The following is a 72,089-nucleotide window of genomic DNA, read 5'->3' as shown; positions in this document are numbered from 1 at the left end:
GATACCTGTATTTCCTTTGTATCATATTCAGCCAACATCACTATGAAATTAGCTGGACCACCCATGTCTATAAAATTGCTTTGAAGAATAAATTATACTGTTTTTTTACAGTTTGAGAAGCAGAATGACAGGCAGTATTTCATATCTAAGTCTTCAGAAACCTGACTATTTGATTGTGAATTATAGATATGCCTCTTTTCTTATGAATAACTCAGATGAAACACATGGTGAATTGATAGAGTGGGTATTTGACAAGTCCAGTGTAAAGTGTATTGCTCTCATGTTACCATTGGATGTGTTTGTATTGCTGGTGGACATTGTTGAGAAGTATGATTGCTGTTATGATTAGAAACTGAAGACCCAAATTAAAGCATAATTGTGCTCTCAATACTTGATACTGCTTTACTTTTTTTCCCTCGATATCTGTGTATTTTCAAATCTTACCCTATTAAAGCAGAACTATAATCAATGTGTTAAGCTGTCTGGGATCTCTTGTTCTAAACTCAGTAAGTATTTATTTTTGTTCAGATGTTTCTAGAAGTCTTATCAACAAAATATCTGTAAGATTTTTTTACAAAGCAAATTTTGTAACTAGAATCAAATCCTATTCACTAGCAAATCAAACAATTATGGTAGAGCAAAATGCTTATTCCTGTTCAAGCACTTCCTCTTCTTGAAGGCTTTTCCCATCTCTGTTCCCCTGAGCTCTGAAAAGCTTGTCGGCATCATTGTCATGAATCCTGTTCTGCACTGTCCAGATCACCTCTTCAGAACGGAGGACTTAAATCAATCTCTGCTGAAAAGAGCCACCTTGTCCAAGGCCACACCCTTTCCCAGGGCAGCCTGCATCTGATGACTGGTTCGTGTGAATGTATGAATGCCAGGCACTTCCCCCGAACTTGGGGTAATGCAGAAGGGCCATCGCAGATTTCGAGCTCCCTGACAGGTCAGCCAACGCTTCCTTGGGACTGCTTTGCAGTGCAGTTTCTTCCTCTACTTAGTCTTGCTTCCTTCCATTCCCCTTCCAGATATCCTATCCTGAGAGTGCTCCCTTAGAAACTTCCTGCATTGCTCCGTGGAGAATCCAACCTGTGACAGTTGGTGCCAGGAGGGGTAGAAGGCAGATGCGAAAATGGGGTTTGGGGGCACCTGCGTGGCTCAGTCAGTTAAGTGTCTGCCTTTGGCTCAGGTCATGATCTTGGGGTCCTGGGATTGAGCCCCAGTTCGGGCTCTCTGCTCAACGGGGAGTCTGCTTCTCCCTCTCCTTCTGCCATGCATTCCCCCCTGCCCCCCACAGCTTTCCGGCATGCCTCAGAGACCCTGCAGGGTCGGTTCCAGACCACCACCCTAAAGTGAATAGTGCAATAAAGTGAGTCAAATGAATTTTTTGGCTTCCCATTCCATATAAGAGTTATGTTTATACCCTAGTCTATTAAGGATGCTATAACGTTGTGTCTACAGAAACAATGTACATACCTTAATTTAAAAATATTTCATTACTAAAAAGTGCTATCCATCCTCTTTCAGTGAATCATAATCCTTTTGCTAGTGAGGTGTCTTGCCTCGATGCTGATGCCTGCTGACCGATCAGGGTGGTGGTTGCTGAAGGTTGGGGCGACTGCCGCAATTTCTTAAAAGAAGACAATTTTGCCACATCGATGGACTCCTCCTTTCATGGACGATGTCTCTGTAGCACGTGATGCTGGAGGACAGCAGAACTTCTTTCGAAACCGGAGTCATCCTCTCCAGCCCTGCCCCTGCTTTATGAACTGAGTGGATGGAATAATCTAAATCCCTTGTTGTCACTTCAGCCGTCTCCACCAGGAGCAAACTCCATCTCCAGAAACCACTTGCTTTGCTGATGCATAAGAAGCAGCTCCTCGACTGTTCAAGTTTGGCCATGAGATCGCAGCCATGCAGGCCCAGCTCCAGGCTCCGCTTGTCGTTCTGGTTCTCTTGCTGTTTCTGCCACGTCTGCAGTTAGTTCCTCCACTGACGTCTCCAGCCCCTGAAAGTCTTCCATGAGGGTCAGAATCAACTTCTTCCACATCCCTCCCTATTCAGGTTGACATTTTGACCACTTCCTATGAATCATGAATGTTCTTAATGGCATCTAGAATGGTGAATCCTTTCCAGAAGGTTTTCCATTTACTTTGTGCAGATTCATCAGAGGATCACTATCTATGGCAGCTAAAGCCTTAAGAAATATATTTGTTTAAATAATAGGACTTTCAAGTCTAAATGACTCCTTGATCCAGGTCTGTGGGATGGATGTTGTGTGATGCATAAAAATAACATGAACCTCATACATCTCCTCCAGAGCTCTTGGGTGACCCACTGCCTTGTCAATGAGCAATCACATTTTGAAATATTTTTTTTCTAAGCAAGTAGGTCTCAACAGTGAGCTTAAAATATTTACTAAACCATGTTGTGAACAGATGTGGTATCATCTAAGCTTTGTTCCATACACAGAGCATAGGCAGAGTACGTTTAACATAATTTTTAAGGGCACTAGGACTTTTGGAATGGTAAATGAGCACTGGCTTCAAATGAAAGCCACCAGGTGCATTCACCCCTAACAAAAGAATCAGTCGGTGCTGTGAAGCTTTGAGCCAGGCATTGACTTTGCTCTGGTTGTGGAAGTCCTAGATGGCATCTTCTTCCAGTAGAAGGCTGTTTTCTTTATACTGAAAATCTGTTATTGAGTGTAGCAGAATGATCTCAGCTGGATCTTCTGGAGAAACTGCTGTAGCGTCTACATCAGCACTTGCTGCCTTACCTTGTACTTTTTTTTTTCTTTGAGAGAGAGAGAGAGTCTTAAGCAGGCTCCATGCCCAGTGCATGAGCCTGACTTGGGGCTCAATCTCACAACCCTTGAACCGAAATCAAGAGTTGGACGCTTAACTGACTGAGCCACCCAGGAGCCCCCTCACCTTGCATTTCTATGTTATAGAGACAGTTTCTTTCCTTAAACCTCAAGAACCAACCTCTGCTAGCTTCAAACTTTTCTTCTGCAGCTTCCTCCCCTCTCTGGTCTTCACAGAATTGAAGAGAGTCAGGGCCTTGCTCTGGACTGGGTTTTGGCTGAAGGGAATGTTGTGGCTGGTTTGATCTATCCAGACCACTCAAACTTTCTCCATATTGGCATAAGGCTATTTTGCTTTCTTATCATTCATGTGTTCACTAGAGTACCACTTTCCGTTTCCTTCAAGAACTTTCCCCTTGTATTCACAGCTTGGCTAACTGTTTGGTGCAAGAGGCCTAGCTTTCAGCCCACCCAGGTTTTCAACATGCCTTCCTCACTAAGCTTAATCATTTCTAGCTTTTGATCTAAAGTGAGAGACATGCACCTCTTTCTTTCACTTGAATGCTTCGAGGCCATTGTAGGGTTGTTAACTGGCCTAATTTCAATATTGCTGTGTCTCAGCGTATAGGGAAGCTGGAGGAGGCAGAGAGACAAGGAATAGCCTGGTGGGTGGAGCAGTCAGAATACACACAACATTTATTTATTTATTTATTTATTTATTTATTTATTTATTTATTTATTTATTTTTAAGATTTTATTTATTTATTCGACAGAGATAGAGACAGCCAGCGAGAGAGGGAACACAAGCAGGGGGAGTGGGAGAGGAAGAAGCAGGCTCATAGCGGAGGAGCCTGACGTGGGGCTTGATCCCATAATGCTGGGATCATGCCCTGAGCTGAAGGCAGACGCTTAACCACTGTGCCACCCAGGCGCCCCCACACAACATTTATTGATTAAGTTTGCCATCTTTTATATGTGCAATTTATGATACCCCAAGACAATTAGAATAGTAACATCAAAGATCACTGATCACAGATCACCATAACAAATACAATAATAATGAAAATATTGTGAGAATTACCAAAATGCGACACAGAGATACAGAGTGAGCAAACACTGTTGAAAAAATGGTGCCAATAGACCTGTTCAGTGCAGGGTTGCCACAAAGCAATTTCTAAAAAACACAATACCTGCAAATTGCAAGAAAGTGAAGCACAATAGGGTGGTTATGCTTGTATTGAGAAACTCTCTTCTGCAGTAGAAGGGTAGAAGAAGCTGAGAACCAGGCCCGTGATGTAGTCCGAAGACTAGCAGAGTTCAAGAATGTTAAATTGTCGACCTAGCCAAGCCTGTTATGTAAAGTCAGGGCCCTGATTAGGAGAAAATGGGACCCGGAGAGAAGACATCTAGGTTGATACATTCAGATCTTGATGCCCCAGATTCCCTCAAGCCCTCTGAACTTAAGAAGAGCCTCACTCCTTAAGAACTAATGCTTTCCTCTGACTTGAAGATGATTAAGAGGCATGTGCCCTCAATACCACATGGATGGGCCCTCAAGGTCTATCCTCAACTTCCCTCCTAGCCATGAGGTCAATAATGAAGGTTACAAAAAAATGAACGGGGAAACATCAGGCCTGCAAGAAAGAAAGGTAGTATATTCTGAAGGTTCTGCAGAACCCAGCCATCATGTAATTGAGCAGCTGAGACCGTGAATATGGGACTTAATTCCAAGAGTGCTAGATGATGGGATAGAAGTAAAACATAACGTAGGATAAAGTAGTGTTTACCAATCTAGAAGTACTGTTCTGGGATCCAGGTTTTAACACCCCAGCAAGAACTCCAGAAGGTGTTGATGCACTGCTACAAAGGCTCTCAGAAGCTGGAAGAAAGTGACGACCCTTCTCAAGTGGAGTAGAAATGCCGCAACTGTCATGGCGGGCGGTGGAAGAAGCATGAAAAGGTTAGAGGAAATGAGCATGTTACATGGACAGACTGTAAGCCTTGAAAAGTCACCAGATGACTTTGTTCTGCAGGAGGCCAAAGCAATAAAGAATAGGCTGCTGAGACAGACAACATGTGTGAGCTATCGGTAGTCGCTCTCCTCTGAAGGGCAGTGTAAATGGCACAGGTGTTGCTTATAGGACTGAGCTCACTAATCTCAATGGGAATGAGAAGATAACAGAATAATAGAGGCCACGTGGTAGTGCTCAACCATCAGAAGCCAGGCAGTGCAATTACACCATAGGCAACAAGGTCAGAATGGAATCCAGGGGAGCTTGGTGGGCAAAGAGTTACGGAAACGTCATCTCTAGTGGTAAGGTAGTTCGTAAGGGTTCTGCATCCAGTTGTGCGCTTGGGGGGTGGTGTGTGTGTGTCAACACCAACTAGCAAGTCACACACACACACACACACACACACACACATGCACACAGTAGACTATTACCCAGTTGTAAAAAGGAATGCAGGCCTGGGGCGCCTGGGTAGCTCAGTCAGTTGAGCATCTCTCTCTGGGTTTTGGCCTCAGGTTGTGATCTCAGGGTTGTGGGATCAAGCCCCATGTCAGGCTCCACGCTCAGTGGGGAGTCTGCTTGGGATTCTCTTTCTCTCCTTCTCCCTCTGTCTCTTCCCCACTTGTGTGTGCTCTCTCCCTCTCAAATAAACAAAATCCCTTTTAAAAAAGATTTTATTTATTTATTTGAGAGAGAGGGGGTGAGAGAGAGAGCATGAGTAGGGGCAGAGGGAGAGGGAGAAGCAGATTCCCTGCTGAGCAGGGAGCTTGACGTGGGGCTCCAACCCAGGACCCCTGGGATCATGACCTGAGCTGAAGGTAGATGCTTAACCGACTGAGCCACCCACGTGCCCCTAAAATACATAAAGAAAGAAAGAAAGAAAGAAAGAAAGAAAGAAAGAAAGAAAGAAAGAAATCTTGCCATTTGCAACAACATGGATGGACCTAAAGGGTATTATGCTAAGTGAAATAAGTTAGACAGAGAAAGACAAATACTGTATGATATCACTTGCATGTGGAATCTAAAAACAAAACAAAACAGAAACAGATGTAAATACAGAGAACAAACTGGTGGTTGCCAAAGGGAAAGGGGTGAAGGGATGGGTGAAATAGGTGAAAGGGATTAAGAAGAACACACTTCCAGTTATAAAACAAATAATTCACGCGGATATAAAGTACAGGGTAGGGAATATAATCAATAACATTGTAATAACTTTGTAAGGTGACAGATGATAACTACATTTATTGCAGTGAGGATTTCATCATACATACAAATGTTGAACTGGTATGTCATACACTTGAAACTAATATAATATTGTATGTAAACTGTACTTCAATTAAAAATATATGTATTGTTGGGGTGCCTGGCTGGCTCAGTTGGTAGAACATGATCTCTTGATCTCAGGGTTGTAAGTCGGAGCCTGACATTGGATGAAAAGATTACTTACTAATAAAATCTTAAAAAATATGTATGTATTGAAAGTCATTATGATATAATAAAATAAAATAGCTGTGAGAGGAAATGCTCCCTGCGGGCAGAGCTTTGGGTAGTGTACCTGGTTATTTACTCCGTGTGGAAAGAGAAGTAGCCTAAGATTAGAATATTTACAGTTTCATGGGTGGTGGTGAGTGTTCTGATCAGGGGCCTAAAACAGGAAGATTGTATAGTGGGGATTGAGAAGTCTGGGGTAAAGTCATGTGAATGGCTTAAAATCAGAAACAGAGTGTGAAAATCTTTGTTATCAAATGGTAGTGCCCATCAGAAGCATTCATCACAGAAGAAGCATTAAACAATCAGGTAGCTAAATGGCTTGGGCAGATGTCAGTCAGCTTCTGTCATCAGCCACCCTAATGCTGGCACAATAAATTCACGAAGGAGTAGCCATAACGGCCGGGGCAGAGGGTGTGCGTGGGCTCCCACCGACCAAGGCTGATCGAGCTCCTGAAGCTGCCAAGCGTCCCATCTGCTACCAGCTGAGCTCATGCTGTGTCACTGCTAGGGCCCCATTCTTCAAGGAGACCTCTGTGGCAAGTTGACTATCTTAGGCCCCTTCCATCCTGGGGGGCTAGAGATTTGTTCTAATAGGAACAGACATGTATTCTAGGTATGGATTTGCCTTTCTTACCCACAGGGCCTCCAGCAACATCAATATCTAAGGGCTTACAGAACGCTTGATCCACAAGCATGATTGCATCAAACCAAAGGACCCACTTCACGGCAAAGAATTCACAGTAGCACATGACGATGGGATCCACTGGTTCTATCATGTATCACGTCCCCTAAATGCCACTAACACGATAGAACGATAGCCTGTTGAAGGTACAGCCAAGATACCACCTTCAATACAATACATTGAGGTTGGGATACCAACTTCTAGGATACAGTATACATGCTAAATCAATAAACTTGATATTGTGCTGGGTCTGTCATATGTAGAATACATGGTTCCAGGAACCAAAAAGTGGAAGTAGGATAGGACATAATTAACATCAAAACCACTCGGGGAATTTGTGCTTCCCATCCCTATAACTCTGTGTTTTGCAGATTTAGATGTTACAGCTCCTTAGGGGAAACTTCTTCACCAGGGGACATAATTAGAATCCTACTGAACTTTAAGCTATGGCTGTTATCATTCAGGTAGTTTCCAATTCCGCACAGTTGTTGATCCTAAGAACACCCCCTGATAAACTTGCTCTATGAATTTGGTCTTCTCATAGAACCCAACTCATAGAAAGTATCTTTATAGCACTTCACTTTTGGTGACAGTTGTTAAGTTATACCTGGATCTTTCCATTAATAAATCTACCTGTGATTATTTAACAGGAACTTGGTGAGTTTTTATGCTCAGTAGGGTGTTACTGTCATGAGACCTATTTTTTGGCTCTCGTAACTAGTATAGCAGAGGGGAAAAGGCATGTTTTAGAAAATACACATACTGCTTTGTGTTTTCTATTTAAGTGTTATGTTTTATACATTTGAAGAAAGAATATAGTCTAGGTTGACTTTTTTTGTAGCTCCAAGTTTTTATTTCAAAATTTTTTTAAAGGTTTTATTTATTTATTTGTCAGAGAGAGAGAGAGAGAGAGAGAGAGAGACAGTGAGAAAGCACAAGCAGGGGGAGCGGCAGGCAGAGGGAGAAGCAAGGGCTCTCCACCGAGCAAGGAGCCCGATGTGGGACTCGATCCCAGGACCCTGGGATCATGACCTGAGCTGAAAGCAGATGCTTAACCGAATGAGCCACCCAGGTGTCCCAATAAACATAGGTTATTATCATTATCTATATTATACGTTAACAATATTTGCCCATAAGGTTGTGGTAAAGATCAAATGAGGCAATAGATGATATAGGGTTAGTTCAGTGCCTGGCACGTAGTAAGCCACTAACACAATTATAATCATGAAAACATGTATTAGAGCTACTTCATAAGATTATTTTAAAGATTCCACCTACGTGCCAGGTACTGTGCTAGGGGCTGGAGATACAGAAGGAAACAAAGACATACAAGTTAGCCTTTGTCCTTGAGTTTAGAGTCTCACAGAGATTGAATGAGAATGAATGTGTCAGTTTTGCCTGACACAAAGGAAGGTAGATAAGTGGAAGTAAATATTCTCAGGCACATAAGGGAAGTAGGACCCACGTAGGTTTTTTTCTAACTCTTACTCTTTTACCTTTGGGGGTCTATTTGTCAATAATTTGTCATAATTATGGGGCTTTTTGGAGGGGGAGGCATTAGGATTTCTTCTAATTTGTACTTTTGAGTAATTAATTCTTGGTCACTTTTTCTCATATTATACAATCAACAAAACCTACAAAGAATCAAGGCACCAGGAATAAACAGTTAAGAGTACTCACAATGAGGGCGCCTGGGTGGCTCAGTTGGTTAAGCGTCTGCCTCTTGATTTCAGCTCAGGTCGGGATCTCAGGGTCATGAGATTGGCCCCCTTGTCAGGCTCTGTGCTCGGCGTGGAGTCTGTTTGAATTCTCTCCCTCCCTCTCCTTCTCTGTACCCCCCCCCCCGGCCAAATAAATAAATAAATAAAATCTTATAAAAAACAGCACTCACAATGTAGAGGGGGAAACACATAAGTAGCTATAATACATTTTACATTATAGGTATTTTCCCAAATCTATAATAATTACAAACAAAAAACTAAGGTAGCAAAGACAATGATTGATTTTGCAAAAGCTTTTTGTCTCCATTCCCTCAGCAAGTAGTCTGTTTTATCATTGGAGTCACAGCTTAAAATATTAATACAATTGATCTTTCAGAACTCTGTCTTCTTAGGTTTATACTAACCCAGGGTTTCTCAGCTTTAGCATTACTGACATTTTGGACAGGATCCGTCTTTGTTGTAGGGGCTGCCCTGTGCTTGTAAGGTGCTGAGCAGCGTTTCTGATTTCAGTAGCACTCCTACAGACCTGACCATCAAAAATGTCTCCAGATATTGGCAAATGCCCATTAGGGAGAAATACCCCCTCTTCTTGAGAACCACCGCACTAAACCAATGATTATTTTTGGACTTAAGTCTTATCAGTTATGTTTCCAGCTTATAATGATATAGTATGATCTATCGTTTATCATTGGTCCATAGAAACTTGGAACTTTACTATCACAATCATGTGGCTAGTTGGTACGTGATTTGTTACAGAGGAAATTACCTCAGTGATTTATGTACAAATCTACATTGTATTTATTTATTTTATTTATTTTATACATTTTTAAAGATTTTATTCATCTGACAGAGAGAGACACAGTGAGAAAGGGAACACAAGCAGGGGGAGTGGGAGAGGGAGAAGTAAGCCACCCTCCCCCCCCAAGAAGGGAGCCTGAACCCTGGGATCATGACCTGAGCCGAAGGCAGATGCTTAATGACTGAGCCACCCAGGCGCCCCCAAAATCTACATTTTAAATGTTTATATGTTGATTACCGGATGTTTTCTTTTTTTTTTTTTTAAAGATTTTATCTTTTTTTCTTTTTAAAGAGTACTTATTGTATGATTCCATTACTGTGACATTACAGAACACTCAAAGCTAACCAATATTGAAAAAAATCAAAATAGTGTTTGCTTCTTGGAGACAGGATTGACTGAGAGGTTACAAGAAGGTTTTCTGGGCTTGATGGCAGCATTCTATACCTTGAGAGAGGTGTAGGTTAAACAAATGTTTGCATTTGTCAAAACTGATCAAACTGTACACTGAAGACTTGCACATTTCCTCTTATGTAAATCATATCTCAATAAAAAAGGAAAAGGGAACAGTAAATAAAACATTAAGTACGAACACACTCAAGAAAAGAACTATACGTTTTGAGAGAAACACTTTGCCATTGATGATGGCAACTCAAAAAAGGAAATAGAGAGTATTTACCATGATCACAACTGTACTGGCTAAAGTTAAGGAGAACATATTTATATATTCCATATTTATTTTCTACATATATATGCTATAAGTATATTTAAATACATTCTATTTAGAATATATATCTATCGTCTAAGTTGAGGGGAAAAAAGTGTTTTTACGCCCAGCATAATTTAAATTAATTTTAATTTTTTTCATTCTTTTGGTGTATTTGTACTTGATTCTCTTTACTTAGCTTTGGCTGTTAACTCTGCAAATAGTTGCTCCTTTACACTGCCACAGTTATTAATATGACTTTTTAGTCCTCATAAATTTCAATAAAGAGCTATTTTTCTCCTAAGTGGTTCCTGGTAGATAGAGAAAACACTCAATTTATCTTCTCACCTAATACTTTTTTACCTAAACCGGGTACTTTGCTTATGAAAGTCAATGCTTGTAGGTTAGTCACATTTTCCCCCACGTCTTTTTTTTTCTTGCAAAGAGCAAATGTAGAGATGTCACAGTCCTTGCCTGGCAAAACACTGTACGTCTTATCATCTAGCTTTCACATTCTGGCTTGCCAAGTAAGTAGATAGGGAGATAAATAAATAAATAACTTGCTCAATGGTTCCTTTGCTCCTTGAATTTATTACAATAGCACAGTTACTGGGTTTGATCAGAGCAAGTCATTAATATAAATTGGTGTCTGGCGTGACCTTCATCGCTAGGGTTTTTTTTTTTTTTTTTTTTTTGCCAGCTCTTACTCATACTTGGCTTCACCAGTATTTCTTTGCTGCTGCTACTTTTCTTTCATTTATTCTCTTCCATGTGTTGATATTTAGGCCCCCAGACAAGAGTAGGTGGGAACCAGAACAGCAGTCAAGAAGACAGGCGAATCTAAGTAAAAAAAAAAAAAAATCATCTTCCTCTTTCATTAATAATGTCTTATTTCATGAAGACTTGCATTTTTATGATTTTCTTCTCATGACTCAAATGACAATATCAGTGTCAGTACTGTTATGAATAATATACTAATACCTAATACGGCTTTAAAATAGCTTTTAGAAATTTAGAAATCACTGGACCCCATCCAGGTTCTATCTGACTTATTAAATGTGCTTTGACTCTACTCTTATTTACTAATGTCAAGTGCGGAGCTTAGAAGTTAAAGAGAACAGGAGTGGGAGTCAGGACATCAGCTCTTTTCCATTTACCCATTGTATAGTCTTTTGATCCTAATAAAAGAGTTGGACTAGTTGATCTCCAAGTAGGTCTACAGCTCTAATTAAAAATTAAGTCCGGGGCACCTGGGTGGCTCAGTGGGTTCAGCGTCTGCCTTCAGCTCAGGTCATGATTCCAGGGTCCTGCTTAGCTTCTGTCTCTCCCTCTGCCTGCTGCTCCCCCTGCCTGTGCTCTCTCTCTCTGTGTCAAATAAAATTAATAAAATCTTTTTAAAAAATTAAGTCAAAATATTTATTGCAGGTTTACTGGATTTTAGGTATTGCAGTTGGTCAGAGGTATGGGATGAAGTTGTAGCTTTTGGTTCCTTCCCTAAATCTGGTAGTGAAGAGAGACTATTCAAAGGGAATTAACAGAGTCCTCTGTTGGAATGAAGATGGAAGAAGACAGTTCTCTGCAAGGTGGTGAATGTGCACAGGCTAAATCAGAAAATGCTGCTTTAAAATTGTGACCCTACAATCCTCCTTGGATCTAGAGAGGAGAACAACATCTACAGATCTCCTTATTATACTCAATTGTTCTCTAACTGCTCTTCATCCTGTTTTACTGTCCCTGTCATTCACTAGGCTCCAGCTACACTGTCTTTCCATTCCTGGAAAGAACTAAGCTTTTTCCTAGCTCAGGACCTTAGCATTCACTGTTCTGCCTGGGATGGACCTCTTCCTTCAGTTCTAATAGGTGACTTCTCCTTTCAGATTTCAGTTTAAATGTCACTTTCCCACCTCCCTAACTAAAAATAGCTCTTCTCCACTCATGTCACCATGTTTATTTCTTTTTAGTGCTTTCTTCTAATTCAAAATATTATATTTAATTACTTGTTTATTGACCATTTCCTACACTACAATATAAGCTCCTTGGGGACAAGGACAACTTCCTCCGCCTCCATTCCCTCCTTCTCTTTCTTCCTCCTCCTCTTCCTCTTCTTCTTCTTCCTCCTCCTCTTCCTTTTCTTCGTCTTCTTTTCTAATTGACTCTATCTCCACAGCCTAAAACAACACCTGCCATTTAGTGAGCACTCATTAAGTATATGTTTAATGAACAAATGCTTGGATCCCTGTTTGGATCCCAGAATCTAAATATCTGGCTCCAGGAAATACTCTCAGTTACTCTGTGTGTGTGTGTGTGTGTGTATACACACACATTTTATATATATAAAATTTATATTTATATTTATGTATTTATTTTATTTTATTTAATATTTAAATAAATATTAATATATTTGTTATATGTATTTATATTTTAATGCTGATTTGAGCATCAACAATAACAGAGATGAACTTTATTTTTTTATTTTTTTGAAGATTTTATTTATTTGACAGAGAGAGAGGACGCACAATCAGAGGTTGTGGCAGAGAGAGAGGAAAAGGAAAAGTGAGAAGGCTCCCAACTGAGCAGGGAGCCCAATGCGGGGGCTTGACCCCAGGACCCTGGGATCATGACCTGAGCCAAAGGCAGACACTTAACTGACTGAGCCACCCAGGTGCCCCCAGAGATGAACTTTAAAGCATGTATAAAGACGTTGTCCCATTCCACTAAATAGGAATTTTATAGGTACACAAAGGAACACATTTAACTACAGTGTGGGGACAACCCACAGGTCATGGTTTTTACAGAAATTTCTGCTTTATAAACTTGGTTTAGGATTTTTAGGATTTTTGCAGCTAAGTTAATGGAGAATATTGATATGCAGTTTTCTTTCCTGTAATGTCCTTGTCAGATTTTGGTATCAGGGTTACTCTGGCCTCAGAAAAGGAGTTGGCAAGTGTTCTCTCCTCCTATATTCTCTTAAAAAGTTTGTGTAGATAGCTTGGTATTATTTCTTCCTTACATTTTGGTAGAACTCAACAGTGAATTCTGTAGCCTAGAGGAGTTTTGGGATGGGAAGATTTTAAATTTTCTGCTCAATTTCATTGATGTAAGACTGTTCAGATTTTGTATTTCCTCTTATGTTAATTTTAGAAAGTTTTTTTTAAACATCCATTTATTTATTTGAGAGAGAGAGAGAGAAAATCCCCACAAATGGGGGAGGGGCAGAGGAGAGAATCTTCAAGCAGACTGTCTGCTGAACATGGAGCCCAACGTGGGGATCGATCCCACAACCCATGAGGTCCGACCTGAGCAGAAACCAAGAGCCAGATGCTTAACCAACTGACCCATCCAGGTGCCCCTTCGGAAAGTTGTTTTAATGGAAGGTGTCCATTTCCCCTATGTTGTCAAACTTACTGGCATAAAAGTTGTTCATATATTTCCCTATGATCCTTTTGATGTCTGTAAGCTTTGGAGTGATGTCTTCTTTTCCATTCCTAATATTGTTAATTTACATTTTCTATTATTTTCTTGATTAGTATTGCCAGGGGCTTATCAACGTTATTAACCTTTAAAAGAACCAACTATTGCATTACTTGATCTTCTCTATTGCTTGCCTATTTCTATTCCATTGACTTCTGTCCTTATCTTTGTCTTCCTTCTTTCTGCTCTGGATTTAATTTTTTTTTTATTGTGGTAAAGAACACATAAAACTTATCATCTTAATGATTTTTAAGTGTACAGTTCGGTAGCGGTTAAGTATATTCACATTGCTGTGAAACAGACCTCCAGAACATTTCCATCTAGCAAATCTGAAACTCTATATCCATTAAATAGTAACTCCTCTTTCCCCCTTCCCTCAGCTTCTGGTAACCACCATTCTATTATCTGTGTCTATGAATTTGTCTAAGATATCTCATATAAGTGGAATCATATGGCACTTGTGTTTTTGTGACTGGCCAATTTCACTTAGCACAGTGTCCTCAAGGTTCATTTATGTCCTAGTGTGTGACAGGATTTCCTTTCTTTTGAAGATGGATTAATATTCCATTTATCTGTCTGTGGACATTTGGGCTCCTTCTACCTCTTGCCTATTATGAATGAATGTGAGTGTTCATATGTGCCATGAACGTGAATATGCAAATATTTCTGAAACCCACTTTCAATTCTTTTGGATATATAGCCAGAAGTGAGATTGCTGGGTCATGACAGTTCTATTCTCAATTTTTTGAAGAACCTCCATACTGTTTTCTTTCTTTCTTTTTTTTTTTTTTTAAGATTTTATTTATTTATTTATTCGACAGAGATAGAGACAGCCAGCGAGAGAGGGAACACAAGCAGGGGGAGTGGGAGAGGAAGAAGCAGGCTCATAGTGGAAGAGCCTGATGTGGGGCTTGATCCCGGATCGCCAGGATCACGCCCTGAGCTGAAGGTAGACGCTTAACCGCTGTGCCACCCAGGCGCCCCTCCATACTGTTTTCTATAGGGGGCTCACCATATTGCAATCCCAACAGTGCACAAAGTTTCCAATTTCTCCACATCCTCACCCATACTTGTTATTTTTTGTTTTTGTTTTTGTTTATAGTAACCATCCTAATAGGTGTGAGATGCTACCTTGTGGTTTTGATTTGCATTTATCCGAATGTTGAGTATCTTTTCACATGCTATTGGGCATTTGTAGATCATCTTCGGACTTTGTTCAAGTCCTTTGCCCACTGTTTAACTGGGTTATTTGATTTTTTGTAATTGAGTGCTAGTCATTCTTCATATATTCTAGATATTAAGAATATATGTTGAGTTGTAGGAGTAACATATATTCTGGATATCTTCCCAGATATATGATTTGCAAATATCTTCTCCATTTCCATAGGTTTCCCTTCCACTCTGTTGTGTCCTTTGATGAGCAAAAGTTTTTGATACAGTTCCATTTGTCTGTCTTTGCTTTTGTTGCGTGTTATGTCTGTCATTTTTGTTGAAATCATTGCCGATTCCAAAGATTTCCCCCTATGTTTTCTCCTACAAGTTTTATAGTTTTAGGTCTTAAACCCATTTTCAGTGAATTTTTGTATACGATGTAAGATAAGAGTTCAATTCCATTCTTTTGTAAGTGGAAATCCAGTTTTCCCAACTTCATTTGTTGAGAAGACTGTCCTTTCCCCATTGATTTGTCCTGGCGCCTTTGTTGAAGATAATGTAAACAACCACGTGAGGGTTTTTAATTTTTTTTAAATCATTTTAGAGAAGTTTTAAGTTCACAGCAAAGTTGAGTGGAAAGCACAGTTCCCATATACCCCCTGCTCCCCTCCACATGCTCGTATGGTTTTACTTTCTGATGTGAACTTAAATGGCTGATTTTAAAACTCTTCTTTTCAAATATATACATTTGAAGCTACAGATCTCCCTATAATTACTACTTCAGCTGTATCCCATAAATTCTATTATAATTTTCTTTTAGTTCAAACTATTTTTAAGTTTCCAACTGATGTCTTCTTTGACATAGAGGTTTAGAATTATGTTGCTTAGTTACCATAAATTTGTGGATTTTTTTTGTTATCTGTAGTTGAATTTTATTGTGGTTAGAGACCATGCTCTAATTTCAAGCCTTTTAAAATGTTATACTTGCTTTATGGCCCTGTCTCACAAACTTGATTTTGTTTTGTTATGATGGTGTGTTCAGATGATCATTTTTTCTGCTTTGGTCATGTATACACTGTGCTGGTTCAACACTGCTTTTAAAAACCAACACAGCATCCCATTCATCTGGAGGGCCTGTAGACTTAGACCACAATGTCAGGATGCGGTCAGAGCCAGAGTACTGGCTAGCTGCACCACCTGCTTTAGGAAGCCCCCCACCCACCTCACGTACTGGCAGGACAGCACAGCTCAGGTGGCTAGGTCTCAAGCTACCCGTGTACTTTACAAAGCAACGGATGTAGCACTCTCACATTTTTCCCACTGGCGGGCTCTTCAGAGGCTATAGAGCTGGCAAGTTCTCAAAGCCCAGCAGCTCTCAGTGGGAGACGGAGCCGGGCAGAGTTCCAGAAAGATGAAAGAATGCCTCCTCCCTGGATTAAGAGAACATGTATCTTGCGAGGCCTAAGGAAGTAGCGCCTCGGGTAAGAGCGCCCCTTCGCCTCGGCGGCGCAGTAACCCACCCGGAGAGAGAGCCTGCAGAACAAACCCTCCCTCCTTTCTCCTTTCCCAGTTACTCCAACTTTCACAGGGAAGAGGAATTGGCCGTGGCAAAGAAGCCCGTCAGCGAACCGCCCCTCACGTGACAGAAGAGAGGGCGAGGAAGGCCTGAGGAGCCTGCGTCCACTCAGGCCCCTCCCACTTTACGGCATCTCGGTGGCCCCGCCCCCTCAGCTATAGGGTGGAGCACGAGGCCCCGCCTCCAAACTGCCGCCCCTCAAGGGCCAGGCTGGCCAGTGGGGCGGGGCAAGAGGCCGGGAGGGGACTGGAGCAGGGGGAGGAGAGGAAAGGAAGGGAGGGGTCACGTGCGGCCAGCGGCTCGAGGTCACGTGACGGGCGCTGGGGCGGAGGGAATCTGGACTGGGAGTTCTCCTGAGGGAAGAGGAGTGAAGTGGTGGGGACGCGGCGGCGGCGGCGGCGCTGACAATGGTGAGTGCGCGGCGGTCCGCGCGCTCGCCTCCAGCCTTGGCCGCAGAGCGCGGGGCGGAACGGCCAACAGCGGGCTCGGTGTCGCGGGTGGAGCGGAGGGCAACGGCAGGAGGGGGGCAGCGAGCAGGGCGGGGAGCCGGGGTAGGCCTGTCTGGCCGCCGCGGGATCGGGAAAGGGCGGGCGGCGGCGTCGCCTCTTCCCGGTCTCGTAGAGGCCCGAGCACCTGCGGGCGGCGGCGCGCTCTCCTGGCCCTGTCGGAGCCTCTGCCCGCTTTCCTCGACAGGCTGTGGGGGCCCTGGCTGGGTACTCGGACCCCGCCTGTGGGGGGGCTCAGTGCCGCCTCCCCTTCCAAGGTAGCCAGTCCCTCCGCTCCTTCCGGACAGCCTCGCTTCCCTTCAGGTGGAGTGACCCGGGAGTCCCCCAGTTCCGGGCTGGGTGGGGGGGAGGGACTGGGTCACTCTCTTCCAGTGTGTCACGAGATTGATAAACTCCGGGCTTTTGTTTTGTTTTATCTCTGTGTGGTGACATTCGGCGATATCTTGACCCCAGTTCAGCCTTGATGTTGACACTTGTAGAATGGGAGAGAAAAAGGAAAGGACATTAAAGTGGGGACATCTTTAATTCAAAAGACACTGGTTTTGTGCCCGCCAGTTTAAGCTCTGGCTCTCATTTCCTTCCCCAAGCCATTTTCTGGAAACTTAACACTTTGGGCTGTTGAAATGGCCTAGGGAACAGAGAAGGGAGGGAAGTCAGAGTACTCTAACCAGTTAGTGGGAAGCACAGGCGTGGGCACGAGGCGTTTAACTTTGTGTGTGTTGGCCATCTCCTCCAGATTGGATCTTTTTTGGCTCACTTTATGGTATTTGTTTCGTTTAGCAAGCATACGTTGAGCGCCTACTGTGTGCTCTCCTGATACTATCAGCTTTCCCAAAACTCACTGGTTCAGTAAACTGCTTGAGACTTTTGGCTGAAGACGAAGCTAAGTTTATTTTTAAAAAAGTTTTTTAAAATAAATACATTTTAGACTCAGAAGGCGTGTTGATTTGATTAAAATCAGAAAAGTAAAGACAAGCATATTCATTCTTAAACTTGGGGCCTTTTTTCCCCCCATGCAACAAATTATTTAGGCGTACCAAGGGCCACTAGCAAAACTGAAACAGCCCTTGCTCTCTTGTAGCTTACAATCTAGAGGGAGGTAAACATCTATTTGTGTAACTATTTGTTTAACGTGGAAATAACAGTTGTGATAAATCTAACAAGGAAGTTTTGGGAGACCTTGCCTAGTCAGGGAGTTAAGGAAGTCTTCTTTAATTGAATATACTTTGCCAAGAAGACTTAAAAGTCTTTGGCTTATTTTAAAAATTACTTTTAATAAGCTTTTGTACTAGTTTAAGAGCAATTTATTTTCAAGTTACTCGTCAAACATAAACTAAATCGTAAAGCTTTGTAACACTGAAATGGGCATAAATGTAATCTATGCATGAAAATTTGCTGTTTCATTGCTTGTGTAAATTTTGAGAGTCTCCCTTTCCATTCACCTTGAGTTGCATTTTTTTGCATCCACTGGAAGGAGTGAAATTTCTTCAGTGAGGGCTAAAAAGTTTGTTGACTTTTAACATATCCACATGGTATTTGCTGGATGGTGATGTTCAGTACAGGTTTATGAATTATATGAAAAATCTTAAATTAACCTAAAGGTTATATGAGGGTTAGGCCGCAAGTAGAAAACTGTAAAAACAATGCCATAATCTTTTAATAGTCATATATATTGCAGTCTAGTTATTTAAAGGCTTCCTGAGTTTTAACTTTTATATTATTGTCTAATATTGATCCTGAAAATCTCATTCTGAATGCTCACTTGAAGATGTCTTCGCCAGAACTGAGTAGTCTTTCGCTTCAAAATGTCTCTTCTGTAATTTCAGCAAAAGTCTGTCTAACCTTCTTTACAGTTTTCATTCCCTCTCCATCTGCTAGTCTTCACCATCCTGTCAATTATGTATTTTGTTTCCTTTTTACATATCAGGAGAATGATTATAATTTGTGAATAATTTAAAAAAAGATTTTAATTTTATGACTTTTGTTTGAAATGACAGAAGATGCACATCTTGCAATAAAAACTTCAAAAGCAAGACTTTGGGTAGAGAAATCTTTTTCTTTCAACTCCTTTTAAAAGGAAAACAAAAAAGACAAACTTCTAGGGGTGCCTGGGTGGCTCAGTTGTTAAGTGTCTGCCTTCGGCTCAGGGTGTGATCCCAGAGTCCTGGGATCGAGCCCCACATCAGGCTCCTCTGCTAGGAGCCTGCTTCTTCCTCTCCCACTCCCCCTGCTTGTGTTCCCTCTCTCGCTGGCTGTCTCTCTCTGTCAAATAAATAAATAAAATCTTAAAAAAAAAAAAAAAAGGACAGACTTTTTTCTCAGATAATTTTTCTCTTTGTCATATGCTTTTAAATGTAAGACATCAACAGTTTTCTGGAGGCTTTTAGTAAGACTAGTTCATTTTTGATGTGTCCTAGTGTGAAAAACTGGGTGTTAACCTAGTGCTGAATTCTCTCTCAGCCTTGTTAAGGTACCGTAGCTTATTACTCAACCTATTGTGCATGTGCTGTAACTAGACTTTCAAAAATACCTTCTGATCTCTCCCCATCTTAGTGTTTTGATTGTGTTGAAAAGTAAGTCTGCTTTTTAAATTTTTAGTTATGAAATGCTTCATGCATACAGAAAGTAATAGAGGATAACATAGCTTTCATGTATTTTTAATGCCTAGGAATTTTTCCTTCTTATCTATGGTGTCAAAATAAGACTGTGTAATTATAATTATGTTATTGGTTAATTGTGAGATTTTATAAGACTTCAGTCTCTTTTACACCACTTTAATTAGTGGCAATTTTGATTTTGTTATTTTTGATTACTTGATCTTTTAATATCAGCTTTCAAATCCCAAGTTCAGCTCTGTGTGTTAAGTATCCATATGTGGAAAAAGTTACCATAATATTTCCTTTTATCCGTAAAACAATTTTTATAGTTTTCAAATCTTATTTTTCCCAGAAGCAGCTCTGGGATGTATGAAGGGGGAATGAGAAAATTAAATTTTATTTTCTTGCTTCTATTTTATATCTTAAATGAGGCTGTTGTCTTCAACCCTTTCAGAATTGCTCTTCCCATAGCAACTCCCCCCGCCCCCCCAACGTGGCTGGCTCTGTAGTTTAGTTGAGAATTAGTAAATATCAGCAGCCTGATTTTGAGCTGCTGTCCATTCTCATGCCTGTAGCCCTTAGGAAAAAATACACCATTTTGAGCAAGTTTTGAGTGTAAAACTTGGAGTATGAAAGCTAACTGGGAAGGGGCATTGCATGTGATCTATCATTGATGTTTTTCATTCTAAGTTCAGAATAGTTTTCTGATTAAAATTAATTTTCTGGTTAAAATTGACTTTGTTATTCATAATATTGCCAGAAAAGATTAAAACATTGTTGAAAGGAAAAAATGCTGTTTGTGTCTTTGTAGTATGTCAAAAGTACAAATCTGGCAATTCTCTGAGTTGATTTCTTGAAATTATAATCTTTTTGTTATTATAGGATTAATAATAACAAAAAAGCAAGCCCAGAATTAAGGAAAACACTGTCTCCTTTGATCATGGTATCACCCTGTGACCTGCAGAGTTTTAAGAGGATCATTAGCCTGCTTGCTGTTACTCTGCCACCTGAGGACAGAACTGAGGCCTGATGCAAGTTTCTTGCTCTAGACTTAGCTACTGCACCAAAGCTAACTTCCTGGGGGAGGTCTTGTCTTTCCGAATATTCCAGATTTAACTCACTTCTTTTGTGTATCCATTTGTTTTTTTATTATCAGGACAGTATGTGTTTTATTCAAAATTAATTTAACATTCAATAGGTATTTGAATGCTTTCTACTAAATGCCACACCCTACCGTAGCTACTATGTCTTAAGTGATGAGCAAAGGATAAACTGTCTGTTCTCAGGGAGTTTACAGTTCAGTCAGGGATTCACGTGTTGAATAAGCACACGTTATAACAAATAATGAAGTAATAAAACTACACGGTGTTGTGAGGCCTAAATTTGGTGACTCTAGTTTCAGTTTAGGAAGGTATGGGAGGCCTCTTTATGGCAATGAGTCAGACTGAGACTCAGAGGCTGAATTAGTTAGGTTAAGGATACTTGGTCTAGGACAAGAAGGGACCTGGCGAATTTGATTAACTTGGATAAATAACTTGAAGCTGGTGTGGCTGGAGAGATGGATAGAACTAGATATATGTAGGCTATGTTAGGGAATACAGTGTGTGTGTGTGCGCATGCGTGTGTTTAAAATAACATTTCATTGAAGTACAGAAAAGTGCACAAATTAAGTGTATAGCTTGATATATTTTCACAAAGTGAGCAAATCTGTGTGTGAAGTGCTCAGATAAAAACAACAACATAATTAGCACCCCAGAAACTCCCTCTATGCTTTCTTCTAACCACTTCCTGACTTCTGATGCTATACTGTACATTATGTGTTTTTGGCTTTTTAATAAACGGAATTATATAGTATGTGTGAAAGTTATCCTTGTGTATAGTTGTGTCTTATTCCTTTGCCTACTGTATGAATGTAGAATGAAATTTATGTGTCCATTCTTTTGTTGATGGATATTTGGATTGTTTCCTATTTGGGGCTTTATGAACAATGATATTATTAACATTTTTATATTTTTTCCCTGGTTCATGTGTGTAAGAGTTTCTCTTTAGGGTAGATATCTAAGGGTATAATTGCTGGGTCATGGGATATGTGTATCTTTAGCCTGACCAACTGTTTTGTAAAGTAGTTGTTCCAATTTATACTCTTAACAGCCCACTGAAGGAATTTAAACAGAAAATGATCAGGTTTATGTTTTTAAGAGATTACTATGGTTGTGTAGGGGAGACTAAGAAGGGATGTAGGATGACAGCGTAGAAGACTGTTGACGTAAATTTTAAAAAAGGCTAGAAGACTAGCTTGCTTTAGTGACGAAAATGATCTACAACTGTATCTGATATTGGAATTACTAATGGATTCCATATTATTACCAACTAGTGTATTGGCATTCATAAACAGTTCATCTTTGTCCCTTATATTTCTGTCATATTCAGGATTTACATAACAAGGCTTACACATTTTCTTTGGAAAAATTCACAGAAATTTAGTCCCCTCCATTAGAGCCAGTTTTATTCCAAAGGTTTATACAATGTAACACATCCTGTTCAGACCTATCTAGCAGTACATTTTAAAGTAAATATACATTGTAATAATTCATTTGGATTTGTACACATAATTTGGATTGTATGAGTTCTGCATATGACATAACAACATAGAAGTATAACTAAAGGTAACTTTTCAAATCCAGGTGTTAAGAATTAATTTTCTAGGTTTCTGGTATATGGTAGTAATTGATTATATATAGTGGTTACCTATGGAAATGATTGAAATTATAGCATGTTTAAATTTTAGTTTTCTTTTTGTCTTTTAAAAAACTGTGGTAAAAAACATACAATATGAATTTGTCCTCTTAAATTTTAATGTACAGTACAGTATTAGCTGTATGTACATTGTTATGCTAAATTTGTTTAGTTTTGATGTAGAATTTGATATAAGTTCTTATTTCGATGTTGTACTTGCAGATTTGCATACTAACTAGGTCAGAGATCATTAGATTTGAATTACAAAATGTAATTACAAAACATAATTATGAGCATTTTCCTTTTATTTCAGAGTTTTCTTGGAGGCTTTTTTGGACCCATTTGTGAGATCGATGTTGTCCTTAATGATGGGGAAACCAGGAAAATGGCCGAAATGAAGACTGAAGATGGCAAAGTAGAAAAACATTATCTTTTCTATGATGGAGAATCTGTTTCAGGAAAGGTAATTCTTTCATTTGTAAGAAATACCTAGTTGTAGGAGATTAGAATTAGTCATCAAAGTTGTCTGTACTGTTTCTAAATTTGAATGACTTTGTTAGAGATGGGAAGTTTTTTTAGAAGGTCACCTAAAATCCTTGATTCTTTAGAGCATTTACAGGAAAGATTCTTAAACTGGAAGGGTTACAGGGGCAGAATCTCAAGTTGCAAGCAGAATTTTGTGTTTGTGACTATGTGTCTGTTTTGCTTCACTTTCTTCAGTGGGGCTACGATCCACTCAGTTTGTTTCTCCTTTTACATTAAATTGAGTTACAGAGATCGGAGTTAACTCTTTAGTATACCTTTAAATGTTTCTTTCTCATTCTTGATAGCTTATATGTCTGTGCTATTATCATTGTGTCTGTTGATCTCATTTCTTGGCACTCTGTAAAGGGCTTAATGTACATTTGGAATGTATCTGTGTATGGTCAGGTACATTTTGTGAGCCCTTCTGTAAAGTTTTGCTTTTCCCCCTTTCCTTATCAAGTGATGTATAAAAGTAATCTTGCACCTTAGCAAATATGATTAATACTCATTAATCATAATTTTTTTTTTTTAAGTAGGCTCCAAGCCAAACATAGGGCTTGAACTCATGACCCTGACTGAGATTAAGAGTCCAGTGCTCTAGGGGTGCCTGGGTGGCTCAGTTGGTTGGGCATCTGACTCTTGATCCCAGCTCAGGTCTTGATCTAGGGGTGGTGAGTTTAAGTCTGGCGTTGGGCCAGGCATGGAGCCCACTTTAAAAAAGAAAAAGTCATGTGCCCTACTGACTGAGCCAGCCAGGTGCCCCTTTTTTGTTTTTAAGTCTTGTAGGAAACAGTCATTGTCTGGTTTAAAGTGATCTTATGTCATCTGGGCTAGTTAGGAGTTCATGGCTGATGTTTATAGGACAAATAAAGGAAGATGGGAATAAAAGGGGAGTAAAGGGAATAAAAGCTACTTCAGTGTGGTTTATAGAAAATAGTGTGCCTTCAGAATTGCTAGAGGTCATATGTAGTCCTAATCAATAACTATAGATTACATTTTAAAAAATTATAAATCTTTTATAGGTAAGTATTTTCTGTTGCTCAAAAGATAACTATCTGTAACCTGATTATTTATTGACCTGAGATTTTTTCATTTTTAACCTTTTATTGTAAAATAAAACACATATTGAAAACCACAAAACAAATAAATAATCATAAGGCATGTTTTCTTGTAATCACTATGCAAGTCAAGAAGGAAAACTTTGCCAGCTACCCCTGTGTCTGATCCCAAACATAGCCTCTTCCTCTCAAAAGAAACTGCTATGCTGACTTTTATAATCATAAAATTCCTTGTGTTTCTTAATTGTTTAGTCTTGCTCCCTTAAAAAGATTAATATGGCTTTTAAATCTCTCTTAATCTCAGATTCCCTCTTCATGCCTTTCTTTTCTTATACTTTGAAGAACCTGGGACACTTGAATTATAGAGTTCTCTGTGATTGCATACTTATGATACAGTTGTTGCCTGTAAATTGATAGCTGGATCTAGAAGCTTAATCAGAGTCAACTTCAATTCTTTTGGCAAGAGTATATGTGGCGGTGTGTTTTTTTATCGGGGGGTACATGATATTTGGTTTTCTCTTTTTTGCAAGTGTTGTAACTGCTGTTAATATTGATTCCTGGCATAACTTTAGAATAGGTTATTAAATAGGTAACTTATGAGTAATTTGAAAAGAAAGCTTAAGAGAAAGAGAAGAAAACAAGCATTGGTTATCTGTGACCCCTCATGTTCACTAAGAACAAGTCTAGGCTTTCTGAAATATCTGAGTATAATAAAAAGATCATTGGGTTAGAGTTGGAAGATCTAGTCTTGACTTTACCACTGTCTTGGTAGGTAGCTCTCGGCAGTCATTTAACTTTCTGGATCTCACTTTAAAATTAAGAAGTTGGACTGAATAATTGGTTTCCAGACTTGGTTTTGCATGATAGTGTCTCTGCATAAAAATCCTTCATACCTTAGATATAATTTTGAAGTTCTGAGAGTCTGACATCCCAACCAAAGCAAGAATAAATTCCTTTTATGATATTCTTGACATGTGAATTTCTGTCTGCGCACTTTTTTTCCAGGTCTTTTTTTTTAAGAATTATTTTTTTAGATCAGTTTTAGGTTTATAACAAAATTGAAAGGGAAGTACAGGTATTTCCTATATGCCTCCTTCCCCTACACAAGCATAGCCTCTCCCATTATCGACGTCATTCGCCAGAATGGCCCAGTTTTTACCAAGTGTGAACCTAGAATGGACACATCATAATCACCCAGTTCATAGTTTACTGGAGGGTTCATTCACTCTTGGTGTTGTTATTCTGTGGGTTTGGATGAATGTGTGACATATGTCCATCATTATAGTATCATAGAGTATTTTCATTACCCTAAAAATCCTCTTTGTTCTGCCGATTCATCTCTCCCATCTTGCCTGCCAAACCACTGACTTTTATATTGTTTCCATAGTTTTGCTTTTTGCGGAATGTCATGTAGTTGGAATCATACAGTATCTAGCCTCTTCATATTGGCTTCTTTCACTTAGAAATATACATTTAAGGTTCAGCTGTGTCTTTACAGGTTTATAGCTCATTAGAGTTGAGTAATATTCCATTATCAGGATGTACCACAGTTTATTTGTCCATTCACCTACTGAAGAACATCTTGGTTGCTTCCAAGTTTTGGCAATTACGGATGAAGCTGCTATAAACGTCTTTGTGCAGGTTTTTGTATAGGCATAAATTTTCAACCCATTTGGATGAATACCTAGGAGTGTGCTTGCTGGATTGTATGGTAAGCCTATCTTCAGCTCTGTAAGAAACTGCCAGACTGTCTTCTGGTGTATTGCTGCTATTTGGCATTCCTTCAGCAGTGAATGAGAGTTCCTGTTCCTCCACATCCTTGCCAACATTTGGTGTTGTCAATGTTCTGGATTTGGTCCATTTTAATAGGTGTATAGTTGATAATACGTTGAACATCTTTTCTATGTTTATTTGCCAAGTGTATATCTTCTTTAGTGAGGTGCCTGTTCAGATCTTCTGCCTACTTTTCAATTGGATTGTTTGTTTTTTTGTTGGGTTTTAAGAGTTCTTTGTATGTTTTGGATAACTGTCCTTTACTAGATGTGTCTTCTTCAAAAATTTCTCTTAGTCTATGGCTTTTCTTCTTATGGTTTCATTCTCTTGGTTGTTACATGGTATTAATTTTTATTTTCCTGACGTCCATTGAAGTTGAGCAGCCTTTCATAGACTTATTGGTCATTTGATCTCTGTTATGAAGTGCCTATTCAAGTTTTTGGGTTTTTCTACTCAGTTTTTCTACTCAATTGACTTTTGTTCTTACTGATGTGTAATATTTTGTGTGTGTGTTCTTGATAAGGGGCTTTTATGCTTCTCAATGTAGAGTCCTTTGTATATGTGTTGTAAATATTTTCTCTCACTTTCTGCTGTGACTTTTCACTATATTACTAGTGTCTTTTGTTAAATAGTTCTTAATTTTAATACATGATAAATGCTGTGTTTCCTTTTTGTTAGTGTGTTTTGTATCCTTTTAAGAAATCTTTGCCTACCTTATGGGCACGAAGATATTCTCTTGTTCTTTCTCCTGTAAATTTTTTTATTTTATACTTCACATTTAGATCCTCAGTTTGCTTGGAGTTGCTTTTGTCTTTGCGACCTAGGAGTTAAGCCTAGTTTTTTTTTTTACTCCCTTCTGGCTATCTCACTAACAGAGCATTTATCCTTTCCTTCACTGCACTGCAATATCACTGTTGTCATAAACGGAGGTTGTGTGGTTTTTTTTCAACCTCTCTGTTCTGTTCCATTGGTGTATTTGCAACATTTATTTTCTTTTCTTTAAAAAAAAAATAGCCTATTGAGTATAATTCATATACCAAGAAATTCAGACTATTAAAAATACAAGTCAGTGTTTTTATTATATTTGCGGAATTATACAGCTGTCACCAGTAATTCCGTAACATTTTCATCACCCCAAAAGAAACACCATACCATTAGCATTCACTTCCTTAGTGCCATAGACTGAATATTTATGCCCTCATAAAATTTATGTGTTGAAACCTAATCCTCAGTATGTTGGTATTTGGAGATGGGACCTTTGGGATATGATTAGGTCATGAGGATAGAGTCCTCATGAATGGGATTAGTGCTCTTATATCCCTTATATCTTCAGCCTTGTAAGAGCACAGTGAAAAGATAGTCCATCTGTGAACAGAAAGAGAGCTCTCACCAAATCTCCTGGCACATTGATCTTCAACTTCCTGGCCTCCTGAACTGTGAGCAATAAATTTCTGTTGTTTATAAGCCACCCTGTCTGCAGTATTTTGTGACAGCAGCCTGAATGAACTGAGACACCTAGCAACCACTAATCTACAAATCTGATTCTTTCTCTAAGGATTGGTCTATTCTGGACATTTTATATAAATGGAATCCTACAATATATAGCCTTTTATGCCTGGCTCCTTTCACTTAGTGTGATGCTTTAAAGGTTCATTCCTTTTTAAAAAATTGGTAAAAAATATGTATAATAAAATTTGCCATTTTAACCATTTTTAGGTGTACAATTCAGTGGCATTAATTACATTCACAGGGTTTTACAACCACCACCACTATTTCCAAAATTTGTTCATCACCCCACACAGAAACTTTGTACCTGTTAAATAATGCCCATTTCCTTTTTCTCCCAGTCCCTGGGTACCTCTGGTCCACTTTGTTTTTCTGTAAATTTGACTGTTCTAGTTATTTCTTAAAGGTGGTCATATAATATTTGTCCTTTTGTGTCTAACTTATTTCCTTTAGCATAATGTTTTCAAGGTTTGTTCATGTAGTATGTCTCAAACCATCATTTTTTATGATTAACTAATATTCCAATACATATCCATGTGGAATATGGATATACCACATTTCCTTTATCTGTTCATCAGTTGCAGGCAGTTGGGTTTCTACTTTTTGACTATTAAGAAGACATTTGTGCACAGGTTTTTGTGTGAATATGTGTTTTCATTTCTCTTGGGTGTATATGTAGGAGTGGAATTGCTGGGTCACATGTTAACTTTGTGTTTAACTTTTAGAGGAACTGCCAGTCTTTTCCAAAGCAGCTGCACTGTTTTACATTCTTTCCAGCAATGTATGTGGGTTCCAGTTTCTCCAGTTTCTTGGCAGCACTTAATATTGTCTATATTTTTTATTATGGCCATTTTAGTGGATATGAAGTGGTATCTCATTGTGGTTTTGGTTTGCATTTCCTTAATGACTAATACTGAGCATCTTTTCACATGCTGATTGCTGAAGAAGTCTTTGGAGAAAAGTCTGTTCATATACTTTCACGTTTTTTTATTTGGTTGTCTTTTTATTGTGAGTTGGAAGAGTTCTTTCTATGTGCTTGATGCAAGTCCATTATCAGTATATTTCACAAATATTTTCTTCTGTTCTCTGAACTGTCTCCTTCCTTCCTTCCTTCCTTCCTTCCTTCCTTCCTTCCTTCCTTCCTTCCTTCTTGTCTTCACTTTCTTTATGGTCTCTTTGAAGCACTAAAGTTTTAAATTTTGATTAAGTCCCAATTTATCTATTTTTTTGTTTGGTTGCTCATGCATTGGTGTTATCTTAAGAAACCATTGTCCATCCAAAGCAGTGAAGATTTACTCCCCTGTTTTCTTCTGAGAATTTTGTAATTGTACCTCTTACATTTAGGTCTTTGATCCATTTCAAGTTAATATTTGTATATGGTGTGAGGTAGGGATCCGGCTTTATTCTTTTGTATGTTGATATTCAGTTGTGCCAGCACTATTGTTAAAAAGAATATTCATTCCCCATTGAATTGTTTGGGGACTGTTGGGGACTCTTGTAGCATATACTTTTTAAAGTTAAAATTAATTGCTGTTTAAAGTTTTTTGGAGAGTTTTGGAATAATTTCTTTCTTTCTTTTTTTTTTTTTTTTAAAGATTTATTCATTTGAGAGAGAGCGTGAGCAATGAGTGGGGATGGGGGGCAAAGGGAGAGGGAGAAGCAGACTCTCCCCTGAGCAGGGAGCCCAATGCAGGGCTTAATCCTGGGACCCTGGGATCATGACCTGAGCTGAAGGCAGACACTTAACCGACTGAGCCACTCAGGTGTCCCATTTTTGAAGCATTTCTTAAGACGAGTGGGACTATGTTGATTATTACAAGATAAATAGAGAAATTCTTAAAAGGTACTTACTCAGATTTTTTTTAATCCTTGTGTAGAATATTTACTGCTTTGGTTCATGTTCAAGTGACAATTCTTTCTTAAGTCTAGAACAGTTGGACTGTATCCTAATTTTTTTATGCTTTAAGAATATATTTGAGCTAGGTTTCCTATTTTTGAAATATAGCTTGTATCAGTATACCTTCTGGATAATTTTGAGAGAGTCTTACTGATTGCGTGTTTAATTAGTGAGGCACAATAACTGTGAAAAATTTGATAGCAATTTGGGTATATTTGTGGTGGGTTCATAAGGTGTAATTCCTTAAGGTTCTTTTAGATTGATCAGTTATAAGTAAATTGTCTTGAAGTGGTGGTGCTGGTGCCAAGCCACCTGTAGTGAACTCTGTATTCCTTGTTACAAAAGTGAACAAAGGCATATGTTTATTCTGAGATTGTAGGGCTTTACAGGTTAATTGTTTAAACAAAGAATATTGTTGCAGTATCTTTCATCAACATGAATATGGACCACATTCTTCTGGCAGCAGTTGGAAATTAATTTTGGATAACCACAATATCCAGCAACAATAAAGTGCAGATACCTTGGTAATTCACTGTAAGATACTATAAATGGTGTATATACATTGATAGATATTTGTCTTTTTTTTTTTTTTTTTAAAGATTTTATTTATTCATTTGCCAGAGATAGAGACAGCCAGCGAGAGAGGGAACACAAGCAGGGGGAGTGGGAGAGGAAGAAGCAGGCTCCTAGTGGAGAAGCCCGATATGGGGCTCGATCCCAGAACTCTGGGATCACGCCCTGAGCCGAAGGCAGACGCTTAACTGCTGTGCCACCCAGGTGCCCCATGATAGATATTTGTCTTAAATGCAGGGTAGATGAATTTTATTCCTTAAACAGCTCCTGAAGACGGCATTATTTGAGACATCTACAGAATATTATATGCTGAAGAATGAGCTTTGAGATTGGCTTGTTAGAGCAGTGAATATATTTTATATATAGTTTCCTATGTTTTCATGGCCTTTTAAACAGGTATACATAGTCTCACATTTCTCAAATTATTTATTAATAGCAAAGGGAAAAAATAGTAAGTTTAAATTGGAGAAACCTGGTAGCTCACCTTGACTAAGTGATCAAAGTTAAAATTACCACTTGGCATGATGTACTTCCTAATAAGATACACTGAGGAGGACACAACTTCATTTCTGTGGTATTCTTGGCAAGAATGCATAAGCTGAGTCTAACTGTGATAAAACATCAAACAAACCCAAATTGAGGGTTGTTCTACAAAATAAGTGACCTGTATTCTTAAAAAACATCAAAGTCAAGAAAGGCAATAACTGGGAGCGCCTGGGTGGCTCAGTTGGTTAAGCATCCGATTCTTGACTTTGGCTCAAGTCATGATCTTTGGGTCCTGAGATTCAGGATTTAGCTCCCTGGCAGGCCCCATGGCAGGCTCTGTGCTGAGCCTAGAGCCTGCTTGAGATTCTCTCCCTCTGCCCCTCCCCACCTGCTTGCGTATGCACTCTCAAAAAAAAAAGAAAGGCAATGACTGAGGAATGTTTGAGATCAAAGGAGACTAAAGAGACATAACTATATGTAATGTGATCCTGGATTGGAGCCTGGATAGGAGGAAAAATGGTGTAAAGTACATTATTGGGATAGTTGTTGGGATTTGAATATAAACTATGGAGTTTTAGGTTTCCTGATTTTGATAATTGCACTGCGATTAAGAGATTATTTTCTTATGGAACACATGAAGTGTTCATGGGTAGAGGAGCACGATGTCTCCAATTTACTCGCAACTGTGGAAAAAAAAGTTGTATATGTATGCATGCATGTCTATATATAAAGAAAAAAGATGATAAATCATATGGGACAAAATATAAACACAATCTGAATAAAGGATATGTGGGATTTTCTTGTGCTGTTCATGAAACTATAAGTTTGAAATTATAATAAAAGTTACGAAAGTATAACGGTATTAAAGTTCTTTAACTTAAGTTCACAATCATAGTTTCACTTATATTTCTATGTTCCCTTGCAGAACAGTTTTTAAATAAAAATGCTTCATTATGCCTTCCAACTCGATCCTTCAGATTCTAGAATATCTTGCTTTAGGCTTAAAAGCAACTGTGTTTTGACATCAGTGGGAGACTAAGGACAATTTCAGAGTTTAGGCAATTTGATAGAAAAATGGAATAGTTTTAAATTTCTATCTTAATAGTATGGTTTCAAAGTGTTTTTTGAAGAACTGCAAATTTAAAAATGTCAGACACAGCCATGTTCCAATGAAAATATTCCCCAAATCTGTTGCCAAATAGACATTTTAAAAAGCGTTCTGTTTTTATGTGCTTTATTAGTGTAAATTAGAGAATAGCTGTAATTACTGCCTGACTTGTGAAATAATTGGGAGTTAGGCTTGTATTATTTGTGGTTCAAACCTAAAATTCTACTTGTTATTGTATGTGAAGCCTCTAAGTATACTTTTTTTTTCCTTTAAAATGGGTATTTTTCTGAATTTGAAAGTATTATTTGCCTATTATAAAAAAAAAACAACCAAACCTTTGAAAACTACAAAGAAGAAAACAAAATTACTCATAATTATACATCCCAGAAGTAACTGCTTTAAGAGTATTTCTTTTGTGTAATTTAAAAAAATGTAATTGGCATTATGCTTGTATACAATTTGACCATGCTTTCTTCATGTAACATATCATGCACATCTTCCCACATCATTAAAAATTCTTTGATCTTATTATTTTTAAACTTTAATAATATTCCATTATATGATGTACCTACCACAATTTATTTAATTATTTACTTCTTTCTCTGAGATATTAATTTGGAAGGCAAGTAACTAACTCATTCTGGAAGATATAGAAAAGTGAATATTTTAGTTAATATAGTTTACAAACAGAAGTAATTGGATTTCTGTTTTTATTGGCACTTGATTACTGTTACCTTTTGAGAAGCATTATTTAAAAAAGCTTTTAAGAGTCATGTTAACATTATTTCTTATAGTAAAGAATAAATCTGGAAGTATGCTTTTTTGTATGTTAGCTAATCTTAAACATTTGGAAAAATTTTTTAATATGTATGTACTTTATAGATATTTTGTCAAATTAAAAAATTTATAAAATTAAAATTTACAAAATTAAGGCTTCCATTTGGCAGATGTGAATTTAGGATTTCAAGGTTATATATTTTACTTCAAAAATATGTAAGATAAATCATATTCAAAATTTCAATCTTTAGACATTCTGTTTTTAGAGTGAGTAGCAGATTCAGGGGAATAAACATTGCTTTTAAGGTTAAGAATTATTAATAATACATAAAAAAGGAATTCTAATAATATATTTTTGGTTAAAAAGAGCTGAAAGTGATCTTTTAGGTAACTTCTTGAAATTAGTAGTGATTACCTTACATTAAATGCTGTTGTATAGAATTGTTTAACTATTTGACCAGAAAACACATTTGACTGATTGCAAATTTCCCCCTTTTTTTGATTTGAGTCTTTATAGTTCTCCAATTTATAAAGGATTCCTTCCTAACAAAGCAAGTGCTTTTAAGCGTATGTATAAGTGATTGTATACGAGTAAGTTATACCTTCTCTGGTGCTGTAAAGTCGTAATGATCTAGGTATGTGGTGGTGTCTCAAACTTAAGAAATGAATACCTGAAATACTTATATATTGTATTCATCTGGAAGGAATCTATTAGTAGGCCCACTCAAAGGATTGTTAACATCTTTTACAATTTCATGTTTTGGCAGGTAAACCTAGCCTTTAAGCAACCTGGAAAGAGGCTAGAGCACCAAGGAATTAGAATTGAATTTGTAGGTCAAATTGGTGAGTTTTAAAATAGTATTACTTTTTTTTTTTTTTTTTTTTTAATGATAACTGAGTTTGAAAGGGTTGGATTTGGCACTTAAAATCTTGAATTATAGAGATCAGCTTCGTGGAAGGAAGGAATCGATTTTACATAATAAAAGAGAAGATTTATTTTATAAACATTAAATCATGTTTCTTTGAATTGTATTAAATGATACTTGACTCATCCTGCCTTTATTTGTTATTAAACTTAATTACTAAAAATGAAAGGAGTTATGTAAATTACGAGCCTTGAAAAAGAATTCAAGTAAATTAGTTGACTCAGTGAAATTTCCATCTGCCTACATTTTTCACCAGCTTTACAATTACCAGTGTCACCTCATCCTTCACTTTCTAATTACCCATGCCATTTGTCTTCCTAACCTAGTGTGTGCTTGTAGCCAGACTCACCTGTCAAAAAATTCCATGTGAAAAGGAAAGGTGTAATTTCTACTTGACGTAGATCAGCTTGTGTACATTTCCACACATATATTTCAGAGGCATTCTTGGTTTAGTAGGAGTTAAACTGTATAAATCTTTTGGTACTACAGATTGAAAAACAGAAAAGAAAATGGGTCTTTCTAATACAGTATATGTAGCTAGGTTTTAAATCTAGCTTTCTAAGATGTACTATACATTTTTAAAGTATCAAAATTGGAATCAGTAGATACGTGTTTATGTGTTTATTCTAGATGAGATTATAGTTGAGGGGCAAGCTATACTAATTCACTGTAGTTGATAAGTCTTTTGTATATTATAGTATTAATCAAAGTAATATATTTGCCTAACTAAAGCAAAACAACAAATGGTTTTTGCCTTGAAGGGAGGAAGTTCAAATAATTGCTGGAAATGTGTCTGTTAAAGTAGCTTCATTTTGGGCAAGCCCTAACTACATTAAAGGAATGAATACATCTTTTATAATAGAAATTTTCATTGTGCTGTGTGGCTTGAATATTTTTGTGCCTCGGTGGAGCATAATGAGGAAGATAATGGAATTTATATCATAGGTGTAGTATATTAGAGACAAATCCAGCTAATTCTTTTGGTAAAAATTATTTGCTTTGGAGGTAGAAGTTTGGGTTTTAATGAAATAGATATTAATTGTAATTGGTCTTTTTTGCTTTTTAAAATTTTGTAGAACTTTTCAATGACAAGAGTAATACTCATGAATTTGTAAACCTAGTCAAAGAACTAGCCTTGCCTGGAGAATTGACTCAGAGCAGAAGTTATGATTTTGAATTTATGCAAGTTGAAAAGCCATATGAATCTTACATCGGTGCCAATGTCCGCTTGAGGTATGAATGTGTATTAACAACTGTAGATGGTGTCAAAACCAGAAAGTAATGGCTACTATTGAATGTCTTATTAGAACTTCTCATTATAATTCTGGACTGACGGACTTCAGATTTTTAAGAATTCTGCCAAATATTTTGTTTTGTATAGCTAATGTTCACCTGAGGTAATAAGAGCCTTCTATCATAGATTTAGAGAACGCCATCATGGGAAGTTTTAGTAATATACTTCCTTTGTATGACTCATCCCCTAGGTACTTCCTTTTGTCTTGTAAACAGAATTACGTCAAAATCCATTAGTTTCCCAGCAAATCTCATTTGGTATATGGTAAGAAGTGATAGAGATTTCCTCAGGAAGGCATGACCATAGCACTTCAAATGCATCTAAAAAGTACATACGCTCTTCTTAAAATTGCACTTTGTATTTTTTTTTTTTTTTTGATGGTGGGGGCGTTTAAAGATTAGAACTCTTTCGTGAAGTAGTTGATCCCAAAGGATCGGCAGGGAGAAAGCTGGAGTTGCAGTTAATGTTTGCTTATTTAAAACACTAAAATTTATCATAGGAGATTTAACTTCTCTCTCTGTTGACTTTGTAGGTATTTTCTTAAAGTGACAATAGTAAGAAGACTGACAGATTTGATAAAAGAATATGATCTTATTGTTCACCAGCTTGCCACATACCCTGACGTTAACAATTCTATTAAGATGGAAGTGGGCATTGAAGATTGTCTACACATAGAATTTGAATATAATAAATCAAAGTAAGTACCTTTAAAAACAGATAACTTTAAATGTTCAGGGAAAATTAAGAAATAAGCTTTTCAGGTCTTTGTAAATTGGTCAAAGTAGGGATAGAATTGACATTAATTTGATGTTAACAGCCCAACAAAATCTCTGAGTGGAAAGACTATCTTCTTGACCCAGTACAGGTGTCTTTCATATTCAATTCCTATTAAGTCTCTGCCTGGTCATTTTTTGTAGAGGATCTTACCATCTCAGAAGGCAACTAATCCCTTCTGTCTGTAAAAATTTTCCTTACTGGGTTGGTATAACTTTAGCCTAGTCATCTCTTTAAAGCTAAACAAGAATACTTTTTTCTGACTACATAACCAGCAGGACATTTTCATTATTGAAAATGTTGGCAATGACGGGGCACCTGGGTGGCTCAGTCAGTTAAGCGTCTGCCTTTGGCTCAGGTCTTTGGCAGTGTAAAAGATTACATTTTAAATTTTATTTTTTAAATTAATTTTGCCCCTTAATCACAATATCTCTTGCGTATCTTTTCACGAGAGAGGGAAAGGTATATATTTATGTTTATGTATGTTGTATTTTTACAGAAACGGGCTCCTGTTTTTATTGTTTAATGCCTTGTTAAACTTTATTATGGAAAAATTCAAGCATAGACCAAAGTGTATGAACAATACAGTGAATCCTCAGGTACCCAATGCCCAGTTCCAGCACTTGTCAGTACACAGTCAGATCTGTTTTATCTGGATCCAGCCCCCACACTCCCAATAGATAATATTGAAGCCAATTCCAGACATAGAATTTCATCCATAAAACTTGTGTATCATTTTAAATATAATACTGTTATATCTAAAATATTAATAATTTCCTAATACCTGTACATATACAGTCAATGTTCATGTTTCCCTGATTGGCTCATAAAATGTCTTTTCTCCCCCCACACGCATGTTATTCACATCAGTATCCAAACAATATTTGTTGGAATCCAGGGCATCCGGACACATTGCATTTGGTTGTTTGACTCTTAAATTTCTTTTAATTTATAAGTTTCCCTCCTACTTTTTTCCACTAAAGTTTATTTGTTGAAGAAATGGATATATGTTCTTTTATCCCCTTCCTGTGTACTCTTCTGTTACATGACTTTTATTAGTTGTCACTCACCAGTTTATATCCCTAAAAATGGATATAAGCATGCCTTCAGAGTCTTAAATTATATTGTTAATAAAATTGTCAAATTGTTTAGGACCTAAATGCTTGTCACTGGAAGCCTCCCTTCAGGCCGGCATAATTACTTTGATCAACTCCTGGAATATTATTTTGAGATTAAAACCTGGAAGAAGGTTAAAAAGCCCTCTGGGGATTGTAGTAATTTCTGGGTTTATTGGCATGTCATTTCAGAGTACATGGGAAAGGACTTTGATGACTAGATATCATAGCAACAAACTCAACCTGTGGAGTCTCTCTTTGTGGGCAAGTGCTTTGGTGGCTGCACTATTCTAGCACTTAGAGTAATAAGGACACTAAACTCTTGTATAGAGTTTTAATGTTCAGAAACATCTTTATACACCAAATAAATATTGCAAGCATAACAGTCTTAATTTTCTGTGCTTAAATTCTTTGGAAACTTACCTCTAAGTAAAGTACCCTTAAGTAAAGGACTAACCTCTAAGTAAAGTTAATCAGGCTAATTCTCCCCTTTGAGGTATATTGATAGCCAAGTAAAATCTTGATTCCTATTTTTATAGTAAAATGGTGAATACTTTTTTGAAAAAAAAAAAAAAAAGAACATTAAATAATATGAATAGTCAAAATGGTATTTTTAAATTTATTTATTTGAGAGACAGCATGAGCAGGGGGAGGGACAGAGTGTGAGGAACAACCAGACTCCCCACTGAATGGGGAGCTGGACGCAGGGCTCGATCCCAGGACCCTGAGATCATGACTTGAACTGAAGGCAGATGCTTAACCAACTGAGCTACCCAGCTGCCCCCAAAATGGTATTCTTAAATAGTTACTGTCATAAAGATGTCTGTTTCACTCTTTTTAAGATTTATTTATTTATTTATTTTATAGTCAAAGGAAGAGAGCATGAGTGGGAGGGGCAGAGGGAGAAGGAGAGAGAATCCAAAGCAGACTTAACACTGAGCGTAGAGCCCAACATGGGGCTCAGTCTCAAGACCCTGAGATTGCAACTTGATTCGAAACTAAGAGTCAGAGGCTTAACTGACTGCGCCACTCAGGTGCCCCTTTTTTTTTTGTTTTTTTAAACTGATATTTGGTAAATGAGTTATGTTCTTTCCCCAAAGGTATCATCTAAAGGATGTGATTGTTGGAAAAATTTACTTTTTATTAGTAAGAATAAAAATCCAACATATGGAGTTGCAACTGATCAAAAAAGAGATCACAGGAATTGGTAAGTCAAAAAGAGTATTTGAATTAAAATTCCTGTTTTAAAATTTTTTGAATCTTAAAATATTGTTTAGATATATAATACATACACATATTAGATACTAACTTTGATACTTAATATTGCATAATATTTATGCTTTTTTAAAAATTAATTTTTGAATAGGTTTTAAATTCACATCGTTCAAAAATCAAGTATAAAAGACTATAGTAAAAAGTATCCTATTTGTGTACTCCAGCTACTCATAGGTCATATGTTTATGTTTTAAAATGCTTCTTGATATTTATATGTATACAATAACTATCTCTATATTATACCCTTCCCCCTGCTTTTAAGTTAAATGTGTATGTACAATATATATTTTGCTTTTTCGCTTAATATATCATAGAGATCTTTCCGTATCAATGTGTAGAGTGCTTCATCATCTTTTTTATAGTATTCCTTTCTATGCATATACTAGAATTTAACCAGTCTGCTACAGGTTGTTTCTACTCACTTGCTATTCCAAACAGTGATTCACTTAATAATGTCATTTTGCATGTGTGCAGGTTGGTGTGTGTGTGAGTTAAAAATATTAAAAGTACAATTGTTATTTCAAAAGAGTGTATTCATTTGTAATTTTGATACATATCAGTTTGTCCTCTTTATGGGTTGTACCAATTTGTATTAATATCAGCAAGGAATGTAGAAGAATGCCTCTTTTTCCTCTTACTCTTTTTTTTTTTTTTAAGATTTTATGTATTTATTTGAGTGAGAGAGAGAGCATGAGCAGGGGGAAGGGGCAGAGGGAGAGGGAGAAGCAGACTCCCTACTGGGAGTCTGATGAGGACTCTGGGATCATGACCTGGTCTGAAAGCAGACGCTTAACTAAGACACCCAGGCGCCCCTTTTCCTCCTATTCTTATCAATACAACATTAGAAACTTTTTAGCTGATCTGATGGGTAGGGGAAGAAAGTTCCTTGTTGTAGTTTTAATTTAGTTTTCTCATTCCAAATGAAGGTAAGTATCTTTTCATGTGTTTAAAAGCTATTTGTATTTCTTTTCTGTACACACTGCCTGTCCATATCCTATGTTCCATCTCCATTGGATTATTAGTCTTTTCTTACTGATTTGTAGAAACTCCTTATATATTAGGGAAATCAGTTCCTTTTTCTGTATTAAAAGCAGCAAAAGAGGCACTTGGGTGACTCAGTTGATTAAGCATCTGCCTTCAGCTTGGGTCATGATCCCGGGGTCCTGGGATCGAGCCTCGCGTTGAGCACCCTGCTTCCCCCTTTCCCTCTACTGGTCTCCCTGCTTGTGCTCTCTTGCTTGCTCTCTCTGTCAAATAAATAAAGTCTTTAAAAATAAACAAACGGGGGAGGAGTTAAGATGGCGGAGGAGTAGGGGACCCCTTTTTCAGCCGGTCCCCTGAGTCGAGCTGGATAGGTACCAGACCATCCTGAACATCCACGGAATCAGCCTGAGACGCAGGAAGATACATCTGGATCTCTACAAATGAACATCTCCAGCGCTGAGTATTGAGGTACGAAGCGGGGAGCCGTGAAACTGCGCACAGATATCGGAATATAAACGGAAGGGGGAGGGAGCCGCTGCGTTTGGGCGCCGGGAAGCGGTAGCCACCTGCACGGCGGAGTGGGCGGACTCGTGGACCGGCACCCGCTAGAGAGCAGACTGAAACCGTGGGCTGGGGAACGCGTGCGACCAGACTGAAAACCGGAGCTCTGGTGCGCTCACTGGAAACAGACTGAGACCGGGAGCTCCGGGAGCGCACGGGGGGCGGCTGGCGGCTGGCGGTGTTAGAGAGACACGCCTGTTAGAGAGACACGCCGGCCCTGGAAGTGAGGGCTGGGACACTGGGTGTGGGGTGCACATGCTGGGACGCTGCAGGCTTGAGCAGCACCAACAGAAACAGAGTTAAAGTGGCCAGAACATCAGTGGAGAACGGTCCACGATCCCTCTGTTCTGAGACAGAGGCTGAGATTCGGCCACTGCTGCTCTGACTCTCAGAAGAGGCACAGCAAACCGCCAGGGAAAGCCACCAGAGAACAAAAGCCTGGAAACACTGGCTCACAGGGTGCCCATCCCCATCCCCCCTTGCAGGGGACAGGGAGACTCTACCCAAACAGGGTTGCCTGAGTATCAGTGCGGCAGGCCCCTCCCCCAGAAGGCAGGCTGAAACATCAAGAAGCCCACATCCCTAAGATCCCTATAAAACAAAGGTGCACGGCCTGGGTTGCGGTCAATAATTTGGGCTCTGGACAACCCCACAACCTCTCCTCATCAGAATGACGAGAAGGAGAAATCCCCCCCAGCAAAGAAAAGACAATGAGTCTGTGGCCTCTGCCACAGAACTAATGGATATGGATATAACCAAATAATCAGAAATGGAGTTCAGAGTAACAATGGTCAAGATGATGTGTAGACTTGAAAAAAGTATTAACAAAAATGTTAATGAGAATATAGAATCTCTAAGGGCAGAAATGAAAGTGAATCTGGCAGAAGTTAAAAATTCTATGAGCCAAATGCAGTCAAAACTAGAGGCTCTGACGGCCAGGATGAATGAGGCAGAAGAACGTATCAGCGAATTGCAGGATGGGTTAGTAGAAGAGAAAGCTAAAATAGAATCTGGACTCAAAAAAATCCATGCTCAAGAATGTAGGTTATGGGAGATTACTGACTCAATGAAACGTTCCAATGTCAGAATCATCGGCATCCCCGAGGTGGTGGAGAAAAACAGAGGTCTAGAAGAGATATTTGAACAAATTGTAGCTGAAAACTTCCCTAATCTAGTAAGGGAAACAAACATTCATGTCCAAGAGGCAGAGGACCCCTCCCAAGCTCAACCACGACAAACCTACACCACGTCACGTCATAGTGCAATTCGCAAATATTAGATCCAAGGATAGAAAGCGGCCAGGGCAAAGAAATTTCTCACATACCAAGGCAAAGGTATCAGAATTATGTCAGACCTGTCTACACAGACCTGGAATGAGAGAAAGGGTTGGGGGGGCATTTTTAAAGCTCTTTCACAGAAAAACATGCAGCCAAGGATCCTTTATCCAGCAATGCTGTCATTCAGAATTGATGCAGAAATAAAGACCTTCCAGAATCGCCAGTCATTGACCAATTTTGTAACCATGAAACCAGCCCTACAGGAGATATTAAGGGGGGGTTCTATAAAGGTAAAAAGTCCCCAAGAGTGATACAGAACAGAAAGTCACAGCCAATACAAACAAAGACTTTACTGGCAACATGGCATCATTAAAATCATCTCTCTCAATAATCAGTCTCAATGTAAATGGCCTAAATGCTCCCATAAAATGCCACAGGGTTGCAGATTGGATAAAAAGACATGACCCATCCATTTGCTGTCTACAAGAGACTCATTTTGAACCTAAAGATACATTCGGACTGAAAGTCAAGGGATGGAATACCATCTTTCACGCCAATGGACCTCAAAAGAAAGCTGGGGTAGCAATTCTGTTATCAGACAGATTGGATTTTAAACTAAAGACTATAGTTAGAGACAGAGAAGGGCACTATATTATTCTTAAAGGATGTATCCAACAAGTGGATATGACAATTATAAATACATATGCCCCCAACAGGGGAGCAGCAAGATACACAAGCCAACTCTTAACCAGAATAAAGAGACATATAAATAAAAGTACGTTAATAGTAGGGGACCTCAACACTCCACTATCAGAAATAGAGCATCCATGCAGAAAATCGGCAAAGAAACAAGGGCTTTGAATGCCATACTCGACGAGTTGGACCTCATAGATATATATAGAACATTACACCCAAGAACCAAAGATTACTCATTCTATTCTAATGCCCATGGAACATTCTCAAGAATAGACCATGTTCTGGGTCACAAAACAGGTCTCAACCGATACCAAAAGATTGAAATTATCCCCTGCATATGCTCAGACCACAACGCTCTGAAATTGGAACTCAACCACAAGGAAAAATTTGGAAGAAACTCAAACACTTGGAGACTAAGAACCATCCTGCTCAGGAATGATTCAATAAACCAGGAAATCAAAAATCAATTTAAACAATTTATGGAGACCAACGAGAATGAAAACACAACGGTCCAAAGCATGGGATACTGCAAAGGCAGTCCTAAGGGGGAAATACATAGCCATCCAAGCCTCACTCAAAAGAATAGAAAAATCTAAAATGCAGTTTTTATATTCTCACCTCAAGAAGCTGGAACAGCAACAGAGGGACAGGCCTAATCCACGCACGAGGAAGCAGTTGACCAAGATGAGAGCAGAAATCAATGAATTAGAAACCAGGAGTACAGTAGAGCAGATCAACAGAACTAGAAGCTGGTTCTTTGAGAGAATTAATAAAAATGACAGACCACTGGCAAGCTTATCCAAAAGAATAGAGAAAGGACCCAAATTAATAAAATTATGAATGAAAAAGGAAAGGTCACAACCAACACCAATGAAATTGGAAGGATTATTAGAAACTTTTATCAACAGCTTTATGCCAATAAATTAAGCAATCTGGAGAGATGGAGGCCTTCCTGGAAACCTATAAACTACCAAGACTGAAACAGGAAGAAACTGATTTTTTAAACAGGCCAATTAATTATGAAGAGATTGAATCAGTGATAAACAACCTTCCAAAAAACAAAACTCCAGGCCCATACGGTTTTCCTGGGGAATTCTATCAAACATTCAAAGAAGAAATAATACCTATTCTCCTACAGCTATTTCTAAAAATAGAAACAGAAGGAAAGCTACCAAACTCATTCTATGAGGCCAATATTACCTTGATCCCCAAACCAGGCAAAGACCCCATCAAAAAGGAGAATTATAGACCAATTTCCCTAATGAATATGGACGCCCAAATCCTCAACAAGATCCTGGCTAATAGAATCCAACAGTACATTAAAAGGATTATCCATCATGACCAAGTGGGATTCATCCCTGGGAAGCAGTGGTGGTTCAACATTCGCAAATCTATCAGTGTCTTAGATTTTATCGAGAAGGAAAAATGCAAAAATCATATGATTCTCTCAATAGATGCAGAAAAAGCATTTGACAAAATACAGCATCCTTTCCTGATTAAAACCCTTCAGAGTGTAGGGATAGAGGGTACATTCCTCAATCTCATAAAAACCATCTATGAAAAGCCTACAGCAAATATCATTCTCAATGGGGAAAAGCCGAAAGCCTTTCCCTTAAGATCAGGAACATGACAAGGATGCCCACTCTTGCCACTATTATTCAACATAGTACTAGAAGTCCTTGCAACAGCAATCAGACAACAAAAAGGGATAAAATGTATCCAAATCGGCAAAGGAGATGTCAAACTGTCTCTCTTCGCAGATGACATGATACTCTATATGGAAAACCCAAAAAAATCCACTCCCAAACTATTAGAAGTTAGAGAGCAATTCAGTAATGTGGCGGGATACAAAATCAAAGCTCAGAAATCAGTTGCATTTCTATACACGAATAATGAGACTGAAGAAAGAGAAATTAGGGAATCCATCCCATTTACAATAGCACCAAAAACCATACGTTACCTTGGAATTAACGAGAGACATAAAGGACCTATATTCTAGAAGCTATAAATCACTCTTGAAAGACATTGAAGAAGACACAAAAAGATGGAAAGATATTCCATGCTCATTGATCGGAAGAATTAACATAATTAAAATGTCTGTGCTACCCAGAGCAATCTACACTTTCAATGCTATCTCGATCAAAATACCAATGACATTTTTCAAAGAACTGGAACAAATAGTCCTTAAATTTGTATGGAAACAGAAAAGGCCCCGAATCGCCAAGGAACTGTTGAAAAGGAAAAACAAAGCTGGGGGCGTCACAATGCCGGATTTCGAGCTGTACTACAAAGCTGTGATCACAAAGACAGCATGGTACTGGCACAAAAACAGACACATAGACCAATGGAACAGAATAGAGAACCCAGAAATGGACTCTCGGCTCTTTGGGCAACTAATCTTTGATAAAGCAGGAAAAAACATCCGGTGGAAAAAAGACAGTCTCTTCAATAAATGGTGCTGGGAAAATTGGACAGCTACATGCAAAAGAATGAAACTTGACCACTCTCTCACACCATACACAAAGATAAACTCCAAATGGACGAAAGTCCTTGATGTGAGACAGGAATCCATCAAATCCTAGAGGAGAACGTAGGCAGCAACCTCTATGACATTGTCCAAAGCAACCTTTTTCATGACCCATCTTCAAAGGCAAGAGAAACAAAAGATAAAATGAACTTGTGGGACTTCATCAAGATAAAAAGCTTCTGCACAGTCAAGGAAACAGTCAAAAAAACTAAGAGGCAGCCCATGGAATGGGAGAATATATTTGCAAATGATGCTACAGATAAAAGACTGGTATCCAAGATCTACAAAGAACTTCTCAAACTCAATACGCAAGAAACAAATAAATCATAAAATGGGCAGAAGATATGAACAGACACTTTTCCAATGATGACATACAAATGGCTAACAGACACATGAAAAAATGTTCAAAATCATTAGCCATCAGGGAAATTCAAATCAAAACTACACTAAGATACCACCTTACGCCAGTTAGAATGGCAAAAATTGACAAGGCAAGAAACAACAATTGCTGGAGAGGATGTGGAGAAAGGGGATCCCTCCTACATTGTTGGTCGGAATACAAGTTGGTATAGCCACTCTGGAAAACTTTTAACAAAAGTTAAAAATTGAGCTACCCTATGACCCAGCCATTGCACTACTGGGTGTTTACCCCAAAGATACAGACGTAGTAAAGAGAAGGGCCATATGCACCCCAATGTTCATAGCAGCATTGTCCACAATAGCTAAATCGTGGAAGGAACCGAGATGCCCTTCAACAGATGACTGGATTAAGAAGTTGTGGTCCATATATACAATGGAATATTACTCAGCTATCAGAAAGAACGAGTTCTCAACATTTGCTGCAACATGGATGCCACTGGAGGAGATAATGCCACAAGTGAAATAAGTCAAGCAGAGAAAGACAATTATCATATGATTTCTCTCATCTATGGAACATAAGAACTAGGAAGATCGGTAGGGGAAGAAAGGAATAAAGAAAGTGGGGGGTAATCAGAAGGGGGAATGAAGCATGAGAGACTATGGACTCTGAGAAACAAGCTGAGGGCTTCAGAGGGGAGGGGGTGGGGGAATGGGATAGGCGGGTGATGGGTAGTAAGGAGGGCACGTATTGCATGGTGCACTGGGTGTTATACGCAACTAATGAATCATCGAACTTTACATCAGAAACCAGGGATGTACTGTATGGTGACTAACATAATATAATAAAAAAACATAAAAAAAATAAACACAACAAAAATTTCCCCAGTTTGCCTTGCTTACTATGGTTTTTGCCATGTAGAAGTTCTTTTTGTTTGTGTAATCAAATTTACCAGTTTTTCCTTTTATAGACTCTAGGTTTTGTGCCACAGAAATGCCTTTTTCACACTGATGTTCTAAAAGTAATTGTGCTTGATTCTCCTAAAATAATATACTTTGGGGATTTTGTTTAAACTTTTAATTTCTTTGAATTTGTCTTGTTACGGATTCAACTTTAGTTTTTTCCAGATGACTAGTTGCCCCAGAATTATTTATAATTGCTTTTTAATTTTAATTAGTGTGTAGATTTAATTTGTCTCATTTGTTGGATTTTTGCTGAAAATAATTTTAGGCAACACGTTTTAAGAATTTATCATTGGAAACATAATTAGAAACATCTGTGATTTCTTATTCTCCATTTTCACCTGCTAATAAAAGTTTAAGTGATTTAAAGATATTAAAATCAAATGTCAGATTCTTTTTTCTTGTTTAAAAGGAAATTAGTTAAACATTTTTTTTGGTTAAAAATCTTGCTGATTCTAGAAAAGTTTAAATAAAAAATAATCTGTACTCATCATTCAGAACAGAGTTTAATTGTCTTTGCATATTATATATTTTACAACATTGGGATCATTAATGTATGTTTTGGTATACTTTTTTTATTTCTCATATCATTGACTTTTTACAGATGTCTGGGGTCAGATAATCTCTTAGAAGATGAACACCGAAATTTAAAAGAACTATGTCAGTCCAGTACTCAGTTTGATGTTTTCTCCATGTTAGAGTTAACTAACTCTGAAAGAAAACATTTTGGGTGTTGCAGAGAAAACTAGCGTGACAGTGGTTATTTCTTACGTGTATTGCTAGTTTCTGTTTTAGTAGATACTAGAAAGAAGGAACTCAATGGAGAAGATACTTTCTGAACTATATATTTGGTAAGAAGAGAGTGAAACGTTCAGTCAAGTGATAAGTATGTTAGGTGTGTATCAAGAAATAGAATGATTTTCACAAAATGGGAAGATAAATTTACTAAAATAATGTAGTTGGAAAATAAGATACGAGGTTGGAAATTATATTCTGGAAATATTTAACTTAATGTCATTTACATTCTTTTTTTTAATGTCATTTACATTATTGTGCTAGGACCCAGTACCACCACAGAAACAGAAACAATTGCTAAATATGAAATAATGGATGGTGCACCAGTAAAAGGTAACATACTTTTCATTTACTTCTTTTTTGTGATAGGTGGTACAAACAGCAGTGTTCATAGCAGTTTAGTTTGAAAGTATTTTTGCAGTGTAAAAGTATCTGTGAATTCTTAAATGATTCTAACAGTGTTTTTAAGATCATCTTTGTATAGATACTAAAAAACTGTAAGAGTACTTCCTAGTCTGAGATAAGGTTTAATTTTTTACTCAGTTTTAATTTTAGTATTTAGGGACGCCTGGATGGCTCCGTTGGTTAAGCCTCTGTCTCTTGATCCCAGCTCAGGTCTCGATCTCAGGGTTGTGAGTTCAAGGCTGGCACTGGGCTCCATGCTGAGCATGGAGCCTACTTTAAAAAAAGAAAGAAAGAAAATTTTAAATTTAGTATTTAGAAGAGACATTTATATATTATTTCTTCTTTAGTTCTGAATTTGTAATATTTTGATTGTCTTCTGTTATGATAGTTTATCTTGGTAAGCCTTTTTCTCATGCTGAATACAAGGCGCTGTATAGCTGAGCATTAATTTCTGTGGGATTTCTTGTCCCCAAGAAAACAAGCAGTTCCATTATTATCTTCAGTATCCAAGATAATGAAGCCAGAATTTATAATTTTACTTTTTTAAAGATTTTTAATTTTTTTTTGAGTACTCTCTATACCCAACATGGGGCTCAGATTTATAACCCTGAGATCAAGAGTCACTTGCTCAGGGTGCCTGGGTGGTTCAGTCAGTTAAGCGTCTGCCTTTGGCTCAAGTCATGATCCCAGGGTTCCAGGATCCAGACCAATGTCAGGTTCTCTGCTCAGTGGGGAGCCTGCTTCTCCCCCTCTCTCTGCCTGCCACTCTCCCTGCTTGTGTGCGGGTGCGCGCGTGCGCGCTCTCTCTCTCTCTGTGTCAAATAAATAAAATCGTAAAAAAAAAAAAAAAAGTCACATGCTCTACTGACTGAGCCAGCCAGGTGCCCCAGTATTTATCATTTTACATTATATCTTTGGCTTTTTCTTACTCTGTTAGTAATTATTTCAAAAAGTAGCTATCATTTACTGAGTGCCAACTATAGATGAGGCATTGTACTACGTATCTCTTATTCTGCAGATTAAACTGAGATACAAGAGGTTAAAAAACTTGTTAATGGTAAAGTGTAGGAGAGGCAGAACTTTACCCATCTTAGATTTTCAGCTGGGACTCTCAGAAGGATAGATTAATAAAGGGGAAAAAAGTTTATTAATGCGTGCAGTGCACATCATGTGGGAAAAACCTCAAGAAAAAATAATTCAAAACAGGGCTTAGATTTTCAGCGTATATAGCATCTTCAAAAGAACAATAATTTTCGAGATCTAGCTGGACAAAGGAAAGTAGTTGCAGGCTTCCAGAGGTGTGGCAAGCTGTGTGAAGGTAAATAAATCTAAGGGAGGAAACAAATGGAATAAGGTTTATTTGCTGATTCCTGATCAGCCATCCCTGGGCTGATGGGACTATCTTCATTAAAGGGAGAATTTATAGCCTGCCTTTAGGCAGAAGATGGGGAGCCTTTTCTGCTCTTTGCTGCTTCTTAATTGCCTTCAGCTCAAAATAATTTTTATGTCAAAGAGGCAGATTTTGTGGTGACATAATCTGGTTTCCTTTAATAGCTAATCATTGCAGAATTGGTGTTGGAGCCAGGTCTTTTTTTTTTTTTTTTTTAAAGATTTTATGTTATTTATTTGACAGAGAGACAGCCAGTGAGAGAGGGAACACAAGCAGGAGGAGTGGGAGAGGGAGAAGCAGGTACCTAGCGGAGGAGCCTGATGTGGGGCTCGATCCCAGGATCATGCCCTGAGCCGAAGGCAGACGCTTAAGGACTGAGCCACCCAGGCGCCCCGTGGTCTTTCTAACTTCAAGACGTGTGTGTGTGTGTGTGTTTGTGTGTACACTCCTGTTATGCAACATTACTTTGTAAAATTTCAGCAGCCACAAAGTTTTATGTAAAGTAATGGGTCATATATCTTTCAGGAAATGGATGTGCACAAGAAAAGTATTACATATAAAAGATTCAAAACAGAATATGCAAATAGTTACCCTTAGGAAGAAGCCACAAGAATCTGAATAGTAGTCTTTTTGGTAACAAAGGAATAACCATTCAGAACGTATTTGTTGCTTTGGATGAATTAGTTAATAAGTATTGAAGAACTTATATACATGATTAGAAATTATGAAAACTTCATGAAGGAGTAACAAAACTACTAAAACAGCACTTACCTGCTAGCACTATTCTAAGCTTTTTACGTATATTAACTCATATAGTCCTTACAAATCTCTACAAGATGGATATTATTGCTACTCTCCATTTCACAGATAAGGAACTTGAAACAGAATGGTTAAGTGACTTGGCCAAGGTCCCACAGCCAGTTAGTTGTAGAGTTGTCATCTGAATCCAGGCATTCTGACTCTAGACTCTCATCTAGGGGTGGTTTTGTTCCCCCTACCATCCCCTGGACATTTGCTGTTGCCTGGAGTTATTTTTGGTTGCCACCTTTGGGGAATGCTGCCGATACCTAGTGAATAGAGGCCAGGGGTGCTTCAAAACTTCCTGTAGGGCATAGGACCTTACTCACAACAAAGAATTATCAGGCCCAAAATGGCAGTAGTGCCAAGGCTGAGAAACCCTGGTGTAAAGTTTTTGTTATGATGGGATGGCTGGGTGGTTCAGTCGGTTAAGGGTCTGCCTTCAGGTCAGGTCATAATCCCAGGGTCCTGGGATCAAGTCCTGCATCTGGCTCTTTGCTCAGCAGGGAATCTGCTTCTCCCTCTGCCTGCTGCTCCCCTTGCTTGTTCTCTCTCTCTCTTTCTCTGACAAATAAAATCTTTAAAAAAATAAATAAATTTTTTGTTAGGCTGCCATCTCGTGAAGAACTAAAGTGTTAGTGTCTTCTCTATAATGCTTAGTTCTAAAGATGTTATGTGACCATATCTAATCATCTTTAGAATTAAATGGAAATTGCTTTTCTTTCAGGTGAATCAATTCCAATAAGACTATTTTTAGCGGGATATGACCCAACTCCAACAATGAGAGATGTGAACAAAAAATTTTCAGTAAGGTACTTTTTGAATCTAGTCCTTGTTGATGAGGAAGACAGAAGGTACTTCAAGCAGCAGGTATGGTGCCACCAAGGCTGATGTTTTGTTCTATGGCAGTTCTAAATCACCTGAAAGCACTCCTTTTTCTAAGCTTTACAGTACTGAGCCGTGGGAGTTTCTATGATAAGGAAGTAGGTGTGAATGGAATAGTGTTGTGATAGATCTCTTCCCTGTCATTCTGCAGGACTCCAGAACGGGCTGTAATTTGGCAGAGCTTTTATTTTTCTTCTGAAGTTTTTTTTTTTTTTTATAAAAATAATACCTACTGTTTGTTAAAAATATCAGGCAATAAAGAACAGGTCAACAAAAATTCCACCGCCATTGTGATTAGTTTTGCAGACAAACTTGTATATGTGTATTTAGATCATATGTGTGTTCTTTAATTTGGTTTTTCATTCAGTAGTGTCTTGACTATCTTTCCTTGATCAACAAATGTAGATTTCCGTTATCACTTTGGATGATTTCAGTAACTTGATGGATTCTGGCTTTCCATTCTGTTGTAAATTTACCTGAGGTGACCCATATCTAATACTTTTTTTATATAAAATGTTTATCATAAAACTAGTTCTCATTTGAAAATCAAAAGCCTTGGTGAATTTTCAATGAAGATTCTGATTGGAATGGTCTTTTGTATTATGAATCAGATTAATAAATATTTGAATGTCAGTTGAGTACTCAGAACTAAATTAGAAATTATTCCGCACTGAGTATTGCGAAGAATACAAAAACTACCTTTTATAAACATAGTTTGTCCTCAAGGTCCTTACATTGCATATATGTGGAAAGAGAAAAATTATAAAAGCTAATTAACAGAAAACTTACAGTTTGACAATAACTTAGAAGAGAGAAAACCTTTTCTGCTGATATTGCCATAATGCTGTAAAATTAAACATAGGTAATTTGTAACTCAAGATAGATTTTATAGGGGCGCCTGGGTGGCTCAGTCAGTTAAGTGCCTGACTCTTGATTTCAGCTCAGGTCATGATCTCAGGGTCATGAGATCAAGCCCCGCATTGGACTCTGCACTGGGTGTAGAGCCTGTTTGGGATTCTCTTTCTCCCTCTGCCCCTTCCCCCCCCCCCGCAAAAAAGGTAGATTAATAGATGATAAAAACTTTACAGTTCCCAAATCAGTCACACATTGTAGCCCTGTTGCGTGAATGCATCGCTTCCCACAGGCATTCAGTTGGATGTTTGGTAACCAACATCAACAGCCTGTCGTGGCTTTGTAAAGCAAATTTAGAATTTTTTTTTAAATTTTAGGACTTTAAAAGAGATTTCAGGATGGATTGGTTGGAACAAGATTTGGATAGGCAGAGGAATAAGTATTTGAAGCATATATAGGAGAAATTGTAGGGCAAGTTTATTTGGAGTGCATTGGGAGCAGGAAGTTAACTGTTTGCGTGGTGGCGGAACAGAGTGATGTGGGTAAATTGGATAAAGGTTATGAAGGATCTTGAATGCCTGGTTTGAGATTTATCCTAGAGGTGCTGAGAACTACTAAAGTGCAATCCAAGCAATGTTTTAGACTACTCTGGTAATGATTGGAAGGATAGGTTAGAAAGGGGCTTCAGGCACTGGAGGCAGAGCCATCTACCAACAGTGCTTTTAGGGTCTAAGGTTGAAGTGACAAAGGTTTGAACTTGAATAGGGGCAAAATAGCAAACTAAGGACAGATTTTAGGAATTATGAAAGCAGTAATAGCTAGAATCTTGCACCAGATTTGATTGGTGTTGGTGGTGTGCATAGGTGCTGATGAGAGGGGAGGAGGGTAGGCAGAGGGAGGGGTCCACGATTAGAATTGGAAGAAAGTAGGTCATTCAGCAAAGAGAACAGCTTTTGTTGGGAAGAATTTCATTTTGTTATAGTTAAATTGAAGGGGCATTATTTCCATGGTGAAAATTTAAGGCATAATATGAGAATATTAATTTGTTGATGTCTTGCATTTGTTTTACTAGGAGATCATTTTATGGCGAAAAGCTCCTGAAAAATTGAGGAAACAGAGAACAAACTTTCACCAGCGATTTGAATCACCAGAATCACAGGCATCTGCTGAACAGCCTGAAATGTGAACTGAATAGGAGAAAAAAAGAAAAACAAAAACCTCCTATATCAAGTTCAGCAGGTTAAAGATGGTTGCAGCTTGTAGGGGGGGAAAGGCCAAAACTCCATTTATGATAGTCTTCCTTTATCTTACAGTGCTGCATTTATTTTATGATACAACTAAATGTTCTTCATGTATATACATTAAAAAAAAGCGCTTTCTTTGAAACACTGGAACTTTCCTAAGCTGCCGTTTTTTCCTTTTTTTTTTTTTTTTTACTGCACACTTTGACCTGATGATAAGCACTCAGATATGCATAAACATAAACATTAAAGATTTTCATGTGAGTAGGCTGGTATTTGTAATTTTGCTTTTCTTCGTAATGTTGATTATAAATACTTTTCTCCTTTTTCATGCTAATAATTACCTCTTATTCTCTACATGCAAAAAATTAAATATTTTGTGTTCAAATAAAAATAGAAAAATTGAGTGGGCCTTACATCCTGCAAAGATTTAAAACATGGCATCTCAATATTTTTGAGAAATACGTTTATGTTTCTATAGGTGTATTTGAGAAATACATATGGAGTGTTTCACTGTAGGTGCTTTTGATTCTGCCATTCCATGGCTTCCTGAATTGTATCCTCTTTGAAGTCTTCTGTGGTGTGAATGTTAAAATTTTTCCCTGAGATTATGTGGCATGTCATTGTGGCCTGCTAGCTTTCCCCTTCCTCCCTCCCTCCCTCCTTCCTTCCCTCCCTCCCTCCTTCCTTCCCTCCCTCCCTCCTTCCTTCCCTCCCTCCCTCCTTCCTTCCATCCCTTCCTCCCTCCCTCCTTCTTTCCATCCCTTCTTCCCTCCCTTCCTCCTTCCCTTCCTCCTTCCTTTCTCTTCCTTTCTCTTCTTTCTTTTCTTTCTTTCTTTTTTTGCCATATTAAGTAACTATTTCGCTACCACTGTCCAGCAGGTACCACTGTATGTTTTCTGCAACGTAGAGTTGACTCTCTGTTGGCATTTTAGAATTTGTTAAAGCTATATAACTTTTCTGTAACTACTTTTTTTTTAATTAAGGCATATTTTTACCGCATACATACAAATATAATTTTCTTGACTTCACAAATACTCTCTTCCCTTTCCAGGGGAAAATTTGAGGATGGGGAACTCAGGAGGACCTGTGAAGCATGTGGTTATCTACATCTGGACAATTTCATGTTTGTTAAACTGGAACTTTGGCTAGTTCAAATTCAAATGTAATTTCACCCACGCTGTTTAAATTTTGTTAACACTAAAGTCATTTGTTCAAAGTTCCAAAAAGAAGGTTTTAGTCATCTGTTCATATGCATGGGGTCTGATCTCAGATACACTAAACATGGGGTGAAGGAACTAAAATGAAGCCTGCTGTGTGAAACTACTTTCACTTAGGGTTCACTGGTTTTTGTACCAATATTTTTTTATACACTTCAGCGCAAGTCTTGTCAGTTAACCTTACTTTATGAGTAAGCTAAGTAACCCGAATTACATTTCTTTAAACCTGTTTACTACTACGGCACTTTGATAAAATGGTCGGTAACCAACTTCTTTCCTGGCAAAAGGTTCCATGTACCCTGTGCTGGAGCATCTGTTTTAAATGTGGCTATCTGTGAATGGTAATGTTTTCCTTCATGTAAGTGCCTGCTCAGAGTTTCAGAATTTAAAAATGCCAAATATTTTCATGGTCACTTGCATGTAGTAATCTAGAAACTATTCGAAGAAATTTTGAAAACCAGTTGTATTTAACCAGCCTCAAATTGTGCAACCATGATGTATAATAAAGAATTTGAAATGATACCGAGCTTGCTCTTGGAATGATTAAAATACTTCTACTCTCAAATATCATTGTCAGATTTATCATTGAGGACAGGATTGCTCATAGTTTAGGAAGCTATATTTGTGACAAGAAGTTTTTATAAATACTGTCAGTTTCAATTTCAAATAGTTATATAATGCTTTTAATTAGGTGGCTTAAAACACTGTCACAAATAGGATGCTTATTCACTTTGCTTAAGACTGTTGCATAACCAATTTGAAGAATAAAAACTTGAAATCAGTATTTGGTGAGTAAAAACTTGGCCAGTTAACGAGAAATAAACTGGAAAAGAAATGTGTGTCTTTAATAAAAAGTACAGGGACACCTTGCTGGCTCAATTGGTAGAGCATGTGAATTTTTTTTTTAAATATTCATTTATATTTTTCTGTTTTCAGCTTGGGTCATGATCCCAGGGTCCTAGGGTCGAGTCCCACGTCAGACTTCCTGCTCAGTGGGGAGTTTGCTTCTCCCTCTTCCTCTGCCCCACCTCCCCCCCACCCCCGCTTGTGCTTTCTCTCTTGAATAACATCTTAAAAAACAAACAAACATGAACAAATCAGTTTTTAGGAAAACTAGAATTTTAGCAATTCTTAACCTTTCTGATCAGGCAGTCATGCTCAATTTACACCCTCTTAAGTTTTCTTTCAAGAGTTATTGGTAAATTACTTTCCCTACTCACATATTTCCTATCTACTTTACCTTGTAATTCTCAATTCTAACAACCAAAAAGCATTAATTTGTCATGTTCAAGGTTTTTCAGTTATACATAAACATGGAGGTTAACATCCAAAAGATGTTAAATTCTAAATAAAAAGCACCTAAAATAAGGTTTTTAGAGTTTGTAAATCCAGCACCCTGAGCTTTTAAAGAAACCACAGTGACAAATTACAGAAATCAAGGATCACAATTCCTTTTAAATGCAATCATGAGATTAAAAACTAGAACACTTAACCAATTCTATCTTAGGCTCTATTAAATTTGAGAAGCAGCTCCCAAAGGAATTTTATTATTTTGAAATCATAAAAGGGGGAAAGTACATAATTAGAAATAAGCGGCAGGCAGTGTTTTGAATCGTTGGGGAGGAAAAACTTTTCCTCTACTTTCTTAGATTCTGTGTTTGGGAGCCTGCTGATTAATGTGACAAGAGAGAAGCAAGAGAAAAGACTGACTTCAAGAGTATGAGGGAGTTCACAAAAATGTGACTTGAAGGGGTAGTTAGAATTTGGGGCCTTATATATCATCTTGATAGGGGAAAGGGGGTGAAGGACACTTACACATGACTTCTTAATAGGGGAAGTTGGGGATAGAAAGGGCACTTATGGGAAAGCAGATAGTCGACTTAAGAAAGATGAATAGGCCCTTAGGAGAATTGATGGTAGATATAATAGTTTTGTGACAAAGTCTGTTTAGGCGTGGTGCCAACTTCTCACAGTACCTGGTGATGAGATAATCTTTCCTGGTTGCTCCCTGAGAGGGGGTTTATGACAACTGAGTTCTTTTGGGAGGCTTTGCTTTTAGGCAGATTAGAGGATTTCAGTAACTCAAGTGCTTCTAATCAAAATTTTTATGCCACAGTGCCATATTCCAGACTCCTTCATCAATATGGACCAAGTAATTGGAATACTCAATTCTAAGTACCAGGTGAGTCAGTAACGTCTTAATTTCATTCCTTTTATATTCAGCAGAGTCTGTTGAACAGACATAAAGGCACTCTCCAGGGGCTTGTACTAGCCTGGATTGGAATAGAACATAATTTTAAGTTTCAAATCAAATAAAGGCATAATGAGGAAATTGTGCACCCTTTAATCCTTTTTAAGGCTTGGGGCCTTCTATGAGCATAATTCTTGTCACTCCATTCCAGGAGAAAGCTTAAATTTCATACTACCAAACAGCTCCAGTTCTTCTAGACCCCTTGGAGAATGCCCACTCTCCTGCCTGCCTGCCCTCCAGCCAGCTTTGTGTAAGGCTCAGCTGGCCAGTCTTGCCAGACACCATTTCTATCTCCAAGTCAAAGAGCTAGAAGTTCTTTGTCGTGCTGCCAGGGCGTGCCGTGCACACCTCCAGCACTGCGCTTACCACACTTTTATAAAAGACTTCAAGTGTACGGATTTTAAGCTGCTTGGCTCAGTCTTGTTTTAGTGTACTTTGTGCTTATGACATAATATACACTCAGCATCTGAATAAATAAGTGAACCTTATTTAAAATTAGGTGTCCTCCTTTAGAAAAGTTCTGATGAGGGACAGAAACAGAAAAATTCCCATTAGCCCAGAAGGCTGACCTATAGCCTGCACAGTTTCAATAAGGGTAAAAAATGTACTGGTTACTACATTCTTAAAAGGTCTTATGACAGGGGCACCTTGGTGGCTCAGTTGGTTAAGCAACCGACTCTGGATGTCAGCTCAGGTCATGATCTCAGGGTCCTGGGATCGAGCCCCACATCGGGCTCCCTGCTCAGTGGGGAGTCTGCTTCTCCCTCTGCTCCTCCCTCTGCCCACTCTCTCTGTCAAATAATAAATCTTTATTTTTAAAAAAGATTTTATTCATTTGACAGAGTGAGAAAAAAAATAAATCTTTATTTTTAAAAAAGATTTTATTTATTTGACAGAGAGAGTGAGAGCACAAGCAAGGGGAGCAGTAGAAGGAGACGGAGAGCAGGCTCCCCGCTGAGCAGGGAGCTCGATGAAGGGCTTGATCCTAGGACCCTGGGATCACGACCTGAGCAAAGGTGGACGCTTAACCATCTGAGCCATCCAGGTGCCCTAATAAATAAATCTTAAAAAAAAAAAAGTCTCATGACTGCCTGTACATCTCACCAAGTTAATATTGCTGAATGATAACCAACAGAGAAATCTTATGAAAGTAGTTTTATGAGAAGAAATTCAAGGAAAACTCTTAGGATCTAATAGTCCCTGCATGTCCCCCTTGAACACTAAGCGTATTACCACCAGCGTCATACAGCAAAAGTGCAGCTCTTTCTATCCAGGGGTCCTGTCCCTGAGCTACTTAAACTTACTAAGTTGCACCTTAAAACGTCTCAAGAATTACTTCTTGACTGTCAAGCTCAACGATCCCACAATTTTGGTGGCCTGACGGGGATTATGGAATGAATCCAAGAGCCCTGATGCGGCTTGGTAAGTCTTCTTTATCCCCAGTCTTTGTTTCTTACTTGTTCCTTTTCAGAGATGTCCTGAATAGTACAACTCTTTGGAGCAGGTCTTGCTGAGTGCTCAGGAGAGAACCTCTTGCCAATGCCCACACTACAGGGAGGGACAAACTCCTGCCACCTGGCTGGAGGGACACCAGTACCTTGGCCGTAATGGTGTTGGGCTCAGAAATCAGGCCCTTCCTGTTCTACATGTTAATACTTGTATTCTTCTCAGGCATAGGACAACCATACATGCCATTAGGGTGGCCTCCAGTCTTAAGACTCCTGTGTAAGGTCTCCTCCTAAATAACCCGGTGTGAACCCTCCATGAGCATCAAGTCCAGGACACGTCTGACCGTGTGCTTCCTGAAAGGGACCAGGGCTATTACCCAGTTGTGGCACTCGCCCAATGGGGGACCACTCCCTTGGGACTGGATCATGGATGACGTTCATGAGAAAGTTGCCTGGATTGGATAGGGGTTCCACACTTTCATTTTTTCATGTCTCTCATTTGTCCTTACCCGTGAGCTATTTGGCATTCTCAGTCCTGCTCTTAGAATGAAAGTACTTTTAGCTTAGATACATGACACTTAATGTAAAATAGCTGCCCCTTCTTAACAAAGGCCAGGACCTCTACCCCATCCATTAATACTAGATCCAGAGGCTTTCAAAGGGTATTAATATTGGTGGCCAAATATATCGGCTCCCCTCAAGTGAAAAGTGGCAGCCCAAGTCTCTGGCGTTTCAGCCCATTCACCAGCCCCTGTTGTGGTCTAGGATGCAATGGGGAAGGGAAGGGAGGTCAACATCACTTCTCAGGTAGTACGAAGGTGTCAGAGCAGTTGAGAAGAGGGATGCCTCTCACCACTCTGAACCCCGGGAACCGTTGGCAATATTCCTGATGGGATACCATTCAGAAGCCGAAAGGGATTTTGGGTAGTTAATGTACTTTCTTCGTTTTATAGGCATGGACTATGAGATCAGCTTTCTTGATCCTAAAGGATCCCCCCTTGAGCTGTCTCCTAGCATACTGGTGTCAATTTGGATTTCAATAAAAAGCACCGCATGCTATCGGGCTATAAAATAAACCCAACTCCCAAGATGTGCAGCTCTCTTGTAAACAGGTTGCTGTCAAGACCCTTACATGCCTGCCTGTTTTTCCTAAGTCACTAGTCTCTTTGCTGCTTCTTTTGTGTGTCAGATCTGGAATATATTCTTGAGAGGACTGGATGAATGTTATCTGACTCTTGTTGTACATGGAGTTTTCTCCATCATTCATTTCCCAGATTAATGGTTATGATAATTGGAACCAACGATCTGGTTAGTTCACCTTGGGACAGGGACTTCAAGGAATATTCCCAAGCAGCTGCCAAAACTCCCTTTGTTTGGGGGAGGTTCCTTGTCTTCTCTGATTCAACATGGACTGCCTATTCCCCCCCCCCTTTTTTAAGATTTCATTTATTTGAGAGAGAGAGAGAGATAGCAAGAGAGCGCAAGGGAGCTGGGTGAGGTGGAGAGGGAGAAGCAGGCTCCCCGCTGACCAGGGAGCCCAACTTGGGGCTTGATCCCAGGATCCTGGGATCATGACCTGAGCTGGAGGCAGATGCTTAACCGACTGAGCCACCCAGGTGCCCCTCACTTTTTGTTGGTGGAAAAAAGAAAACGTCTATCTGCTCATCTGTCGGAGCTGAGGAACTTTAGGACCAGGAGTCCTCTTTCTCTGCCCTCTGGGCTTTTATCCGCCTCCAGTCTTGCTGGCCCCACCTCACCTGCTCTGCCTCCCCCTCTCCCTCCCCCTTGCGTTTCTGCACCACCGTGAGCCGGCTTACAGAACCGGCTCCTGCACCACACTCCTTGCTTCTGGCGCCATTGGCTCCTGCCGCTCCTGCCCTCACTATCAAGGAGCGAAGAGCACCCCACTTCTGCCCACTTCAGATTTCCCCACAGGTGCCCCAGGTAAAAATTGACAGTGGGGAACAAATTGATTGACTTTTAGTGGACCCAGTGTAGCATATTTGGTATTTAAGCTAATTTAAATTTGTTAGTTTAATTAAGGTAGACATGTCTTTAAAGTTATCAGCATTAAATATAAAACTTCCTTCTACCAAGATTTACTAAGGTTCAAATAAGCTCATGTTATCTCTGTTGCAAGTTGTCAGCAAAAAATGACTTAATATGAGGGTTAATTGGGTTTGTCTCATCTGAGTTTTCATGGGTAGTTGTTAAAAAAACCAAGTAGGCTAACTAAAAAAGGTTTATAGATAAAACTTCTAAATAGCTTTCAAAGTCTTTGGTAACCTGAAAGTGTGAAGTTTTGCTAAGTTAAATGACAAATTGCATTCATTGGATAGCTGAGTCTTTTCCAGATAAGATAAAATATTACAGCATTGGTTACTGAACCTAGGGTTGTCTGCTTTTGGCTTCTTATTGCAGAGAAACTGAGGATACCTGGGTCTGTTGGCAAATGTGCTTTATGCTTTAGATTGTACTATGGGAAAAACTGTTTTTAGAATCATGAAATGTATTCATGAATTTCAGCTCTAAAAGAATCCTGGTATAACAGACAGTTCACAATTGGTTACTACTTAATTTTCACTGGAGATGAATGTTTCTAAAAGTTAAAATTCTGCTAAATGTAATTAAGACTGATGGAGATTAGGAAATCAACTTTGCTTATAAGAAAGTAGGAGATACATGAGAAAGTTATAAGGGATGGGAATATGTTTTGTTGAGGGAAAAAGAAAGTAATTTTGCCTTAAAATGAGACAGGTTGTTCAGAGAAAAAAGGCTTAGTACAAAATATAAATAAAAAAGAATATTGTAGAAGGTTGTGAAGGGAAATCTTTGGAAAAGAATTTTATGTGTGGTCAGAATTAAGGTTGAGGGGTGCCTGGATGGCTCAGTCTGTTAAGCGTCTGCATTTGGCTCAGGTCATGATCCCAGGGTCCTGGTTCTGCCTCTCCCTCTGCCTGCTGCTCCCCGTTTTGTGCTTTCTCTCTTTCTGTCAAATGAGTGAATAAAATCTTTAAAAAAAAAAAAAAGAATTCATGTTGGAATGGATTTTATTTTAAGTAGCCCCACACCCAACGTGGGGCTTGAACTCACAACCTCAAGATCAAGAGTCCCATCCTCCACAGACTGAGCCAGCCAGGCACCTCGAAATGAATGGATTTTAAAAGTACACTGGTATAAAATCGAAATTCTGCTTTCCTGTCTGTTAAGAAGACAAAGTTTTCTTGGATTGTTGGTCTGTTCTTGATAAGAAAATGTAAATGAAGTTTTTCTTTATCTGCCCAGAAAACCAAAGCTTCTATGTTTTGTGTGTATCAGGTCTTGAATACTTGAAGTTAAAACTTCTCAATATTAAAGGACCTAAGTTTTGTTAAAAAAACTATATAACGTCCCATAGAATCCCTTATCGTCACCTTGGTTAAATATAAATATTAAATTTTTAATGATCTGTAATCCTACTTAAGTATGTGCTTTATTTTTTTAGAAGATTTTATTTGAGAGAGAGAGAGAGAGCGCGAGCACAAGTGGGTGGAGGGACAGAGACAGAGAGAGAAGCAGACTCCCTGCTGAGCAGGGAGCCTAATGTGGGGCTGGTTCCCAGGACCGCCGGATCATGACCTGAGCCGAAGGCAGATTCTTTTTTTTTTTTTTTTAAAGATTTTATTTATTTATTTGACAGAGATAGAGACAGCCAGCGAGAGAGGGAACACAAGCAGGGGGAGTGGGAGAGGAAGAAGCAGGCTCATAGTGGAGGAGCCTGATGTGGGGCTCGATCCCAGAACGCCGGGATCACGCCCTGAGCCTAAGGCAGACGCTTAACCGCTGTGCCACCCAGGCGCCCCCGAAGGCAGATTCTTAACCAACTGCGCCACCCAGGCGCCTCTAATTATGTGCTTTAGAACTTTCTAAGGTTTTTAACAAACTTCCTGAGATTTAAATGGTAAATGACATCTTTTGACTTATTAAGGCTTGTTCATTTGGTATGTTAAATTATGTGGGAAGCATTGTCAAACCAATGATGATAAGACTTAGGTTGTAGTATATGGGTAAATTCTATAACCATTCTAAAATACACATAAAATTCCTTAAGTTTTAATAAGTCCTGGTATAAGGTCATTGAAATGTTGTGTGTCACAGAAATAACCAGATTTCCTTGTCAATTGCATTAGAATTAACTCTCATATCTGATCTTTAACCATGTCTATTTCTGAAGGGCTTTTTGGGTCATTTATAGTTATTGTTCTGATGCTCTTGCAAGATATGTTTTATCTTCAAAGAGATTCATAAAAAAGGACTTTCAAGAAATGCAGTTTTTGATATTCTTAAAATGATTAAACTCAGAAAAAGATAAAACTAAACTGGGTAAGAATTTCCAGAACTAACCAAAAAAAGCTGCATCCAAACAACTAGAATTAGTAATATGGGACTAAATGAATTGAGGAAGATAATTATAGTTTTTGTGACTTTTTTTTAAGATTTATTTCTTTATGTGAGGTGGGGAGGGGCAGAGGGAGAGGGTGAGAGAGAAGCCCTAAGCAGATTCCCTGCTGAGCACAGAGCCCAACATGGGGCTTCAACCAGGACCCTGGCATCATGACCTGAGCCGAAATCAAGTCAGATGCTTAACCAGCTGAGCCACCCAGGTGCCCCTTGTTTTCAACATTGCTGTTCTCTAACATTTGCTCTTCCAGATTTAAGGAAATTTTCTCTTAAGATACCCATCACTTACAGAAATGTGAAAAAGGTTTTCTTTGTGAACAAACTGAAGCATTTAGATTTTCTCCCTACCTGAACCCTCCAGAATTCAGAAATTCTCCGTGAGTATTCTTTCTTTCATGGCTATTACAGTCATTTGCATAAGTTCAGTAAGAATCTGTTCTCCTTATAACAGGACACCATTGGAAACATTTGTTATATCACCAACACTGTGACTGGAATGTCATATTTGAGACATGCATAGACTCAGGTAAGATCAGACAGCTTTAAGGAATTAAGGTTGACCTTATGGAGCCCATGGAGCCTGCTGGAAATATTGGCTTGATATCTTGCTTAGAGTTCCCAGCAACCTTATCAGGTGAGTTAAGAAGGTCACTTCCTGGAAGGTGCAGGAACCTCAGGATATTCTGGGGACCTTGAGAAGAGGAATACATTCTAATCTACAGGTATTCTAGGCAAGTCTGATGACAAGTATTTGGCTTGACTCTGGCCTTGAAAGGCTATTAAAAGTTCAATCTAGAGATTCCTTATGAAAAGTTCCAGAAAAGTAGATTTTAAGGTATCTACGTGATCAATCACTATTCTTGTGGAACTTATGTAAGTAAGACTGGACTTGTTTTACAAATGAATTAGTCTTCATTTGGCTATATCTTGAAATGAGGGTGAATTTAGAGAGAAAAATTATATTTCCAAATTTCAGTTATTCAATAATAATAATTTCTTTGTTGATGTTAGATTCTAGTTTTTTTTTTTTAAAGATTTTATTTATTTATTTGACGGAGACAGAGACAGCCAGCGAGAGAGGGAACACAAGCAGGGGGAGTGGGAGAGGAAGAAGCAGGCTCATAGCAGAGGAGCCTGATGTGGGGCTCGACCCCGGAACGCCGGGATCACGCCCTGAGCTGAAGGCAGACGCCTACCCGCTGTGCCACCCAGGTGCCCCTGTGCCACCCAGGTGCCCCAGATTCTAGTTTTAATTGTCTTTAAATGTTTGTTGTTTGCCTAAGCTAGACAACTTAAAGTAAATTTCACAGAGATTGCCATAATGGCTCATATATAGACAATCTTCTTGCCTGTTAGTCTGTGGAGATAATGGACGGCCCCACCTTCCTTATAACTAGATTGGAGAATATACTTGGGATGGCCTTATTTCCCCAGACAAGTCATCTCTCACTTGCCAGCGTTTCCTAGAGTACAGCTTTAATTAGAATATTGTCAAGGCTAGACATCAGGCAAAGAAGGCTTCTTAATGGCTGTATCCCTTAGCCGTATTTGTCCTGGCAGCCACCTCTACTGATGTGAAATTACAAACAGAAACTTTAGCCAAGCATACAGCAGCCACCTTTAACCAAACCGAGCATGAAGTCACCCATGAATCAGAAAAGTGGCCCTCCAAAACCTAATGGCCCTTGATATCCTGACTGCAAGTCAAAGAAAGAGCTACTATGCTAATATTGAGACTAAATGTTTTGTATATATCCCAAACAATTCTGCTAATATACCCGAAGTTTTAGCACACATGCACACCATACTTAAATGGTAACCTTTTTTTTACAACGGGCACAACGCTACACTGAGCTACGAAACCAATCTTCGCCTCGGATTTGTGGCTTACTGCCCATATCAAGCACTTCAGGCCTCCCTTGGTGGGTTTCTGTATCATAAGGTATAGATCGGCGTTATTTACATCAACACATAGCTGATATGATACATCACTCCAATACTAACACATATAGGAATATTCCTATTACAAAAAAGAATGTTTCTTGCTGGCCTATGTCAAATGTTACATGGAACTCTCCAGGCCCTAAGAGGCCTTTCTCTTATCCTTAAACTATCAAAATTTTAACTGAATATGCAAAACCACAGATAGGCTTATGAAAACAAGTTCCCTGATTATGTAGTACTTCCCATCGATATACTTAGGAAGGATTCTATCAAATATGGGATGGATATATGTGGCTTACTCCCACAATAGGACAGCTGAGGCAAAAGACACTGTTATGCTGGGAAGAAAAGCCATACCCTTGATCCATGGCCCAGTGTATTTGCCAAATGGGATGGCTCTCCCCAGAAGCCTATGACCATACCATGATTTTACAGGCAACCAATTGGTGTGCTGACTGAACAGGAAACCAGGCATCAGATGGCTAGCACCTAACGGAACACAATGGTTATGTGGGCCAAATCTGTGGCCATGGCGTCCACCAGGCTGGACTGGAAGATGTACTATAGCTTATGTCTGGGTGCACAGCCATAGCACTAAGACTAGCACAAGTCCAGCTAATCTTCCACATCTAAAACAATGATGGACAAGATCTGTGTTCCATGGGTATGGCCATCTGCCATCTATTTCTTTTCCATCAGTAGGTTTAGAAGACATCATATGGCACATGGAGGTCCTTGATAAATACACAACGAAGACATTAAATGACTCTCAAAATAGCATTACATTATTTTTTTAAAGATTTTATTTATTTATTTGAGAGAAAGTGAGAGAAAGAGAGAAAGAAAGAGAGAGCACGAGCAGGGGGAGGGGCAGACAGAGAGGGAGAAGCAGACTCCCGTCTGAGCAGGGAGCATGACATGGAACTTGATCCCAGGACCCTGGGATCATGACCTGAGCCGAAGGCAGACACTTCACTGACTGAGGCACCCAGGCGCCCCTCAAAATAGCATTACATTATTAATCACTGAAATGACCCAAGTGTGTAAAGCAGTTCTACAAAACAGAATGGTATTAGATGTCTTGACAGCAGCACAAGGAGAAACATGTGCCATTACTGAAGCGGAGTGTTGTGTCTATATTTCAGATCATGACAAAATATAACCAAATTGCTTACTGATACGAATAACCAAATTGGTGCTCTTAAAGCCTCTACATCGTCACTTAATGACTGGTTAAATTCCTGGTCGGGAGGTGGACTACGGTCTACCTTAAAGGGTCTTCTTATCACACTTCTTATTTTTATTATATTAATCTTATCATGTTGTCTTTCACTTTGTTCTCTCCTATTGTTGAGATACATACAAGCAGTTCCTGACTCCTTTGCCCAGCGACAGATGATCCTTACTACTTGAAACAGATTTACCCCAATGTCACCGCTGGACTCTACAACTGCCTTCTGCAATAGTTACTTGTAGATACAGACAGTGATCAATTTTGATCCATGGGTAGGGACATCATTATGACCCTCTCAGCTTGAAGAAGTTACAGAAGTAAGCCCTTTGTCCTTCAACAACCTTAAAGATTAAAGTACTGAAAGTTCATCAGGAGGGAAATGATGAGGGGAAAATGTTCACCTTTATTCCAGAAGGCTGACCTACAGCCTGCACAGCTTCGGAGAGGATCAAATACGTGCTGGTGGCTACATTCTTAGAGGGTCTCATGACTGCCTGTGTATCTCGCCAATAGTTACTATCAAGCTGAATGATAAGCAACAGAGAAATCTCCAAAAGTAGATTTATGAGTAGAAATTTGAAGAAAACACTTACGATCTAATACTCCCTGTATGTCCCCTCCCGCCTTGAACACTAAGCATATAACCACCAGCTTCATACAGCAAAAGTGCAGCTCCTTCTGTCACAGGGGTCCTGTTCCCTGTGCTACTTAAATAAATTTACTACATTGTACTGTGAAACATCTCAAGAATTCTTTCTTGACCATCACGTTCGACAATCCCTCAACAAGTCCAAATGTAATAAAATTATGGAAATGAATTATTATGCACCTCAGCATTAGAATAAAGGAAATGGACTAGGTTCTCTAGGAGTTTTAATGGCCTGGGAGGGAAAGCGAGAAAGAGCAAAGCAGGACCATGATGGTGCTATCTACAAGTCCCACAACTGCATCTGATAGTTGCCCCCTCCCTTAGTTTGGGGAAACCGGACCAGATAATCTTTAATTGTTTATCTCTAGGATAAACAATTTAGTATTTAGGTCACGATAACCTTATTTTGGAAAAATATTAGAAACTACAGAATTTGGTAGGCAATATGTGAGGGGAGAAATATACAAGGATGTGCTTTTCTGAAACCCTCTATACCAAGTTTTGTTAATAGCAAAGGCAAAGGAGAGAGAAGAATTTGCTTATTTTATTCCCTACCACCTGGGTTATTTTTACTTCCTCCACTTCTTTCCCCTTCCCCCATTTACTTTGGTATTTATGCATATATTCAGCATGTTTTTCTGAATGTATGTGCTGTTTCATTGGCCCTACCCTGATGGAACTATAAACCAGGGTAGCGTTCTCAAAGTGTGGCCCTCACACCAGCAGGGTGCACATCACCTGGAAACAAGGTAGAAATGAAAACTCTTGAGCTCTACCCCAGACCTACTGAATCAGAAACTCTGGGGGTAGGACCCCAACAGTTTTGGTTTTCTTTAAAAAGATTTATTTGAGAGAGAGAGAGAGAGAGAGAGACTGACTGACTGGGGGAGGGGCAGAGGGAGAGAGAGAATCTCAAGGACTCCCCACTGACCCTGATGTGGGGCTCAATCCCAGGACCCTGAGATCATGACCTGAGTGGAAATCAAGAGTCAGATACTCAACCAACTGAGCCACCCGGGCGCCCCCAGATTTGTGTTTTCACAATATCATTATGGTGACTGTGCATAGTATGGATGGAGACTTCAGAGTAGGCAAGGATATCACTTATGGTTATTGCATTCATTAGCTCAAACAAAACACTCATGGAGGCTCTAATATGTATCTAGGTGCTGATAAATATCTCCCAAAAGGGAATGACAGCTCTGTATCCTGTAAAAGCAAAATTTTATGTTGAACATTCCCACTTCAATGTTTATAGAACTCTATGAATGGCTGAAGAGGAAAACCTATATATACTATCATAAAATTCAGACCACAATTTCTATCTGCAAGTAGATGCAAATGAAGTTACTAGTTAGAACTGTTTTAAGATTTTTTTTTCTGTAAAACTATATTTGAATGTGTTACTAAATTCATAAGATTAATAACAACTGCTGATTCTGGCCCAATAATTATAAACGGTTGTCAGGCATATTAACAAAAGGAATAACATCAGCCTTGTTGCATATTAAATATTTGGCTCATTCATTCTCCCAGTTTCCAAATCTGATGAGACATTCCTGTTTAATGGCATTTTCTGTCATATTTAAATTACCTAAGGATTTCTTTTTTAAGTCTCTCCATTCCATATACATGGTGTCACCATAATTCAGACACATTAATCCAGCATCTTCAGCTAGAAATTTTGCAATAGTTATAATTGGTTTTCCTCCCTGCTTTTTTTCAGGGTGGGGGGCGGGGGATTGTTGTTCCAGTCTATCCTAGACACTTACTATTTGATTGTTCAAAAATTTAAAAACTATTTGCCAAATACAGAAAGACGACTGTCTTAACTCTGGTATTTAAATTTTTTCAATATGCCTTTTCCATAGTTAAGTCTCTGCTTACATCCTTTACTCTGACTAGAATTTCCTTACAACTTCCCTATTTGTCCTGTTTGTTTGCTTCTAAGTCTGGTAGACACTTCCTTACGGATCTGAAATTACTTTCTTTGAACTCTCATTAGCCTAAGATTAACAAGTATTTGCATTATTTAACTTGTACAGTTCATATCACCAAAACCAGATCTGAAACTTTTTGAGAACAAGGGGTTAGCTACTTATATTCTGATGTTTGAAATGTATTCTGTGGCAGTGCCTGGCTGGCTCAGTCATGGAGCATGCAACTCTTGATCTAGGGGTCCTGAGTTCCAGCCTCACCTTGGGGGTAGAATTTACTTTAAAAAAAAAAAGTATATGTATATGTATATTCTGTGGATGAAAGGCTCATTGCCTATTAGCAAATTGTTACTGGTATCCTATTTGACACACGGTATTACATATTAATATTACATGACAAGTCCCTTCAAGTTGCAAGATATTCATGATTTAGGTACAGTGAGAGAGATGTGGAAAATATAACAGCATATTTTTAATTAACATGTTGCAACCTCCTCTGACAGTATTCAACTTACTAATGAAACTAAACTTTGGCTGGGATACAGAGGTGGCTGGGATACAGAAGACTTATTTTTGCTATGCGGCTGTGACATCTCAGCTTGGATGACGTACGCGAACTTCTCACATTAAAGAACAAGTACTTACACAAGCGTCACACAGGGGGTTTACCTACGAAACTGCAAAAAAATTCCTTAGCTACGTTCTGAAGGCCAGATTGTTATGTTCTCTAACGCTACTCTATCAGAAAACGAAAGTTAATAATACAATAAACTTGAGAAACGCTCTTTAGTGTTGGAATCAGCAAGCCACACTGGTACCCAGAACAAACCTAAGTGCCTGTCCCTGATCCTGCCCGCACCGCTCACGGCTCTGCCCACGTGCTTCTGAACTCGCGCGCACCTACCCGGCTAGCTCGCGTCACGTGACACAACTCGCAGGCCCCCTCCCCTCATCTGTGACATCTCCAACGGTGCCTGATTAGTTTCTTTTCTTTAGAGAAAGCTGGGCCAATCACTAGTGAAAAAGAGAAAGAGAAGAAGAACTTACATTTTATAATTTTTATTTCTAAGCTTTCCCACTTCTTTGTGAGCAATCTCACGGCACTACCTTTTTTTTTTTGATCGGGCATTATCCTGGGCAGCTCCCCTGCTCGGTCTGGGTCTTTCTGAACAGTAGGCGCTGGCGGGACGTCATTGTCCAGCGCCAAGTCCCAGGCAGCTCCAGCCAGCCTCCTTTAGGGCCTGTGGCCTCGATGTCCTTCCCCCGGTGTGCCCTGTTGTGGGCTCGGCTCCCGGCGGGGCGCCCGGCTGGCCACCGGGCAGCGCTCTGCTCTGTCCTTCGCGCCCGTGTTGAAACCCTGCCTGGGGCTCTGGGGCGCGTGTCTGCGGTTGCCTCCGCCTCCTCCTCCTCCTCTTCTGCGTCGGGGGGCTCCAAAGCCCCGAACACGTCCCTGTTCGTGCCGCTGACTGTGAAACCTCAGGGCCCCAGCGCGGATGGCGACGTCGGGGCCGAGCTAACCCGCCCTCTGGATAAGAGTGAGTGCGGGAGCTAGCGAGGGCGGCGGGGGTGTCTGCGGGGCCGAGGCGTGGCCGCGAGGAAGCTGCACCCTGTTCCCCTGGAGACCCCGCAGTCCCCTCGAGCGTTGTCATCGTGCCTGTCAGTGCCTGCCTATTGCGCTGGTTTGTGAGCCCTTCAAGGCTTGGGACTGCGTCTTACTGAGTCTTTAATATGCCGCCCCAAAAGTGGTCTTTTCCCTTTCACTGCGCCCCTCTCGGAACAGTTTAATCCCCTTCTGATGGGACGATTCACCTTTCTTGGCGTCGTTAGATGGACGACCGCTTTTTCGAGTATCCTTCTTTGTTTCTCCTCCGCTGCCCAGAACTACTGCTTTTGAAAAGGGTCAAGGGGATGGTCAGTGAAAAGCCAGAGGAGGATTTCTTTCAGGATTTTTTGTCATTTTTTGTCATCTTCGCAAACCTGGCACTGCTAGTTGCCGAGAGGAACCGGACTCAGATCCAGATCTCTTACGCTCCAGAAACTTAGTCTTGCGGGGAGAAAGGATGTATGGATACGAACTGTAATAAAAGTTAGAACATAAGGGTTCCTCGGCAAAGGTGGTATGTATCCTTGATCATCCAGGACTCCAGAGAGAAAGGAATCCCTCAGTTTCAGCAAGTGGCAGCAACTAACTTTGAATGGGTTTAACAGCGAGGCGTGCAAATGGTTTCAAGGGGAATTTCAGATTATAGGGCTGTACTTCTTTAGTTTCTGGATGATTAGGGAGGCAGGGAATTTCCTCTGACCAAATGAAGCTCTGGGAGGGCGAGGGAATGGTGTAGCTGCACAGGGCACTAGCTCTCCAGGAGTTCTCTTAGGCAGTTCACTTCAACAAGCAACAGTGGTGACTCCTATTGTAATTTAAAAATACAGTAGTACAGCATATTATGGGCCAAATACTGGTTTTGGGGGCAGAAGTGCGATACTTTCACTGCCTAGAATGCCCCTGTGATTCCTTTTTTTTTTTTTTTTTTAAGCAGTGGCTAATATTGAGTGTTTGATAGAGACAGGTACCATTTTAAGCATGTGACTCAATTTTCCTAATAACCCTTATGAGATAGACAGTGTCTTTGTCCCGCCCGAAAACTTATTTGTATGTCTGCTATGTGCCAAGCACTGTTCTAGTCACGCAGTAGGTGCTGAGTATCTACCTATCTGTGTTTTTTGCTTGATTATAACGCATTTAGCCCTGTGGTTGTAGATTGACTGACTGCGGGTAGAAAGATGGTGCATATTTGTGAGTCATGCAGCACTTAAGTTACTGGTCTGATTTAGAATTTCCTACCTTTTCTGCATTTCCTAGTTGGTAACATGAGGATAATATGTTCTCTGCCTACATCTCTGGATTGTGAAAATCATCGGAACATGTTAGGCAAAGAATTTTGAAAAATGTAAAGGGATGAACAAATGTAAACTAAAATTATTTGTACTAAATATTTGCTGTTTGAAAAATGGAATTGAAAGTTGGGTTGTCGGGGCGCCTGGGTGGCTCAATCGGTTAAGCATCTCCATTCGGCTTGGGTCATGATCCCAGGGTCCTGGGATTGAGCCCCACATTGGGCTCTCTGCTCCTCTCCCTCTGCCTGCCACTCTGCCTACTTGTGCTTGCTGTCTCCCTCTCTCTGTCAAATTAAAAAATAAATAAATAAAAAGTGAAGGTTGGATTGTCACCCTGCAGTAACAATCTGATATGTGGAAACTGGGAATACTGTTCCCCTCGAAGCCCAAGTGATCTACCCTCCTATAAATCTAGGTTGATGTGAGGATTTAATAAAATGATGTATTTTTAGGTTAGTATATCAACAAGGGCTTTTTTTCTTTAGGCTATAATAGCTGGTGTAAAATTCCTTAGACATATTTCTACTCAGAATCAGCTGGTTCCACCAGAGTAGTATTTTTAAGAACTTTGGGCACTATTATGAATTTTTAAGTGTTTAGAAGTTCTAGCAATGAGATACAACTACTTGAGACGGCAGAGTAGCCCTCCTCTTTCCGGGAAAGGGCGCTAGGCTGGAAGCTTGGGGCAGTCTCAGGTGGAGCGGCGAAGGAGGAGGGTAGGATCCTCCAGACACCGAGATCAGCCACGGGAGCCTGGCTGACCACGGGGCAGACGTTCCAGCAGAGCGCGATCTCCTTTTGATTTTTGGTTCAGCACTGGCTTGTTTACAGGCGGTGGCAGCAACTAATAATATTCTTGGTGGATTTTATTAGCAGTTGTCACTCCTCGGGAGAGTATCAGATTAATTGAGGCAGGTCGTGGTAGTTTCTTTCCAGATTCTAGTAGTGGAAGATGGGTAGATGCACATTGGAACTTGCAGAGCTGTTGCAAGAGGGTTGAAGCCGCTCGCCTCCCTATTAGCAGAATGAACTGGAGTCAGAGTTTGGGGGAAGCTTGTCAAAACACCTGGACTCATGTGTTCTGGCATACCACTTATGAAGTAGGGAATCCGGGTATAATGCTAAGGGGGTCAAGATTATGGAGGCAGTCGCTGCACAGACTGTTAGGTGACACTTTTCTGTTCAGAGCACATCTAGCTTTCTGGATGAGAATCATGGTTGCTGGAGGAACCTTATGAAGGAGCAGAAGCTTAATTAAGTCATTGTAGTTTGATGCAGGATATCAGGCACGGACACATTTGGGGATGTAGAGAATAGTTGAGGGTCCTTCGTCTCAGTGCTGATGTCACACCTGTCACCGGAGAGCGAGGCAGGAGGGTCTGAGGCATTTGGTCTGATGCACCCGTCTGCTGCAGTAGTTGCCCGGGGAGCAAATCTAGTGTTTTTAATTCCCTTTGTGATGATAGGAGAGGTTCGGCATGTTCTACACCCGAAGCTACTTTTATACTGTATGTTGGCTAACTGGAATTTAAATAAAAACTTGGAAAGGAAAAAAAAATGTTCATCATGAGTTGTGGCCGCTATTGGAACAATATTCCAGCATATTTTCATATTCAATGACAAGGGTAGTAATACTAGTTGTAATATTAGAGGGAAAGGAACTAAATGCCACCACTAAGTTGTCTCTGTTACAGTCCCTTCAGGATTGATACTACCTTTCCTTTAGGGATCCTAGAGATTTCCTAACCTATTCTGATCACTTCCCTCCACTTGTGTTTCCACTGTGGCTTTGGCCTTTCCAGTTCTGTTATTAAGAGAGGTTGAGTTGTATACTTTTCCAGCTGCTTCTCCAGCCCTCAGGCGAGCTGTAGCTTTGGTGTGCTGAGATGGGATTCTCTTTAATTATGGATGTGTACGGTGAAACAAGTGAATTAAAACATTTTAACAAAATGGATAAAGCCTATGGTTGAAGCAGCCCCAGTTGGTAACGGCTGCTTTGTTCATCACCACGATGTGGGACTGTTATTTTTGAGTAACACTCAGGTGAGGTAGATTCACAGTTTAGAGGAAAACCTGTCCTGATGGACTATCCTGAACATTTTGTTGTCTCTTCAAAAAAAATGTAATCATTTAAAACAGTGCAACTGGCTTAGTGTTTATAGTGGGCCTCTTAATTTTAGCAAATGCAGCTGAGTCTCAGCATAGCCGTATTAAATCCTGGGCTCCCGTTGCAGGGGGCTGGGAGAAACCTATGTATTACTTGGTGAACAGCTGTAGTGACTGAGCCATTTCTGCTGTGGCTGAAATCTAGAGGGTGTCTCCTTTAATCACTGTTAATTTTAATGAGAAGTAATTATGACCAAAAATCAGGTCATTCTGTTAAGAATAGTGAAACTGTTAAAGCTTAATTTTTATGAAAGGCAAAACTTACGTTTTCATATACTTTTGTGGTTAATTAAAAAATTTTCAGTGCTATTTCTATTAAAGTTTTTTACAGTTTTCTTTTAAAAATTGGTAGTGGATTTGGAACATCCCTTTAGATAAAAATAAAGTGTTGATACAGAGATTTTTTACAACAGCTTTAAAAAGTAACACGTATGTCTTAAAATTCATCCATTTAAAATGTGTAATGGTATGTTTGCAGGGTTGTACGACTATCACCATAATCTAATTTTAGAACATTTTCACCTCCCCGAAAAGAAGTCCCATACTTAGTAGTAGTCACTCCACATTGCCCTAGCCCCACTCCCGTCACCCAGCCCATGGCAACGGCTAATTCGCATTCTGTTTCTCTTAGGATATTTCATCTAAATAATATCGCACAGTATGTAGTTTTTCTTGACTAGCGTCTTTCACTTAGCACAAGAAACCTTATGCTTGAGTGAAGTATCCTTGAATATCTTGATTCTTGCATAACACTGTAGTGTTAGTTATAGAAAATGGGTCAATTCTAAACAAATGCGATGTCTTCAGTTTGTATCAAGTCTATAGTTCTGCAGAATTT

The 72,089-nt window shown here is 39.2% G+C and overlaps 3 protein-coding genes across 4 annotated transcripts in view; all 3 read left to right on the top strand.

Annotated features, from left to right (window-relative positions):
- Positions 1-469, top strand: part of SRGN (serglycin) — a 10,507-nt gene extending 10,038 nt beyond the window's left edge. Inside the window, exon 3 of the mRNA XM_045783556.2 lies at positions 1-469. This exon is cut by the window's left edge and continues 426 nt beyond it. The gene's annotated coding sequence lies outside the window, so the exon portion shown is untranslated.
- Positions 470-16,699: 16,230 nt separating this feature from the next.
- VPS26A (VPS26 retromer complex component A) lies at positions 16,700-51,261 on the top strand. 2 transcript variants are annotated; one of them, XM_045783397.2, is made up of 9 exons: positions 16,700-16,820; positions 22,563-22,712; positions 32,720-32,795; positions 33,955-34,111; positions 34,705-34,869; positions 37,162-37,268; positions 45,761-45,829; positions 48,817-48,959; positions 50,899-51,261. In XM_045783397.2, the coding sequence occupies exons 1-9, from the start codon at positions 16,818-16,820 to the stop codon at positions 51,010-51,012; spliced, it is 984 nt and encodes a 327-aa protein (XP_045639353.1). In that variant the 5' UTR covers positions 16,700-16,817; the 3' UTR covers positions 51,013-51,261. The 2 variants fall into 2 exon arrangements, with proteins under 2 accessions (XP_045639353.1, XP_045639354.1); XM_045783398.2 differs by lacking the exons at positions 16,700-16,820; positions 32,720-32,795 and having other exon boundaries at positions 22,574-22,712.
- Positions 51,262-67,386: 16,125 nt separating this feature from the next.
- Positions 67,387-72,089, top strand: part of SUPV3L1 (Suv3 like RNA helicase) — a 26,449-nt gene continuing 21,746 nt past the window's right edge. The window contains exon 1 of the mRNA XM_045783496.2: positions 67,387-67,725. Coding sequence (XP_045639452.2) covers positions 67,443-67,725 — 283 coding nt within the window. The 5' untranslated portion in view covers positions 67,387-67,442. The remainder of the gene's footprint in view (positions 67,726-72,089) is intronic.

Source organism: Ursus americanus, chromosome 6 (assembly GCF_024610735.1).
Source record: "Ursus americanus isolate L20-20 chromosome 6, mUrsAme1.1.p, whole genome shotgun sequence".
Classification (NCBI taxonomy): Eukaryota; Metazoa; Chordata; class Mammalia; order Carnivora; family Ursidae; genus Ursus; species Ursus americanus.
This window is presented reverse-complemented; position numbering and strand designations above follow the sequence as displayed.

Excerpts from the sequence above, each read along its gene's own strand:
- VPS26A (XM_045783397.2), top strand. Across the intron at positions 22,713-32,719 it reads GAGAATCTGTTTCAGGAAAG|GTAAACCTAGCCTTTAAGCA; the intron begins GTAATTCTTTCA and ends ATGTTTTGGCAG. Across the intron at positions 48,960-50,898 it reads GAAGGTACTTCAAGCAGCAG|GAGATCATTTTATGGCGAAA; the intron begins GTATGGTGCCAC and ends TTGTTTTACTAG.